Source organism: Dermacentor variabilis, chromosome 1, assembly GCF_050947875.1.
Source record: "Dermacentor variabilis isolate Ectoservices chromosome 1, ASM5094787v1, whole genome shotgun sequence".
In the NCBI taxonomy this organism is placed as follows: Eukaryota; Metazoa; Arthropoda; class Arachnida; order Ixodida; family Ixodidae; genus Dermacentor; species Dermacentor variabilis.
In genome coordinates, this window is record NC_134568.1 from 52,099,756 (window position 1) to 52,171,844 (window position 72,089).

General features: G+C 45.4%; 1 protein-coding gene across 1 annotated transcript; it reads right to left on the minus strand.

The window, feature by feature from the left end:
- Nucleotides 1-8,646: 8,646 nt before the first annotated feature.
- Nucleotides 8,647-47,234, minus strand: LOC142577916 (uncharacterized). Its single transcript, XM_075687357.1, has 9 exons — nucleotides 47,081-47,234; nucleotides 43,462-43,606; nucleotides 42,555-42,697; nucleotides 37,596-37,692; nucleotides 26,904-27,013; nucleotides 23,702-23,858; nucleotides 22,509-22,648; nucleotides 11,423-11,528; nucleotides 8,647-8,944 (listed from the first exon to the last, which is right to left on the minus strand). The coding sequence occupies exons 1-9, from the start codon at nucleotides 47,124-47,126 to the stop codon at nucleotides 8,701-8,703; spliced, it is 1,188 nt and encodes a 395-aa protein (XP_075543472.1). The 5' UTR covers nucleotides 47,127-47,234; the 3' UTR covers nucleotides 8,647-8,700.
- Nucleotides 47,235-72,089: the final 24,855 nt, after the last annotated feature.

The following is a 72,089-nucleotide window of genomic DNA, read 5'->3' on the forward strand; positions in this document are numbered from 1 at the left end:
CACCAGAACGGGGGCGAGCATGTGTCGTGAAATCACTATCGTGAAATCACAATTAATAACTACTGGCTATCGTGAAATCACGATAGGCCAGAAGAGAGCCCGGGGTGGAATATTGCAAACACTAAGTTTATGTATATCCATATGTACGAAGGTGGAAATCAGTCAAGAAGGAATCACATTTAGTGGAGCTCGAATCTCGTTTTACATCGCGGCGCCTTACCCTCATACTTCCTGACGCTGACGGTTGTCATTTCTTAGAGCTTTCAGAGCACCGTGTTTTCTGTTCTCGGCGTTTCCGGAAGATTATAAAGCCGCGGTAGACTAGTGAGAATTACTTATTTTGCTCTGCAGTAGAGTTTACTCGTTCCACCACCACCACCATCATCATCATCATCGTCGTCGTCGTCTTCGTCATCGTCATCATAGCGACCATGATCACCACTACCATCATCATCATCATCCTCATCATTATCATAATCGTCGTTCTCTGAAGCAGCATGCCACGCCGATCCGGGGATGGTAGGCAAAAAAAAAAAGCTTTGCTTGGATATATTGAACGCAATTAAAGCAGCAATGATTAATCAGAAAGCTAATCGATCAATCATTCAACCACAGGTACTACTAGCCCGACCTGTTGCACTCATACTTTTTTAGCGTGTTCTCATTTAGTATCACATAAGGTGGTTTCCTTTTCACTGCATGCGCACTTTGCGGCCCTTAACCTGTGCCGGGCCGCAATTGCGAAGTCCTATTTTCTCTGATGGATTTGGGCATCCGCAATTTTGATGAAACGTGGAGAAATACCTTTCACGGCAATGCGAAGCGACATCGACAGGCCTTTATAGCGGAGTCTAGCGTCAACATTTCTGCCTTTATCAGTCTGGTTTATATGCTCTTTAAAACTTTTATTTATTTATTTATTTATTTACTTATTTATTTATTTATGCGCTTATTATGGCTTATTTTAGAACTGACCATTTACTGTTCTTGTGCCGCCCCTTCTCTTTGCTTCGCAGGCTATTTCTAGAATTTCCTTTAGGACAGCTTTGCCTTTATCGAATTCAAATATATTGTCGATTGGTGCATCTCGGTTGAGTGCACGAAGAGGCACCACTTCGTACAGACCTTCGATTCTATTCTCGTGGGTCTGTATACCTGTACACTTTACGGGCGCTGATCCGTACCGTACCGCACTGCGGCTCTGTTAAACACCTTTTTTTCTATAGAACTGAACCCGAAAACTGTATCTGCACGTACCTTTTTCATTAATTTCTCACCATTAAAAGACATGCTGATGATTATATATTACAACAAGAGCAGTTAATAGCTCGAAACAGGGCTTCCGCTGTCCGTCTGTCCTTTCCGTTACGTCGTCGCCGACTGTCGTCGTCTCATACGCAGCAGGTAATTGAAGACTTGGCTGTCAAGAGGCAGTATCGAATTACATGTGTGGTCGGCCAAGACCAAGTGGCCGAGAGAGATGCTGCCTACGAAAACAAATGTAAAGAATACTATATAAGGATTGTCTTTGTGCCCAACAGTTGCTCTAACATAATAACGGGTGGAAGAGTTTGGATGCTGATTGATAAACTACAGACCACAGCGCAACCGAGCTCTGCGCTCGAGCACCTATACGTGGTAATGTCGAAGGAAGGCGCACGATACAGCGTTGCCGCCGTCGCCCTATGCCGTTCTCCGGTCCGAAGTGTCTATGCGGAATCTCGCAGTACAACCGAAACCACACCAACACGGGAGATGGGACCATGGTGGTACTCGACTCTCCGCCAACCGGAAGCTCCGCCATACGTGGAGCCGCATCGTGTAAGTTGTGAGGTTGTGACCCCGTGGACGTGCCTATAGGGAGTGGTCGCCATGCTGTGCTGCCTACCCGCTTTGCATGTGTTTACGAGCATCTTTAGCGACAGTTTTCAAAGAGAAGTAAATGTCGCGGTGGCCATTAATTTCTGTTTTTTGTTTTTTTTTGGTGTGATCTCAGGTGGCGCCCATCCCCGCGTGTCAGGTCTGGCCTCATAATTATTGACATAAAATTGCAAGACATGTTCCACTTTAAGGTGAATGGCTTCCCCTCAACGCGTTCCCGAGCAAATTTTGATGATTTACCGACAAGAGAGCATTCCGCGAGTGAATTAAATTAAATATTCGGGTGTCACGTACACCGAAAGGCTTATCTGGAGTCCACAGCGGCACGCGCAGTAGCAATTCGATATGGCCTCGTTACGATTTAGTGTGCGTACGTTTGCCCAATAATAAACGTCGGCCGCGTTTTGTTTTCTGACGGACCTTCTTACGAAATTAGGCTACTGGTTTTATTAGAACGAGAGGCATTAAGCAGCTGCGAAGCAACTGACCACGGCGGCAGTCAGACCTGCGACGCAGCAGTGGGTGCTAAGAATCACTGGCTCCGGACAGGCCGCCATTGGAATATGAACCTGGCAACGCTTAACGCTGGAACGTTATCTACTGAGGCGAGTCTAGCAGTGCTATTGGAGGAATTAGAGGGCAGTAAATGGGATATAATAGGGCTCAGTGAAGTTAGGAGGCCAAAAGAAGCATATACAGAGCTAAATAGCGGGCACGTGCTGTGCTACCGGGGCTCAGCGGAGAGAAGAGAACTATAGGAGTCGGATTCCTGATTAATAAGAATATAGTTGGTAACATACAGGAATTCTATAGCATTAATGAGAGGGTGGCAGTTCTTGTGAAACTTAATAAGAGGTACAAAATGAAGATTGTACAGGTCTACGCCCCTACATTCAGTCATGATGACCAGGAAGTCGAAAGCTTCTATGAAGACGTGGAATCGGCGATGGGTAGAGTAAAAACTAAATACACTATACTAATGGGCGACTTTAATGCCAAGGTAGGCAAGAAGCAGGCTGGAGACAAGGCAGTGGGGGAATATGGCATAGGCAATAGGAATAGCAGGGGAGAGTTATTAGTAGAGTTTGCGGAACAGAATAATATGCGGATAATGAATACCTTCTTCCGCAAGCGGGATAGCCGAAAGTGGACGTGGAGGAGCCCGAACGGCGAGACTAGAAATGAAATAGACTTCATACTCTGCGCTAACCCTGGCATCATACAAGATGTGGACGTGCTCGGCAAGGTGCGCTGCAGTGACCATAGGATGGTAAGAACTCGAATTAGCCTAGATTTGAGGAGGGAACGGAAGAAACTGGTACATAAGAAGCCGATCAATGAGTTAGCGGTAAGAGGGAAAATAGAGGAATTCCAGATCAAGCTACAGAACAGGTATTCGGCTTTAACTCAGGAAGAGGACCTTAGTGTTGAAGCAATGAACGACAATCTTGTGGGCACCATTAAGGAGTGTGCAATGGAAGTCGGTGGTAACTCCGTTAGGCAGGATACCAGTAAACTATCGCAGGAGACGAAAGACCTGATCAAGAAACGGCAATGTATGAAAGCCTCTAACCCTACAGCTAGAATAGAACTGGCAGAACTTTCGAAGTTAATCAACAAGGGTAAGACAGCTGACATACGGAAGTATAATATGGATAGAATAGAACATGCTCTCAGAAACGGAGGAAGCCTAAAAACAGTGAAGAAGAAACGAGGAATTGGCAAGAATCAGATGTATGCGTTAAGAGACAAAGCCGGCAATATCATTACTAATATGGATAAGATAGTTCAAGTGGCCGAGGAGTTCCATAGAGATTTATACAGTACCAGTAGCACCCACGACGATAATGGAAGAGAAAATAGTCTAGAGGAATTCGAAATCCCAAAGGTAACGCCGGAAGAAGTAAAGAAAGCCTTGGCAGATATGCAAAGGGTGAAGGCAGCTGGGAAGGATCAGGCAACAGCAGATTTGTTGAAGAATGGTGGGCAGATTGTTCTAGAGAAACTGGCCACCCTGTATACGCAATGCCTCATGGCCTGGAGCGTACCGGAATCTTGGAAGAACGCTAACATAATCCTAATCCATAAGAAAGGGGACGCCAAAGACCTGAAAAATTATAGACCGATCAGCTTACTGTCCGTTGCCTACAAAGTATTTACTAAGGTAATCGCAAATAGAATCAGGAACACCTTAGACTTCTGTCAAGCAAAGGACCAGGCAGGATTCCGTAAAGGCTACTGAACAATAGACCATATCCACATTATCAATCAGGTGATAGAGAAATGTGCGGAATATAACCAACCCTTATATATAGGTTTCATTGATTACGAGAAAGCGTTTGATTCTGTCGAAACGTCAGCAGTCATGGAGGCATTACGGAATCAGGGTATAGACGAGCCGTATGTAAAAATACTGAAAGATATCTATAGCGGCTCCACAGCCACCGTAGTCCTCCATAAAGCAAGCAAGAAAATCCCAATAAAGAAAGGCGTCAGGCAGGGAGATACGATCTCTCCAATGCTATTCACAGCATGTTTGCAGGAGGTATTCAGAGACCTGGATTAGGAAGAATTGGGGATCAAAGTTAATGGAGAATACCTTAGTAACTTGCGATTCGCTGATGATATTGCCTTGCTTAGTAACTCAGGGGACCAATTGCAATGCATGCTCACTGACCTGGAGAGGCAAAGCAGAAGAGTGGGTCTAAAAATTAATCTGCAGAAAACTAAAGTAATGTTTAACAGCCTCGGAAGAGAACAGCAATTTACAATAGGCAGCGAGGCACTGGAAGTCGTAAGGGAATACATCTACTTAGGGCAGGTAGTGACGGCGGATCCACATCATGAGACGGAAATAATCAGAAGAATAAGAATGGGCTGGGGTGCGTTTGGCAGGCATTCTCAGATCATGAACAGCAGGTTGCCATTATCCCTCAAGAGAAAAGTGTATAATAGCTGTGTCTTACCAGTACTCACCTACGGGGCAGAAACCTGGAGGCTTACGAAAAGGGTTCTACTCAAATTGAGGACGACGCAACGAGCTATGGAAAGAAGAATGATAGGTGTAACGTTAAGGGATAAGAAAAGAGTAGATTGGGTGAGGGAACAAACTGCAAGTTAATGACATATTAGTTGAAATCATGAAAAAGAATTGGGCATGGGCAGGACATGTAATGAGGAGGGAAGATAACCGATGGTCATTAAGTTTTACGGACTGGATCCCAAGGGAAGGGAAGCGTAGCAGGGGGCGGCAGAAAGTTAGGTGGGTGGATGAGATTAAGAAGTTTGCAGGGACGACATGGCCACAATTAGTACATGACCGGGGTTGTTGGAGAAGTATGGGAGAGGCCTTTACCCTGCAGTGGGCGTAACCAGGCTGATGATGATGATGATATCTTACGTCAAGAAGGACGCCTGCCTTTTCTTATCATGGATGTTTCATACACTAACAGTAGAAACTTTCCTGAAGATCTGTGCATCCCCGCAGAAGAGGTGTGTGAGTGAGTGAGTGAGTGAGGGAGACAACTTTAGTTGATCTACAATAGACGCGAGCAAACTCAACGTCACCTGGCTAGGCCCACTCGGGGACCATCAGGTGAAACCTGACGGCCCTCTCGCAAGCCCTCTGGACTGCCAGAATTTGAGAGGAGGCCATAAAATATTTTAATTATTGAGCCGGCCTCATTTTTTAATCATCAGTGGTCTCGCTCACGTGGCCCTCAAGTCGTTTTGTACAAGAACTACTGGACTTGTTAGATGTTCACCTACGCGATGTAGTCTCGATAAACGCCCGTGTTCCAGTCGCTAAAATTGAATTTTATGACATTTTTCCTAACAGTTCCAAGCATGTTCCCTATCAATAGCTAAATGGTATTTTGGAAGACGACCTTGCACACAACAGACAAAGACAATGATAGCAACTGATGCTTCCGTCTGTGAAGAGAAGGCAGGTGTGGACATTATATCACCATATATATCTGTATTGGTCTTTTTCGTTTGACTACCTGATATCACGCCTATCTTTCAGGCTGAATTACTGGCAATTGTTTTAGCTTTGCGAAAATGACCAACATTCTGTCACGAGCCGTCGTTTTAACTGATTATTTATCAGTCTGTTCTTTACTAACAGCACCCTATTTGTCAAATGCCTTAGAAGCACTCTATTATCTAGTCGCAAGAAATTTACGTCTCATTCGTTTAGTGTGCGTGCCAGGCCACGAAGGTTTAGCCTTTAATGAATTCGCAGAACACTCGGAATAATATCCCTGAGTGGCCCTGCAATTCCCATTTACCAAAGACCACTTTCGTCACTGCGGCGCGATTAAGAAAATTAGGTACTACAAACAAATCATCGTTGTGCACATCTCATTTCCCGCGTCTCAGTTTTCTTGGAACAAGAAATGACGTTCAGTTAGAAAACTTGAAGTATCGATTACGTGACTACGGTGCCGAGTCGCCCCACTGAACTTTTACTTCCACAGGTCTGGTCTGGCTCTATTACCTTTGTGTCCTTTGTGCAATAAGAGTGTGTCTGTGCAACATTTCTTTTTAGCACGTCGCCAGTTCAATATTTAAAGGAAAAAGATTTTTAGAAGGACCTTTCCGAAACCTAGGCTTGAACGTGACGCTTGCGGTAATCCTTTCCTTTGAGGCTACGGCACTGGGTTATAACGACAGGAATATTGGTGAGGCCGTCTGCAATTTTCTGCGCGAGACAAAACGATTTGCATGCTAAAATTATTGTTTCTCTTTATGCACCTATAATTTTTACCAATTTGTTTAGATATTTTAGCCTTGTATCTGTGACAGTTGACATTTTATTCCACATATACAAGTTCCTAATTTCACTTGACCTTATTTTCCATAATAGTAGTTTCACCGCCCGAATAATGGCCGATCTCCCCAGAGTGGGCTGCACCATTTCACAACAACAACAACAACAACAACAACAACAACAACAACAACAACAACAACAACAACAACAACAACAACAACAACAACAACAACAACAACAACAACAACAACAACAACAACAACAACAACAACAACAACAACAACAACAACAACAACAACAACAACAACAACAACAACAACCATTGCGTATAGAGCGAGGTCTCCCTGATTCAGCTGCACTGGGGCCACACGCAATGAATTGAGGCTGAAGCCAGCGTTCTCGTCGCTCGAGAGTCCGCTGCGCCTCAACATCGCTGACGGGGAAGGAATGTCAGCGTTGCCGTTGCTGCTGCACAGGTGCACCAGGACCGACAGCGTACGATGTATCCTCTTGCCGAGGCGGGAGGGCTTGGAGCTGCTGCGCTTTGTATGCCTTCCGCGGAACGCGCACGGAACGTGGAAGCCGGCTGTGCCCGGTCCTCCGCCGCGCTCGTTTTCATCTGTAGCTGTTATTTCTGCTGTTAATATCAGTGCCTGAGTAGCGCGCTTGAATGCTATCGCTATATAGCGGCTGTGAGATTTGTACCTTGTGAACGGACAGAGAATGCCCGAATGAAGACTACTTTATTTTTCATCCTATATTAACAAGCGAAAAGGCGTAGCTGTTGCCAGTAAATGGCGACAACTCCTCTGCTTATTTTATCTTAAAAAAAAAAAAAGAGTTGAACTGCTGGTACTGAAGCTTTATTGCATGAGCATGCGAATGCTTTTGGTGGTGTTGGCTCAACGTCCGCCTGCGCATTCTCAAAACACGTACCCTCAACTCGGCCGCCACTATACTACTCAGATTATTTTAGCTTAAATTTTGCACGACATATAGCTCTGCCAATATTCCATAGAAAACTAATTTCTGGTGTTTTACGTGCCAAAACCAGGATATTATTATGAGGCACGCCGTAGTGAGGGGCACCCGGTTAATTCTGACCACCTGGGGTTCTTTAACGTGCACCGTAAACGGGCGTTTTATATAGCTGCAAGTCTCATCAACCCATCACTTGGCATCCACGACGCCATTTTCTGCCTGCGTAGTCGCCGCCATGCACATTTTTGGAAAAAGGTAATACATAGATACCAACGAAGGATAGTCTTACTTTCTCGAACGTGCCTTGCGGATCTTTCATAGATGCGCTGTTGAAAAAGACGCATACGCATCGAAGAAACGCCTTTCGGTATAACGATGAAACTTCCGTGGACTTCTAAGGTCCGCACGCACTGTATTTGCTGAAAAATTAATGGCAACACTACACCTGGACAGAAACTTGGTGTTTGCGACGGGTATCGTTTCGTTGATGAGTTGGAAATTGACAAGGGGATGTCCAGATTCGTATACCGTATGGGCTAATTCTTTCTTTTCCATCGCCACGCTGACTTTGGCCATGCTGATGAGGAGAAAACATATTGAAAAAAAAAGAAAGTTGAAGGGTGAACCCCCCTCACAAACACACACACACACACACACGCACGCACGCACGCACGCACGCACGCACACGCGCACGCAAAGAAAATAAAACAAAAAAGAAAGTTCACTTCAGCAGAAATTGTTTACAACCAAAAAGATCTCTGGCCATCACATTGTTCCCGCTTGTGGAATTTTATTTTTGGTAAATTGATGTGTATGTCTGTAGAGCTACACGTACAGAAGCAGAGGAATATCTTAATGAAGGACCCCGGCTTCGATTACCCCGTGCCGGCTTTCCTCACGATACACCGAGATCACAGTGCATGCATCTTGCAATCTCTATCGAAATTCGGCACCCGCTGCTGGGGGATGAAATCTTTGACCTATGCGCTCGGTATAGCAGAACACCGGAATGGCTGAACCAATGCGACGGGTACGTCCCTTCTTTAATTTTTTTCTTCTCGAAACTAGCGTATTATCGCGATCGAAGCGACTAGCGCGACGGAAAGGGTTAGCGCGAGGGAAGAAGCCAGGCTGGGGCCGCTGTTCGGGCCTTCATGTTTGGACTTTCCTGCAGGGATTTCGCTGTGCTTCGGGTTACAGCCGTAGACGCTGAAGAAGGCCGACGAAAGTTTCCTCGCAGTATCGACGTCGGGTTGACAGAGCTTGCGGCTTTTCTCGAAGCATTCGTTGACTGAAGAAATTGAGGCTCTAACGGGAAGAAAAAGAGAAGAGGACAAATATGGTTGAAAACAACTGGACAAGTCGCCGGCTGTTGTGTGGTGGTTATTTTTCAGTTTTACGGAATTAAAAAAAAAATCGCCGGTGGCAGATAGCTTAATTCTTGTCCTTGAGCGGTAATATTTGAAGAGGCGGACATTACTAGCGCGAGAAATTGAAACAAATATTCAAGTAATTAACGATAATTCACTAATTACCTCCCCGATTAGTTAGGTTACGGAACATGTTGCAAATTAGAAATTGCAGCCGGTGAGTTTGCAAGGCTTATGCACTTGAAGTTAATTTCCAGGATTATACCAGTTTCGAGATATTATTTCTCAAAGTGTGGACGAAATACATGGGCGTTCCAGTTACTTTTGTGTTTTAACGCGCAATAGAGCATTTTTCTAAAAAAAAAGTAAGTGGAACATTGCATTTTTACGGCGAGTTTAACGGCGCATATGTACGAACTGGTCTCATACTGTAAATTCATTCCAAGTGTATGCGCCTTGCAAACTCACCGGCTACAATTCGTAAATTGCCATATGTGCCATCAAGTAATCAGTTAGGAAGTTAATCGATGATTCTTTGTTAATTAATCGAACATGTGTTTCGATTTCTCGCCCGAGTAATGTCCATCTCTCTGAATACTCTCTAGCTCAAGGACTAGAATTACGTTATCTGCAACAGGCGATTATTAAAAAAATTCCTTAAAAGTTACAAATTATCACCCTGTAGCTGTAACTATACGTGTTGGCAGAGAGTGGGACGTCGAATGTTCGCAGGCGGCCAGCGGGAAATGGGCCGGGCGAGAGGCAGAGAATGGCACCAAAAAGGGTTATATGCCCCTCGAATATATCATTTTGCGGAAATCTGAGGTGAGGGTATCGTTCCCAGGGCTATTCAGAGGCTGCACGCCACGTGAATGGGGAATGGGAGGCGTAATGTGTTTATGCACAGGACATGACATAGCGAAATATAGCCGCAACGGCTTCCGGTACTGCATCATTCCTAATTTACTGCCGCAATTGCGCACTGAAGGAGGAAAGCTTTTAATCTTGTTCGGCATACTTATTTGAACGTGCGTAGTCACGGAAAACGCGGATCTGCACGCTGAACCAATTGAGGTGACGCCTGTTGCGCTCAACATAAACGAAAGATGAAGGAAAATAATAATAAAAAAATGATGAAAGCTTAGGGAGTCATAAGTCAATGGACTTTTAGTCCACTGAAATTGAAAGTGGACTTATTACGTCATGAAAAATTAATATTTAGACTTAGGAACTTTGGTTAGAAACATTAATATCCTGGACTGCTGCGTATGTCACAAACAGCAAGCAGCTCTTCGAAAGAGACGGGCAACTTTCGAAACGTCTTCCAGTGACATATCTGGGCTACTTTGGATAGTGTCCTTGGTCCCGCCCTTCTGTTCCTAGTGTATAGTAATGCTATCGTAAAGCGTTGTGGAGTCTAGTATCAACCTATATGCAGTTTTTTATCAATGAATGCGCTTTGTACAGCGAGATTTTTTTTTGCCAGCAATGACCGAATTGCACAACAGCATACTGTATTGGTGCACATGGCGAGTAGTCATAGACAAAGAAAATTATTTCTTCATTTCAAGCGGAAAGAGTTAAGCATGTCTTTACCCTCACAGTCGATGGGATCTTCACCTTTGCAGAAAGTTTCAATCTACAGTTAACATCTGCGGGATACTGACACTTATAGACCACCGTAATTATTTTAATGAAATAATTATTTATTTAATTCTGGTGCTTTGCGCACCGCGATCTCATTACGAGGCACGCCATGGTGGGAGACACCGGATCAACTTTGACCGCCCAGGGTTCTTTAAAAAAAGCACTGTTTGCGCAGCACGCGAGCATCGTTGCATTCCGCACGCGGCCTCCGCGACCCGGATCGAAACCATCACCTCGTGTTCGGAAGCGCAACTCCATAGCCAGATGGGCTACCGCGGCTTGTTAACACACCTTGGAGCGTACACACTGACAACATCTGCGCGTCAGCCTTTCTAATTTGCCAAGGCATAAACTATGCAACGCCTCTCCGCACGCTCAACTAATCAGCTACGCTACTATGACCAGACCCACGCTTGAACACACTTGCGACGTCTCGGACCTGTATACCGATGACGGCATCAATGAATTTCTGCGAGTACAGAGAAAAGTCGCAAGGGGCGGCTTGCACGAACATTTGATAAAGAAAATAATAACGAGTTTAGTTTAGTTTAGAAGGTTTTAAACTTGGCTACGTGCTATTATTACTTTACATATACCCCCCCCCACATGCATTAATTCCTGCATTAGTTATGTTAGTTCGAACACGAACGGGCACCGGACAGCGAACGCTCATTATCGTATCGCTAAGGCGGCCGGTCGGTGGCAGACATTTTTCTTTAAAATACGAACTGCTTTGCGAATTCTGCGTCAAGTGGCTTTGGATACTGACCTGCACTCCTGCTCCGTGAACATGGTTTTGCTGATGTCGATGTGAGATCCGTTCACACAGCGCTTGAACTCCTCCGCGTTCCAACAGGATGCCGTGCGGCGGATGGCTGGGCAGAAAAGGGCAGGCAACAAGTTCCACTAATTGTGTCGCCCTATCGCCGGCTCAATATTAATACGTGCACCTCTTCTACATCAAGTTTACCGACTTAACCCAAGTAAAAATAAAGCACGAAAAAAAGGTGTTTCACAAACCATACAGTAGTTCATATAGTAAGCGCACTTTGCGTGATTTCCTAACAAAGCGATAAAACGATCCTTTATGGCCCCACCTCCACTCCTCCTCCTCCTCTCTTTATTGCTGACAAGTAGTGGGCTTGCCTAAAAAAAATGACAACCATATAATGACAACTCGTATAAATAATACGTTGGATCTTGTTCTAATGTCCGCGCCTGAGAGGGCGGATAGGTTCGGTGACCACCGGTTATTACAGTTCACGGTTTATACAGCTTCATGCTCACGTCACCTGAAGACTAAACAAGTATTTGAAAAAAAAAGGCGTCAGCGTTATTAACAATGGTTTGAAAACCTTCATGTCGTCATTCTTGGCAACTTTTTCAGAGCGGACAGGGAACGAGAATGAGTGCCTGTAGAAGGAAAAGTTAATGGAACTAGCACATGCGCATAGACCAAAGGTTTCATTTCGCGTAAACGAATCAAAACCGTGGTTCAGTAAGACACTTCGTACTCTAAAGAAATAAAAAAGAAGTATCGCTACAGGACTGCCAAACGTGACGACACACCTGAATCTTACAGAAAACACAGAACTTGTGATGAAGCCTACTGCAATGCTCTGCGTCAAGCTAAGCATATACTTCTCTTGCGATCTGCAATCTCTGCTTCAAGGTAACCCCAAAACATTTTGGAAAGCGATCTCCCCTGCCGAACATTCCGACATTTCGCCACTGCTTGATAGTTCTGCCTCGCCGATGGCGAGATTGCTTTCTGCACCTGTTTTTAACAATTACTTCACGGCCGTATCTACAAGAGAAAACCATTCGCTAATACCAACACGAATCGAACTCGACAATCCATACATGGCCCCTACCAGTGTAATAACCACTGTTGTTGCAGAATTGATTAACAACCTCAAGATGTCAACTTCAACCGGCATGGATAGGATAAACTCAATAATGTTGAAATATGCTGTAGTACACTATAGCACAATCCTTTCTCGCTTGTTTCAATAGTTCCGTTTGACTGGGAGGTCGGTAAAGTTATACCCTTTTTTTAAGTCCGGTGATAAGATCGCTGTTAACAATTGCCGCCCAATATCACTAAAAGCGTTCCCGGTAAACTACTAGAACACATAATCTTTTAAAATGTAGCACATCACTTGGACACTAAGAACTTCTTCAAGCATCAGCATGGTTTTAGAAAAGGACTATCGTGTGAAACAAAACTAATGGAATTTACTACAGATATTTTTATAAACATGGAATCGGGTCCACACATAGACCCATTTTCCCTTGATTTCGTTAATGCTTTCCATCGCGTTGCTCATTGCCGTCTCATAGCTAAACTTTCAGGCTTAAACATCGATTCCCTAACGGTACCTTGCATAAGAGACTTTTTGTTATTCCCTAAGCAATTCGCCGTCGTCGATAAGTGCGTTTCCACTGTTAGCGATGTAAAATTTGGCATACCACAAGGAAGCGTACTCGGACCATTACGTTTTTCTGATGTGTATTAATGACCTGCCATCCGAAAAAACTTCATTAATTCGCTCGTTTGCAGACGACAGCGGGTCTATCGTCAAATCTTCTCATCTTCCAGTCATATCGCCCTTCAGCGAGACCTTGAGCATATTACTAACTGGTTCTGCTCTTGGAAGATGACCCTAAACGCTGATAAATGCAAACTAATAACGTTGGTTCACAAAAAAGACATGTTCCGCTTTCGATTACTTACTGGATAACAACCCCGTTACTCGCACAAACTCCATACAGCTACCTCGGGATTCTCCTTACACCGAACCTGTCATGGTCTGCGCACGTCGAAAAAATGACTGCTAATGCTTCAAGTACGCTCGGTTATCTTAAACGTAACATTCGCGGCACTCCTGCCCTCACCAGACAAATCGCCTATCAGACATTCGTGAGGCCTGTACTCGAATTTGCGGCCCCTTTATGGTCCCCTCATCAAGTTTACCTAACCGCGATTCTCGATTCAGTTCAATACTGCGCCGCCCACTTTATTGTCCGAGATTATCACAACGACTCTAGCGTGACAAGCATTAACTCATCTGTGTACCTCTCATTTCTTGAATTACGAAGAACCACAGCATTGCTTTGCCTGGTTCGCAAAATATTCCGTAGCGCGCGCCCGTCCAACCTGCCGCTCACTCGTCGTCTCAGCGTCCCCATAATCATCTCAGCTTACAGCGTATCTTTGGCCCAACCAATGCTTTCAATTCATCTGCGTTGCCACGTGCCATTCAGCATTGGAATAACCTGCCAAACCACATAGTTGACCTTGTTGAACCTGTATCGTTCTGAGTACGCTTAATCATATCATTTTTATAATTCATCACAACTAACCCTTGTGCGGCGCACCTCAGTTATCTCAAGCGAAGTTGTATTTAAAATAATTATCCGCTAGCAGCGGATAATTTCTTTGTACTCCTTTTTGCGATTTCAGTCTTTTTAATGCGAAAGCTTTATATGCCCCATGAGGCAGAAGAGCCGGCGTTGTCCGCAACGAGGCGAACCAAATATCAGTGTGACCTCATCAGCATCTTATGACGTCATCAGTAATACAAAAGATAATAAATGGTATAAAAACGTTAATCAGCAGTAAGAATGGGTAATTAATATGACTTAAAGTGAATCAAGGTGAATTAGAGTGAAGTGAATTATACCTAGAACCAGTTAAAGTAAGGTGACTTATGAAGGATCGACATTTGGGCGAGTTAGTACTGGTTGAACATCTTGAAGGGGCAGCGCAAAAAGACGATGACAGAAGGCAGGAACACACAGGATAGCGCTGATCATCAGCGCTGTCCTGTGTGTTCCTGCCTTCTGTCATCGTCTTTTTGCGCTGCCCCTTCAAGATGTTCAAGGTGACTTATGGTGGAGCAAAGTGAATTAAGGTGAATTAACGTTGGTGCAAATTAGAGGAAGGTGGATTAAGGTGGATTAAGTTTGGTACAAATAAGAGCAAGGTGAATTAAGGTAGAGTTGTGAAGAACATGTGACAATGTATGAGGTCACGTATCGTGGACGTAACCAATGAATTATAGAAGTCATTATGCTTTCTCATTCAAATCACGTAAGGATACTCAAGTGACTGTCAATTTTGTTTCCTTTATTGCCTTATTTATATTTTTTACAGACTTGTTCTTTCATCTTTACCCGCTAAAAATGTATAATTTCTTTGTACTCCTGGTGCAATTCAATCTAAATCTGACAAGGTCATGGCGGAGAACAGTACAACTTGGTCCGTACTACTAAAGCAACAGCCAAAGCTAGAAAAACTGCGGAAGTCACAATCCAAGCCGCAGCCGATGCCACCTACGGAGCCGATGCCACAGCCTATGCCACAGCCGGAGCCAGAGCCACGCCAAGTGATACAGCTGTGCACCGCTGTAGAGTGCACAGCGTGGGTTCCTGACAAACTGCCCGAAGAAGAACGGCAAGTGGTTATGATACTCCGGTCTCTCATGAATACCTATCGAATGCTCTTGAACAACTTACACACTCCGTCAGCGCGAAGTGCAATGCAAGTGCTGGGGGATGCTCTCAATTCAGTGCTTGAAAGTCTTGAGTAAGCATCATGGCTCACCCGCAGCATTCTATTCGCACTGAAGTCAAAAAGGTTGGGGTTTACCTTAACAATATACTGCCACGTAAAGCAACGTACTGCTTACGCCCACCGGCTCCTTGGTCTTCACTGGTGACTTCATCATCATCATCATCATCATCATCATCATCATCATCATCATCATCATCATCATCATCATAATCATCATCAGCCTGGTTACGCCCACTGCAGGGCAAAGGCCTCTCCCATACTTCTCCAACTACCCCGATCATGTAATAATTGTGGCCATGTTGTCCCTGCAAACGTCCTAATCTCATCCACCCACTTAACTTTCTGCCGCCCCCTGCTACGCTTCCCTTCCCTTGGAATCCAGTCCGTAACCCTTAATGAGCATCGGTTATCTTCCCTCCTCATTACATGTCCTACCCATGCCCATTTCTTTTTCTTGATTTCAATTAAGATATCATTAACTCGCGTTTGTTCCCTCACCCAATCTGCTCTTTTCTTATTCCTTAACGTTACACCCATCATTGTTCTTTCCATAGCTCGTTGCGTCGTCCTCAATTTAAGTAGAACCCTTTTCGTAAGCCTCCAGGTATCTGCCCCATACGTGAGTACTGGTAAGACACAGCTGTTATAAACTTTTCTCTTGAGAGATAACGGCAACCTGCTCTTCATGATCTGAGAATGCCTGCCAAACGCACCCCAGCCCATTCTTATTCTTCTAATTATTTCAGTCTCCTGATCCGGATCCGCAGTCACTACCTGTCCTAAGTAGATGTATTCCCTTACCACTTCCAATGCCTCACTACCTATCGTAAACTGCTGTTCTCTTCCGAGACTGTTAAACATTACTTTAGTTTTCTGCAGATTAATTTTTAGACCCACCCTTTGGCTTTGTCTCTCCAAGTCAGTGAGCATGCATTGCAGTTGGTCCCCTGAGTTACTAAGCAAGGCAATATCATCAGCGAATCGCAAGTTACTAAGGTATTCTCCATTAACTTTTATCCCCAATTCTTCCCAATCCAGGTCTCTGAATACCTCCTGTAAACACGATGTGAATAGCATTGAAGAGATCGTATGTCCCTGCCTGACGCCTTTCTTTATTGGGATTTTGTTGCTTTCTTTATGGAGGACTACGCTGGCTGTGGAGCCGCCATAGATATCTTTTAGTATTTTTACATATGGCTCGTCTACACCCTGGTTCCGTAATGCCTCCATGACTGCTGACGTTTCGACAGAATTAAACGCTTTCTCGTAATCAATGAAAGCTATATATAAGGGTTGGTTATATTCCGCACATTTCTCTATCACCTGATTGATAGTGGGGATATGGTCTATTGTTCAGTAGCCTTTACGGAATCCTGCCTGGTCCTTTGCTTGACAGAAGTCTAAGGTGTTACTGATTCTATTTGCGATTACCTTGGTAAATAGTTTGTAGGCAACTGACAGTAAGCCGATCGGTCTATAATTTTTCAAGTCTTTGGCGTCCCCTTTTTATGGATTAGGATTATGTTAGCGTTCTTCCAAGATTCCGGTACGCTCGAGATCATGAGGCATTGCGTATACAGGGTGGCCAGTTTCTCTAGAACAATCTGTCCACCATCCTTCAACAAATCTGCTGTTACCTGATCCTCCCCAGCTGCCTTCCCCCTTTGCATATCTCCCAAGCCTTTCTTTACTTCTTGCGGCGTTACATGTGGGATTTCGAATTCCTCTAGACTATTTTCTCTCCTATTATCGTCGTGGGTGCCACTGGTACTGTATAAATCTCTATAGAACTGCTCAGCCACTTGAACTATCTCATCCATATTAGTAATGATATTGCCGGCTTTGTCTCTCAACGTATACATCTGATTCTTGCCAATTCCTAGTTTCTTCTTCACTACTTTTAGGCTTCCTCCGTTCCTGAGAGCATGTTCAACTCTGTACATATTATACTTCCTTATGTGAGCTGTCTTACGCTTGTTGATTAACTTCAAAAGTTCTGCCAGTTCTATACTAGCTGTAGGGTTAGAGGCTTTCATACATTGGCGTTTCTTGATCAGATCTTTCGTCTCCTGCGATAGTATACTGGTATGCTGCCTAACGGAGTTACCACCGATTTCCATTGCACACTCCTTAATGATGCCCACAAGATTGTCGTTCATTGCTTCAACACTAAGGTCCGCTTTCTGAGTTAAAGCCGAATACCTGTTCTGTAGCTTGATCTGGAATTCCTCTATTTTCTCTCTTACCGCTAACTCATTGATCGCTTCTTATGTACCAGTTTCTTCCGTTCCCTCATCAGGTCTAGGCTAATTCGAGTTCTTACCGTCCTGTGGTCAGTGCAGCGCACCTTGCCGAACACGTCCACATCTTGTATGATGGCAGGGTTAGCGCAGAGTATGAGGTCTATTTCATTTCTAGTCTCGCCGTTGGGGCTCCTCCCCGTCCACTTTCGGCTATCCCGTTTGCGGAAGAAGGTATTCATTATCCGCATATTATTCTGTTCCGCAAACTCTACTAATAACTCTCCCCTGCTATTCCATGTTCCCCCACTGCCTTGTCTCCAACCTGCTTCTTGCCTACCTTGGCATTAAAGTCGCCCATTAGTATAGTGTATTTTGTTTTCACTCTACCCATCGCCGATTCCACGTCTTCAAAGAAGCTTTCGAGTTCCTGGTCATTATGACTGGATGTAGGGGCGTAGACCTGTACAACCTTCATTTTGTACCTCTTATTAAGTTCACAACAAGACCTGCAACCCTTTCATTAATGCTATAGAGTTCCTGTATGTTACCAGCTATATTCTTATTAATCAGGAATCCGACTCCTAGTTCTCTTCTCTCCGCTAAGCCTCGGTAGCACAGGACGTGCCCGCTTTTTTAGCACTGTATATGCTTCTTTTAGCCTCCTAACTTCACTGAGCCCTATTGTATCCCATTTACGGCCCTCTAATTCCTCCAATAGCACTGCTAGACTCGCCTCACTAGATAACGTTCCAGCGTTAAGCGTTGCCAGGTTCATATTCCAATGGCGGCCTGTCCGGAGCCCGGAATTCTTAGCACTCTCTGCTGCGTCGTAGGTCTGACCGCCGCCGTGGTCAGTTGCTTCGCGGCTGTTGGGGACTGAGGGGCCGGGGTTCTATTGTTGTGTTCATATAGGAGGTTGTGGCCAAGTACTGCACGAGGGTGGCCAATCCTGCTCTGGTGAGGGAGTGCGTTACCGGTTCTGCTATCAGGCCCCACTCCAGGCCTGTTTATGCAATTTTATCAACACGCGGATTTTTTTCTTTTTTTTAATCCGGTGGAAAATTGCGCGGCACCGGGATTCGAACCACGGACCTCTTGCACGCGAGGCGGGTGTTCTACCTCTACGCCCCCGCTGCTTACCCTGGTGACTTCAACGTGCGTCAACAGCTATGGGGAAGCATCAAGGTTAATTTCAGACAGCAAAATGACGGCAGCCTAACGTTCGGCGGAGCACTTCCTTGGACTTGAATTATTTTCAGGCGCTTTGCTGCGTGCACACAGTGTTCCCTCTATCCCGCTTTCCTTTTCCTATTTCCCCTTTCTGTTCCCCCAGCGTAGGGTAGCAAACCGGACGCTAATCTGGTTGACCTCCTTGCCTTTCCTCTCTTTGCTCTCTCTTTTTCTTTGTACTCCTTTTTTTTCTTTTGCTAATTGCCGTGTATCCTCTCCTTACGCAATACTTCTTTGGGAGCCTGTGAACTAACTAACTAACTAACCAACTAACTAACTAACTAACTAACTAACTAACTAACTAACTAACTAACTAACTAACTAACTAACTAACTAACTAACTAACTAACTATTTAATTAATTAATTAATAAATTAACTAACTGCCTAACTAACCAAGTAACTAAATAAATAAATAAATAAATAATAAAATAAATAAATAAATAAATAAATAAATAAATAACGCCGTTGTTATCCGCAACAATATGGACTGCGTTAGTTCCAGTAAAGCATCGAGAATCGAGAGTCACTCGAGGCATCAACATCAGTTCCTCACGCAGCTGTTCAGGCCGTGCAGCACGAGGCGAAAGCGAGCCTAGACGTGTCGCCACGACTAGCCGTTCCGGAAATGTGGTCCTGCGTGGCCGACAGCTGCAGGTCGGTATATGAGAGAGAGAGATAGAGAGAGAGATAGAGAGAAAGAGAGAGAAGAGAGAGCGACAGAGAGAGAGAGAGAGAGAGAGAGAGAGAGAGAGAGAGAGAGAGAGGGGAATATAGGAAGGCAGGGATGTTAACCAGTCAATACTTTGGTTGGCTACCCTACGCTGGAGGAAGGGAGAAGAGCAAGAAGGGAGAGAGAAGGTGTAGAGACGTGTATGGACAGTACTCAAGTTAAAGCCGCTCGCCCAAACCAGACGTTCTGAGAAAGCACATAAGTGCCTTCACTGCCTTTTGAGCCGATGATCGGTGGGGACGGTGCTCTAGTACTGTCTGTTCACTCAGAGGACGATCATCTAATTTCATCAATGGTTTGACAAAGATTGTCTTTGTTCTTGAAATTGAGAACAGTGGCACAATAATTGGTCAATGTTCTATTCGCATCCGCAAACATCACATGCAGGAATATTAGCCATTCCAATTAGTGCTGAGTAGGCATTCGTGAAGGCAACTCCAAGCCACAACCGACACAGAAGAGACGCTTCACGTCGGTGCAGACCAGCCGGACGTCCGAGTTGCAGTGACGGGTTTCGTCTGTGCAGTCTGTGCATGTGTACGGGTGTGTGTGTGTACACGCACACACACACCCGTACACATGCGCACACACATGCGCACATGCACGCGCACATACCCGCACACGCACACACACACGGACCCGCACACATGAACGCGCACATGCACGCGCACATACACACGCCCACACACCCGCACACACATGCGCGCAAACACACGTGCGCGCACACGCGCACATACACGCACATGCGTACACACAAGCGCATGCGCACATGCACGCGTATATACACACGCGCACGCACATGCACACTCACACGCGCACGCACACACACACACACATACACGCACATGCACACATGAACGCGCACATACGCGCACACGCGTACACACAAGCGCATGCGCACATGCATGCGCACACACACGCGCACATGCACGCGTACATACACACGCCCACACACCGAACGTACACACACCCGCACACACATGCGCGCACACACGTGCACGCACACGCCCACGCACACACATGCGCACACACACACATGCACGCACACGCGCACATACACGCACACGCGTACACACAAGCGCATGCGCACATGCACGCGTATATACACACGCGCACACACATGCACACTCACACGCGCACGCACGCACACACACACATACACGCACATGCACACATGAACGCGCACATACGCGCACACGCGTACACACAAGCGCATGCGCACATGCATGCGCACACACACGCGCACATGCACGCGTACATACACACGCCCACACACCGCACGTACACACACCCGCACACACATGCGCGCACACACGTGCACACACACGCGCACGCACACACATGCGCACACACACACACACACATGCACGCACACGCGCACATACTCGCACACGCGTACACACAAGCGCATGCGCACATGCACGCGTATATACACACGCACACACACACACACACACACATACACGCACACGCGCACATGTACGCGCACACACACGCGTACACAGAAGCGCATACGCACATGCACGCGCACACACAATGCAGTGGTCGGACCTTCAGACCTCTGAGAAAATAATTTTTCTTGAACAGCTTGGATAACGTTAGCCGGGGCACTCTTATACCATGTTTCCCAGCCATGGAGTTTTCGCAGCTAAAGTTAGTGAAGCTGTCCAAAAAATAAGAAAAAAAGTAGTTGTGGTGCATGATTGTGTAAATACGATCCTAAAAAACCGACCGTGTTCGTCAAAGGTCTGACGACAGACAACCGTAGGTCTTATAATGGTATCTTGCATCGTGCTTTTTTGTTTTTGTTTTTTGAATTTTACTAGCTTGTCTAACGTAATTTGAGACACCCTAAATAATAATAATAATAATAATAATAATAATAATAATAATAATAATAATAATAATAATAATAATAATAATAATAATAATAATAATAATAATAATAATAATAATTTTATTTGATCATCACAACAGACATGATGATGCAGGGGGTCCGAAGTAAAAGCTGTCTTTCAGCAGAGGAACGGCCCCCCTTTTTTGGCAGTAGCATACAAAGTGACATAGAAAAAGATATACAAAAAGAAGCACTGCTCACGGCGGTCACATTGCAATACAGAAGAATATATAAACATGTTAAATAAAGGCTGCATCTGGCACATAAATTTTCTTTGAAAAGAATTAAGCCATACACACATGGCAAAAGAAATGAAGGATTCTAATAGTTCACACAATGCAATGACATGGCAAAGACACTTTAACAGAAAAAACATAGGAATAACGTCGAGTAACACCATAATTTAGCAAAGCGATTGGGCTTTCGTTGCATAAAGAAATAAGCAAGAAAATTTTAGGAAAGATGGTAAATCAAGAGTGTCCGAAATGTGACACATGGGGGTGTTATATCCTGTCTCATTAGGTCATAAGAAGTCGTGGAAGCCGGTGTTCTAACGTTTGTAGACCATATGTTGTTCGAAATGTTTTAATTTCCCACATGTCCTTATTTCTTGTATTGTAGTTTTGTTCGCGCCTTCTTGGGCCTGAAAGAGTTTGAATAAAAGATGTTTTATTTAAATGTTCTTGTTTAAGTGTTCGGCTGAGGCGATAGTCATACATTTTTGTTACTGGGACAATTTTGTCTTCTAAAAATATTTCTCTTGTGTGATGTAACCTCGGTAATTTCTTAACAATCCGCATTGCTTTTTGTTGTAATACAAGTAATTTGTTCAGGTTTGCCTCGGTTGTAGTTCCCCAGATAAGGCTACAGTAGTTAAGGCGAGAATGAAATAAAGAGTAATAAACTAACATCATAGCACAATACGGTAAGATTTCACGGTTGAGATAGAGCAGGCCGATTATTTGTGACAACTTGGAAGTAATCTGGGTCACATGATCGTCCCAGGACATCTGCTGGTTAAACGCAACGTCCAGAGTTTTGAACTGTGGTACTATTTCCAGCGGACAAGATCTAAAGTAAATTTGTTTTGTCAAAGTAACTTCTTTATTCTTGGCCCGAAAAACAACTTCTTTTGTTTTGTTCAGATTAATTTGCAATGCATAACGTATACTCACTCTTCAGGAGCGCTCGGTCGTTGCCACAAGCGGCCGATCGCACGGCTTCTATGGCCGCTTGGAGGACGGAGAGCTGCGTGCCGTCGCTGTCGGAGCAGCCTTGAAGCCTTTGAGGCTGGAGGCACGATTCCTCCGGGGGACTGCGCAGAACGAAGAACGTGGAGACGAACGCGTTGGTTACCAACTCTGAGATATAACGGATAAGACATCCAGAATGAGACAAAATCGGGTCATAAGCACAAAGGGTGCAGGCACAGACTGGAAAGGAAGGAGCAGAAGACTGGATGGACAATTTTTCTTGGCAGTGTTTCAGGACTTGCAGAGCGCAGAAATTAAACAAGAATTACGGGACACAGTGGACATGAAACGGCACCCGGTCTTGACTGTTCTCGTTTTTTCCCTGCGCTTTATGTAGGATGCTGAAACACTGCAACGAAGAACACCTAACTATAGCTTGGCGGCAAACATATTGGATTGGCAAAAGTTCGCTTAGTCTCCTCGCTTTCCAGTGAGCGAACACGGCGACTTAGAACGTTCCGAATCGTAATTTCGCTCAAGTTTTGCGCAGGTCTGTGTGCAACCACCAAGGCGAAAGACGACTCTAGCTCTTGCGGGTGACGCTCTTCAATAAGTTCTGAACACTTGTGTTCGGCCCCACCAGAAGCTGTAATTGCTTGCAGGTAACAACGTTTTCATGGCGTAGGTTGTTTATCTACAATTATTCAACATTAATCATTTATCAACGTTTCAGCTTCAGCGATCGTCGTATACTTGCAAGCAACGAACGCGTGCACAGCACAAAAAAGAGCAAGCAGACTGTCGAAACGTGCTAGCCCCGGACAGTTTTCGCATGTGGTTTTTGCATGTGTAGGCGAACGGGAAGTCCTGGTTCACCAATGCCTGCCATACCGCCTCCAAAGATAGTCGTGTAGCTGCAATAAATAAATAAATAAATAAATAAATAAATAAATAAATAAATAAATAAATAAATAAATAAATAAATAAATAAATAGGTAAAGGATTTAGATACGCTCATGCATTTGTATTGGAAAAGTTTTCCAATAAATAAATCATAGAAAATAAAAGTAAGCTTTTCCTTCCTGTGATCCTATAGCATTTGAATGGTCGCCGACGCAGGGATATTGGACAGGGATATTGCGTGACCGAAACTCGCCCCTTTCATGCTTTCTTACGTGCAGCCATTCTGTTCAACCGCAGCTCCGCTGTTGTCGAAGCCCATGGAGTTTTCCAGGTCTCGGGCCGACATTTTGAGACAGCGAAACGCGTCGTCCTTGTAGCACTGCTGCTGTTCATCGTAGCCTTCGGGGACAGGCGGCGCTGGCTGGGTTGCTGCGAAGAGGAATACCATGATGCACTAACAACACTGGACAGGGATCGATAGCTGCAGAATACAGGCGAATAATAGAAGGTAACACGGTCTCTAACAAAAAACCAGATTTATTACATGTGCCCAACGTTTCTGGATCCCTACTACGTCGGCAGCGGAAACAGTCGCCTTCGCAACGTTGTTCAACGGAACGGAGCCTTTTATTCGAGCTCAATGCGTTCATGCAAACCTACGGTTGAAGTGGCTGAAACAATTGAATGCGAGGTAACGGTGTCAACTCCTCTAATCAATTACGGCAAACGCGTGGATTTGTGTTCCACCCCGGCCCTCACTGAGTGCGTCTTCCACGTGATGCCAGCTGATGCAATAAGTGTTGCGCCAGCGCTATTTAAAGGGTCATTGCTTAGAGCAGAACACTTTTCGATCTTACTTCTATACGGGAAACGTACTTCGAAATTTACACAAAGACCAGATGTCCAGGGTGTCTGAAAAATAACTGTGCTGCAGTGAAAATGGTGTTCTTATAGTCTGAAATTCCAGTGCAGTGATCACTACAGGAGATGCTGAAAATGTTCATCACCGGCTTGAATACATGTCTGCTCACGTCGCTGGATATTGGTAAACACTCGGCGGAGGATTGCTGGAGTTATCTACGCAGTGTGCTGGGTAATGACTGACTGTGGCTCTTTGAAGTGTGCAACGATTGTTCTCGTAAGTCCGTCCTTTGCGCGCACCCCACAGACGTTATCGGACGATCTATGGGTCTTGCGCTGTCTATACGGCACGTGAAACGGCGACGTCATTGAAAATTATAATAGTTTTGTTCATTTTCTCACTGCAGAGTTACGTTTCAGACATTCTCTATGTACTGCTTAACAAATATAAAAATGAGCATATACACCGGGAAACTTGCGCTGAAAATATGTGTTGACTGGCCGCCTCATCAATGCCCGTCTTGTAAGACAGCAACCTTCAAGGTATGCTGATAATGAGTGAATCAAACATGAAACACTTATTGATGCGAAAGCGTCAAATGGCCCATTGAGCGAAAAACACAGGAACAGTATGTGTTCCCTAGCCGCCTCGTTAATGCCCGTCTTGCAAGACAGCAACCTTCGAGGTATGCTGATAATGAGTGAATCAAACATGAAACACTTACTGATGCGAAAGCGTCAAATGGCGGATTGAGCGCAAAACACAGGAACAGTATGCGTTCACTGGCCATCTCGTCAATGCCCGTCTTGTAAGACAGCAACCTTCAAGGTATGCTGATAATGAGTGAATCAAACATGAAACACTTATTGATGCGAAAGCGTCAAATGGCCCATTGAGCGAAAAACACAGGAACCGTAGGTGTTCACTGGCCACCTCGTCAATGCCCGTCTTGTAAGACAGCAACCTTCAAGGTATGCTGATAATGAGTGCATCAAACATGAAACACTTATTGATGCGAAAGCGTCAAATGGCCCATTGAGCGCAAAACACAGGAACACTATGTGTTCACTGGCCACCTCGTCAACGCCCGTCTTGTGAGACAGCAACCTTCAAAGTATGCTGATAATGAGTGAATCAAACATGGAACACTTACTGATGCGAAAGCGTCAAATGACCCATTGAGCGCAAAACACAGGAACACTATGTGTTCACTGGCCGCCTCGTCAACGCCCGTCTTGTGAGACAGCAACCTTCAAGGTATGCTGATAATGAGTGCATCAAACATGAAACACTTATTGATGCGAAAGCGTCAAATGGCCCATTGAGCGCAAAACACAGGAACACTATGTGTTCACTGGCCACCTCGTCAACGCCCGTCTTGTGAGACAGCAACCTTCAAAGTATGCTGATAATGAGTGAATCAAACATGGAACACTTACTGATGCGAAAGCGTCAAATGACCCATTGAGCGCAAAACACAGGAACACTATGTGTTCACTGGCCGCCTCGTCAATGCCCGTCTTGTGAGACAGCAACCTTCAAAGTATGCTGATAATGAGTCAATCAAACATGAAACACTTATTGATGTGAAAGCGTCAAATGGCCCATTGAGCGAAAAGCACAGGAACAGTATGCGTTCACTGGCTGCCTAGTCAATGCCCGCCTTGTAGGACAGCAACCTTCAAGGTATGCTGATAATGAGTGAATCAAACGTGAAGCACTTATTGATGCGAAAGCGTCAAATGGCCCATTGAGCGAAAAAGCCAGCGGCGTCTGTAGCAGAACGAAACCTAACTTCCTACTGGCCGCGATGCCACGTGACGAGCGCGCCTTGCGTATTCGTGATGCTGGCCTCCGCTTACTGGCCCGGACTTCGACACAGCAGAGCGGGTGAAGGGGAACACCTGCTGGACCGCGGTATTGGATGAGGGGGAGGGAAACGCCGCGCCGCCACGTGACCCTCGCTCTCTGAGGCCTGTGTTATCCGTGAGTTACTTGTCCGCGCAAGCTGCCGCTTACGTTCTAACTGCGCCTCGGCCGAATAAAAATGCGCCAAGCGTCTCAACGCCCTCGCTTGCCTGCGAGGAGTTCCTAACTCGAAGGACCCCTCAGCGGCGTTCACTTGAGCATTAATGCTTTCTCACTGACAACTCATAAGAAGTGCTTAGGTGTCCTGGAATTTTTTATTTGTTTATTCCTTGAGTTTCATTGAGTTTCAATGAGTTTCATTTATTGAGGTTCTTTGAGTGACTATTATTTCCCAAAACTACGTGAGCACTACGAGTAACAAATAGTCGCACCAATTTGTTACTCTCATAGGACTGCTAAGAGCTGGGCTTGAATATTCACAAAACGTACTTACGCTGGAAGTGTTCGTAAGAGCAGATGCCAACGAATCATGATGTTGGACAGATCATTAGGGAAAGCATGGTAGTCAACGGCAAACGGCAATTACGAACGAAAATTTTTGTGAATTCTGCGATGGGACATAACTAGTCGCGCATGCTTATAACAGTAACCGAAGGTAGCCGGAATGGCCTCATATTACAGCGGCGAGAAGGTTGTGGGACGACTTCTCGCGATATACGACGCTGGGTGAGGTGCACACTTACTGGGAACAGGCTGCTCTTGTCTGCAGCCGAGGAGCTCCATACCAGGTTCCAGCACGTCGGTCTGCAAATGCCTCTGTGACACGCACTCGCCGAAAAGCTTCTCCACCGTTCTGAAAAATTAAACAAGAGCCGATGAATTGATAAGAAAAAAGAACTGAAATTAGGGCTAGTTGGTACAGATTCATCATGGTGGCCTAAGCGCCATGAAGAACACGAGAGAAGAGGCATGACAACGGCGCTGGTCATTGTGTAAGCTGCGGCTGCTCGACATTGTTTACCACCGCAGGTATAGTTTGTTCAAGCACCGTAGTAAGGAAGAACTCGGGGAAGCATACCACATTTTCAAATATTGTTCTTCAGTTGCACGGCCCGCTGAGGAGATGTAACCTCTGGAAGGCACGTGAATAGCGTTTCTTCCTGCACCTTGGTCATTCTTTGGTTTACGGGCATGCGTGACTTGGGTGAGTGTTTCTCGGACCTCTTTATTCATCCCACCTCTAATCTTGCACTCTTCTTGACACCTTAGACACCAAGATGGATTCCCAATGGAATGAGCAATGACCTTCGTTTGGGAGGAAGGCATCTGTTTATCGTGCTATTTGCCGCAAGAACATTACAGGTCTTCATAGTTTGACTGCTGTAGAGGAGTTTTGAAATGCGCGGTCCATATAATACCACATGATTTTGCGCCACATACGTTTCACGCTTCCTGACATGTCTGAGATAACCACATAATTCGCAACTCTCACAGTGGACGAAATGGTGCGGGTCTTTTTAGGACAGTACAGGCGAGTAGTAGATGGTGAGACGTCACTGGTTTTGCGATCATGTGATTCACACAGCCCCTTCGCCCAACCGACACAACGGTATTATTTCGTAACGGTAACTCTCCTTTAGACCAGTCAATTGTTCAAACAGCACTGGACCACTTGCACATGTGGAGCACTTCAACAAAACTAATTTTTTTTCAGCCCAGACAATCAATCTCCGCGTTTGGTAGCACATTTACAACTTGGTCATGGGATATTCAAGTCACTAACGTTAGTACACGAATATAAAGATGTGTGGGTGTGCTTCCTAAATTCACATTATTCTTACCAACAGTGGTAGAGCCACATATATATGATACGTACATTATTCTTACTCATATTAATCAATGTATTATTATTTGGGGAAAAACAACGCTAACCAACTTAAACAATATACATGTGCTCCCGAAGAAAGGTGTCCGCCTTATAGCTTACCGCGAACCGTATATATATATATATATATATATCCCTCTATTGCATGAATTATGCAAAATGTCCTTTCAAAATTACTTTCACAGCTTTTATTATAAATTGCAGGAAGAAACATGCTAAAATTTTCTGATTTATTACGACTGTATTAAAGACACAGATCTGTGCCAAATATGGCGCACCATGAAAATGGCCAAGCGGTCTTGCTGCATGGGCGAAAAACAGACTCATTCACTGCTATTCTTAGCGCGTTGTCTGAAATAAGCAATTGTTTTTTCACTCTTAAGACAGTTGCGCTCTTTGGAGTGTACATTTGTCCCACAACGATAATCGTCATCTGCTTTGGTTGCGTTTCCTTTCGTCGAAACACTGCGCTCGCTACTTTCCTGTCGAGAATACTATGTCACGCTGATAACGCGCATGCCGCTGGTGACTTGGAAGTACCGGGCTGCCAGCGTTAAAGAAAGGAAATGCGGGCAAGACAGATGACGATTATCGTTGCGAGACAAGATACCACCCACAGGGTGTAAATGTTTTTAAGAGTGCTGCATTTCGGCATAGAAAACGTTGCACTTCCTGCATCTTACTGATGACTTCTTTGAGTAAGAAGGCAGCTTACAACTCGCCTCATCAAATTTCGGTCAGATCAAATTTTGACATATCGGACGTCTTTGGGCGGCATTGCGGCAACTGGTCCCCACGCTTTTTAACGCGAGAGCTGTGGGGACCCAGTGTCGCGAAAAATCAGGCGTCGGCGTCCCGCGTCGACGTCCAGCATCGGACGTTGCTTCTGCAAAGATACTTTCGAACTACGCATACCCAATCACGCAGGCCCTCCCTGTGGCACGAAGAAGTTACTGAACTAATTGAATTTCTCAAGGTAACATACGCAGAAAAATCATGAAGTACGGCTTACACACAACCTACGGACGTGATAGCGTCGGATTGTAATTTGAATATACAAGAAAACGTAATTCTGTTAAGCGAAAACTAAAGAAAAAAACCAGAAGCCCTTTTTTAGCTTTTCTACCATTCATAGGGCGGCCATGGCCTCCTGGATCTGCGCGCGCAAATATCAAAGGCCATAAAGCAGCACGCCCGGTTCCTTGCAACACCTCCAGATGGCGCTCGCCTCCGCCGTATCGCGGCCCACGCAAGAGGCCGCGTTTCTACTAGAAAGCTTGCCTTCGTGCATAGCGTTCGCCGCCAGCGTTTCCCGGTAAACATTACGGTTACATAAGCAGCAGTTAGGGATCTTTGAACGCTGTCGCGTTCCACTCTTAAAGGAGAGGCTTAAGCGTCCTTCAAATTTTTAGCTTGAATCTGAGATTCGATATTGTGAGAAGGCCTTCTTGGTCCCTTGTTGGGTAGGCGCTTATCAGAAGCCAGCCCTTCTGCAATTTGTTTTAAATTGAACCTGCACAAATTGAGGCAGTACATTAAAGCTGTTCTGGACTATGTCGGAGGTTACGCATTGTTTATATATGTTTGGCGTGCCACTGAGCAGATCGCAACACAATTCCAATTTTCCCGCGGTAATTCATACTGTGCCATATATGGCGCACACTGATTTCCGGTTCTCTGCCGTAGTTGCGGAGGAAATTGAGAAAACTAAGAACGGGCTTGAATTGATGAGATCACAAGCTATGCAAAAAAAAAAAATTCCATGTTGCTGCGGCAAAAATGTTGCGAGAAAAAAGAAAAGCAAATGCCCTTGTTCGCCCCCCTCCCTACCTACTTTCGCGAGAGTTCCCAAAATCTACTTTACCTGCGTTCACACCAGCAAAAAAAAAAAATGATAATCGGTATGTGGCAAATATGGGACGCCATGCAATAGGGATATATATATATATATATATATATATATATATATAACCTTTAATAAGAGTTGTACTTGAAGAAACGTGGTGTTATCTCTAAGAATTGTTCACTGAAGGGACGGCCTTATATGAGCTCCGCATGGTAGGATACAGTGCAATTTCACAGCCTGAGTCCTCTCGCACCACTAAGCGTAATCTTTCTTCGTGAAATTGTTTTATACTTACCTACCACTAATACTGCATCGCCTTTCCGGAGTAAGTGCAGCCTCTCTCTCTCTTTTTCTGTTGCGCATGACTGCTGTTGCTTCTGATTTCGAGTGAATCCGGCTTGGTTTCATTTCTACTATTGAGAGAATTATATAGAGTGTCCTAACTATCATGCACCAAGATTTTAAAGAATAGAAATTGCGTTACTCCAAGAAACCTAGTGCGTATTGTTTCCGGTACAGTGGAGTAGCCGCCAGTAATTTTTTCGTTACTAATATTTAATGGGATAATTAGAATTAATTATCTAGCCTGATACATGCTGTTTTAATTATCAAAGTGTCAATGAGGCATTTGTAGGCACCTCCATATGCCACTTTACTGTGGTGTTTTTAGCGACGTACTAATTGCGTGCAGTTTTTTCCGACTGGTAAAGAAACCGCACGAAAAATAAAAAATACCACGTGACTGCCAGCCCCCCACCCCGCTGAATAAAGCAGCGCACTCAAGCTGATTGAAAGCAACTGCTTTTCCTATCGCAAACCCGAAGAGGCAGCGCATCATCTTGATATGGTACGGAAGGAGCACCAACCACAGGTTTCGCGGCATCGAGGCAATTCCTTCCTCCCATTTCTACGCCACACGTCTACGTATCCGTCTCTCAAGGCTGACTGATTACATTGATAAAGAAGCGCCCCCTGATAACGTTGCCGAAGGGCCGCTCTGACCCCGCACGAAGCTCGAAAAACAATCTAATAGACATAGAATGCCTCAACATGCCTGCTCTGCCCGCAACGCGTCGAAAGAGAGCGCGCGCAGCTATATTTCGCTCCAGAAACTTGCTTCGGACCAAATTAAAGTGACTGTTTTATTTTTCATGAAAGTGTATACATGCTGCAAAAACGGGTTCGTGGAAAAAGATGAAAGCGAAACAAACAGACCGAGAAGCAACCCATATGTAGAGAAAAGGCAAAACCGATGCGTTCAAGAAAGAAAATATAACATTTCGAAATGAGCCGACTTGGTAATCGAGACGTCTGCCCCCCCCCCCCCCCCCGAAAAAAAGAAAGAAATCCGCCCAGAATCTTCCCTGACATTTATCTGAATGATGTGTAAGCATTTCGTGCTACTGACGTGGTGTGTCGTGGTAGTACATGCTGGTGTGTTTCGAATAATTGCGAGAACGACCGTGAAAGAACCGTGAAATGGAGAATTGCGGTTGCAACACCGAACTGTTAAGTGAGACCTGCACGAGACGAGTAGAAGCAATGTTCACTGGTGTTATAGATAACCGCAGCGGATACGGACGCGGGATGAAATGAACAGGGAGATGTAGCAAATGAAAGAAATATATGCAACATTTATTAGGTACACTGAACCAACCCGCCGTGGTTGCTTAGTCGCTATGGTGTTGGGCTGCTAAGCACGAGGTCGCGGGATCAAATCCCGGCCTCGGGGGCCGCATCTCGATGGAAGCGAAATGTGAAAACACTCATGCATTTAGATTTAGGTGCACGTTAAAGAACCCCTGGTGGTCCAAATCTACACTACGGCGCGCCTCATAATCATATGGCATTTTGGCACGTAAAACCCCATAATTTAATTAATAGTAAGCAACATTGAACCATTATGAAATGTGATCAACCGTGTTCCGGCGGCGGCGTGGCCCATATCTTGAAAGCGATCTGCAAAAGCGGCAGAGTGCGGCATGTGCTGAGAGCTACGCGAGCGCTGGGTTCTCGCCGCTTCGTTGGCGTTGAAGCGAGAGGCAGCACGCAGGTGAATTCGATCGCTGTTGCGGGCGCTATGCTGAAAGCGATCGTCTTACGGGATGGACGGTGGGACGGCTTTTCCGTTGGGTATTACGCATTTAAAATCATCAGGTTTTAGTGCGCCCTTATTATCTATGAATTTGTAAGCGCCGTTGAACACCAGCTGCTGCCTAGAGGACGTGCTGAAGTAGGTCTCCTTCTGCAGCTACGCAGTACTGAGTTCGCTTTATCACATCTTCTGCGGCTTTTTTGATGACAGACGCTAGAGTTCTACGGCAGACATCCGTTATCCTTGCCTTGAGCTCATCTGACGTCCGTCTCGATCATGTAGATGCGATCTTTTACTTAACCCCAAAGAAAGAACTATTGTGGTCAGGTGACCTAGCCGGCCAATTTACAGGCTCGTGACTTCCAATCTATTGCGCATGAAAAGTCGCATCCAGCGAGTTTCCTGGTCGGCTGTTGCTGTGTGCGGGCGTCCCATCTTGCTCATACCACAGAAGTGGAAGACGTGACAGCGGGACTTCGCTGAGAAACTCATTCGCCCCTCTTTCAAAGATTTCGTCCATATAATGCAGTCCAGTCAGTGTGTGATCGAAGAAGATGGGACCGATTGCAGCACCTGCATAAATTCCGCACCACACTTTGAACGACCACTGGTACTGGTGCCGAGTGCGCTTTACCCAGTGTGGATTGGAGTCACTGCAGAGTGTGCATTATGTAAATTTGCCCGACCGTTTCTGCAAAAATTGGCTTCATCTGTGCCCATGATATTGCTCAAAAGGTCCGGTGACTCATCGGCTTTTGTGAGGACCCAATTCGAGAAATCTAGACGATTCCGCAGGTCCCTATCATCCTACGCATTGGTGCAAGTTAAAGTGGTACGGCTGAAAGCCCGAGTCGTTTAGAATCCTCCATGCTAACGACTTCGAAACTGGTACCTGGGCGGCCACGTCCCGCACGCTAACATGAGGGTTAGAGGCATTAAATACTAGAACATTCGTGCGTAAGCTAGGACTGAAGCAGATGGAGAACTCCGCCGCTGTTTCTGGAAGCTACTGGTTTGTCTCAGGTTTTCATCCTTTCTGACGCGTTTCGTCTGCCCCCACACTGCCATGACTGATATATATTTGCGGCCTTCCTCTTGTTGCCATTTGTAGCGCCCAAGGCAAGGATCATGTTTTCCTTCTGCTCATTGGAGAAATACATGACGACTGGGACGAAACAAAACGCCCCCTTAAACCTTTGTACTGACGTTGTCAATTCGCTCTTGGGGTGATTGGTATTGCGGCATAAAAAAAGCCATCCGTGCACTTTATCTACGCTAAGACAACAGCTATCACAGCTTGTTTCCTACTAACACCAAACGCGACGTGTTAATTCAGCCGGGGCATACAGATAAGGAACTAGCTGGATAACGATGTTTTTATTTCCTTTATTTCGTTCTGGCTAACTCAGAGGGAGCTTGTTCGAGGGCGCTGCTTTATGATGCGAGTGGGAGCGCAGTCACGTGTTATTTTTCATACTTCGCGGGTTTTGTTTATCAGTCGGAAGAAAATGGTGCGGAATTAGTACGTCGCTGAATATACCGGAATTAGATGTCCCTTGGCTGTGCCTACAAATACATCATTGACACTTTGATAATTAGGATAGTACGTCTCGATTTAGATAATTAATTACAATTACCTGATTAAATCTCAATAATGAAAAGATTACTGGCAGTTTCTCCACTGTACCGAAAACAATATGCACTATAGGTTTTCTTCGAATAACACAATTGCTCTATATTTAAATCTGGGTACATGGTAGTTAATTGGGCACCCTGTATTTATTTATGACCTCTGCATGCAAGCGAAGATGTTTCCATCTATAATACATGTAAATTATTAGAAGTGCCTTTTTCATCAGTCGTTAGCTTTGCTTACTGGAAAATGAAGCGATACTGAGACATATAATTCACGTGCATTTCACAAGCCGTTGATAAGAGACTCTGCCGAAGGGTTCACTAAAGTCTACAGGTTGTTTTCAGGGTCAAAAAAGCATGCAAATCATTTTGAAGCGAGGTGAACATACAGCAACATATTCATTCTCTAGGCCTAAGCTAGCCATACCTTTCTAAATAATTGCTAATTGGTGACCTTCTTCTCTTTGAAAATATAATAAACTTTGTCCTGTGTACATATTTAAATATATTGTGTATGTGCATGGTGTCTACAGTGGAAATTAAAAAAAAATTGAAGTGAGAAAATATAGATGAGGCAGCCGCCGCTGGTACTTCTAAAGCGCTTTTTCTCCTATTGTGAGGATTTGGAGAAATAAAGCAACGTATGAATTAAAATCTGTGCACGCCCGCGCCAACAATGATGCAGTAAGCTACTAGCCACAATAAAATTTTACGTGAAAAGTTCGAGGCAAGTCAAAAGAAATCTCAAATTATGTGAATGAGAAAACTTTGGTAACAAAATTTAGGTGTGTGTGTGTGGGGGGGGGGGGTGTAGGCTTCGTCAGGAACACTGCGGAGGGAGTTCGGGCCCCGAAGACCCCCCCGTAGTCGACACCTATGTCTACAGGTACGAGCCAGGCTTCAGGCGGCAACCATGACGGCGTCTTATCTCCGAGAACAAGGCCTCAGTGTGTCTCCCGAAAAGTGCGCATTGGTTAGCTTTATGCGCAAACAAATGTGATTGTATACACTGTTTCAATCAATGGTCAAACTGCGTCCTCTGTTAAGACGCGTCGCTTTCTGGGTGTCCCCAGTGACCGCAACCTCTCGTGGAGCCCTCACTGCGTCTATCTGAAGAAAAAAGTTAATTGCCATTGCTCAGGTCTTCAAATTTCTCTACGGGAAAAACTAGGGCACACCAGCCCATTCTATGTTGCATCTGTACAGGGTACTGTTCCTGGGACTCCTACGTTACAGTCTGCCAGTATTGTCAAATACATGCAAGACGAACATTCGCGCTCTGGAGAGCATACGAGGTCAAGCCCTAAGCACGTGTTTAGGGCTGCCTCAGTGCACCTCAACAACAGCAACAATTGCCATCGCGAGAGACTACATGATCCAGACGCACGTAGCTGTCGACTCTGTCCGAGCGTACATTCGCCATCTGTCAAGGATCCCCGACCATCACTTTGCCTCCCTACCAGCCGAGAGACCTCATCATCATCATCATCATCAGCCTGGTTACGCCCACTGCAGGGCAAAGGCCTCTCCCATACTTCTCCAACAACCCCGGTCATGTACTAATTGTGGCCATGCCGTCCCTGCAAACTTCTTAATCTCATCCGCCCACCTAACTTTCTGCCGCCCCCTGCTACGCTTCCCTTCCCTTGGGATCCAGTCCGTAACCCTTAATGACCATCGGTTATCTTCCCTCCTCATTACATGTCCTGCCCATGCCCATTTCTTTTTCTTGATTTCAACTAAGATGTCATTAACTCGCGTTTGTTCCCTCACCCAATCAGCTCTTTTCTTATCCCTTAACGTTACACCTATCATTCTTCTTTCCATAGCTCGTTGTGTCGTCCTCAATTTGAGCAGAACCCTTTTCGTAAGCCTCCAGGTTTCTGCCCCGTAGGTGAGTACTGGTAAGACACAGCTATTATATACTTCTCAACCTGCTGTTCATGATTTGGGAATGAACACGAGAGACCTCAAGCGACCTTTTTGAAAGGGATCAGCGCACATCAATAGTGCATACCGTCATCTCATACACTGGCGGCGAAGCCTTCATCTCCCCTGTGGTGCCTGCGACAGCCGCAAGTGAATTTGGCTATTTCCAGTATTAAAAAGAAGACAAATCATCCGTCTCCGGCTCTGAAGCAAATGACGCCCCTATTACTGCTCCGGACATATCATGACCACATACATATATATACCGGCGGTTTGATCGCAACTACCAGCTCAACTGCCGCATTAGTCGTTCCAGCTAAGCAGCTTAATTCAAATTGTAGCACATGACTACATCTACGTCGGCAGAACTTGCAGCCCGCAATGCCGCTAGCACCGACGTCACCGAAGAGCCAGCACAGAAATGGGTCATATTTTGTGATTCTAAGGCAGCTATTCACAGTATAAAGTGTGCCTTACATCCCAGAACTTACGAGCAGATGATAACTGACATCAGGGAAGTACACCACCATGCTTTGGGAATAGGGCAGAGCCTAATCTTTCAATGGATCACTGCAGCATCGTCGGCAATGACATTGCTGACAGGGCTGCCCCGCCTGCCCGAGAAGACACCCAGACTCGTCCAATACCTTTAGCGAGGACGGACAAAGCCAGGGAACTTTGCCTGCTTGCACGTAAAAACTTACAAGCTTTCTGGAGTTCAAGCGCCTTTAATTGCAGATTGCGTAAGCTGGACCCCTTGCTACGGCTACAACTGCCATCTAGCCTTTCCTACGGCGAAAGAACCTTGCTGTGCCCCTTGTGGCTGAGAGTGTCGTTCATGAACACTTACTCCTATCGTATAGGAATTAATTGCCGAGAGCCCGATGTACGACTACTGTAGCTGCGAGAAAACCATCGAGCACCTATTGTGTACCTGTCCTCGCTACGATGTACAGCGCATCTCTCTCAGGAAAACTTTAAACCGACTGGACTCGAGGCCGTTCTCTGAGTCAAAGACTCGAACCGTGGCTGCACCTGTCACTGGCACAAAAAGCGATTCGTGCATTAATACAGTACATGAAGCGCACCGGCGTAAGAGACCGTTTATAGCATCCCTGTGCATCCTCCCACGCGCACTCATTGCTCACTCTCTCCCTCTTTTCCTCTTGCTATTCCACCTGTCTCTTACCCCCAGTGTAGGGTACCAAACCGGGCGCTGGTCTGGTTGACCTCCCTGCCTTTCCACTCCCTTTTCTCTCTCTCTCTCTCTCTCTCTCTTTGCAATACTTATGGAGACCAAATAATTCGGCACTGTCTTCCAGTTTACTAAACCAACTAAATGCAAGTAAAACAGAAATTGAGAATCTAAGCTACACTCACCTAAAATTTTTCTTTGTTACGCTTGATCGATCGTTTACATACTTCAATTTGAAGATGTTACATCCATTCTTTTTTCTCTTTTTAAAAAATTTTGTTGCAATGACTATCATTCGTTTCTTTGTGTGTAATGATCTGTATATAATGCTACTATGCATTTCTGTTTTAATATAGTTCATAGATGGTGTAAATAAGTACCTGTGTGATTATATTGTTCTAAACCACTTATCAAATCAAGTGTTTTGTGTAAATAGCCCTCTGATTGCGTGTTATGCCAGTTATAAATTTACAACCGATGTTTTCTGTATCTGAACTGTCATGCGAACGGGGGCTCATACGCCTGTCAAGCCAATTTATTTGGCTTTTGCTTCGAGCCTCCCTCCGTTTTCTTGAATGGAGAAATAAAAGTTGTTCTTCTTCAACGAACTATAGCCTCATGGTAGATGCTTGAGTGCCCGAAATCGAAACGAGAACCAGTCAGTATCGAAGAAATACCCCGCCTCCCACAAGAAAAACGGTGATTTCAGTAAGTGCTCATTGTTTTGCATAGATTGGCGCAGATGTTGCTAGTAAGCGACGCAAAGACAAAAACGACGAAGCTTTGATGCCTCGCTTCTGTATTCATTAGAATGTTGGATTTCAGAGGAAGAAACGCGACACATACGTACCCGCATTTGTTTAAGTCGCCCCTAAGTACTTGTTTCGTTGCGTCCAATGCGTCCTTGCATGGGTCATTCGTTTTAGAGAACAGGATACCCATGAAACCTGCAAAAGAGTTGCGGCACCACCAGCTTGAATCAGTTCGGAAACTTTTGTTTTTCCACAATTCTGTTCTTTTAGAAATGAGTTGCTGCGGAGAGATTCAGGTAGAAAACACCTCGGATGCCCCATTTCTCTGTCATATAGCAAAACGAATTTGCGAGACACGCCTCGGCAGGCTGAACGCAAATGAGCGAGCGGGTAAGAGGTGATTCAAGGTGTCTGCTATATTGGAGAGGTCATGGACTGGTACGCCTTGGTGGCGCACAGGGTCGGTGCTAAAGGGGGGCGAGGGAGCGAACATAGCACGCGCGCGCTTATTGGAGGAAGCCTACATGCAACCTGTGTCGCTAAGGAATGCCAAGAAAAGCTGCATTTGTCCGTGATCTCTCACGTATCCCGCTATAGAAATGTCACACGATATATACTGAGATATGTTCAGTCTGCGCTCGGCATGCCTGTTGATTTTGAGTCGACATTAGAAACTACAAACGAGTTTGTGTACTTTTTCATAAACATTATTTTACTTAGCGTTGTTCCTACTGCTATAAGTGATTTCACTATGTTATTTTTGCGCCTTTAGGAATTTAAGGTGCAACTTCATGAGTTGATAAACAAGATGGACGAATCATTTTCTTTAATCATGTCAAGCGCACAAACACACGGACGGCGTAACGAAGACAAACACGAGACTAACACGTCTTCTTTTCGCATTCCGTGTCACTGCGTGCTCGACCTGCCTTAAGGAAAATGATGCTGTGTACCCACTAGCTCGGATCCAGACACTTGTTCAACATGAAGGAAGAATTTCTGAAGTTGTGCCGATTGCGAATAATACCTACTAATAATAATACCTAAGCGTAGTCCAGCGTTAGTAGAGATATTTACCTTTTCCACATTATGGACAACGAGGAAGCAACGTTTAGGAGTCCGAAGGGGCAGAAAATTAGGGGGAGGGGCGAAGCGGTAGCTCATTGGACAGCCACAGTAGGCGCCACAAACCTTACATAATAGAGAGCCTTCTGCGCACGCCTGTTTGAATATATATGTGTGTGTGCGTGTTTCAGTATACAGAGCTCTCTATACTGAATGTACAAATTCTCACAAGTTTAAATCCAGTAGTGGATGGTGCCTTAATATTTTTTTTTAGTGGCACGAGCATCGAGTGACACTCTCGTTTCTTGCGCAGCACTTCCGTTTCACCTCCTGAGACGACCGGGGACGAAATTCAAAATAAATAAGAAAAAAAAGAAAAAAATAGTACAGCACAAAATTCACGGGTTTCATTATAGATATGATATCAGAGCACAATTTTAGTTACAAGTTGAGTTACTGAAGTCTCTGCAATAATTAGAATTAATTAGAAATCACTCTTTACGGCGCACCAAAGCATAGAATCGAAGACCCGCCACGTGCGCACGACTTTGTCGAAATTCCTGGAAACCCGGAAGTAGAAACTGGAAGTAATGACGTCACTAATGGCGTGACACACAAGAAGGTGGCACGATATTTAAACAACTAATTAATAGAAAACGGTTGCCTGGCACAGACTGAACATCTGCCTAGCAGAGCGGTTATGACGTCACTCCTTCCTTTCTCACTTCTCCTCTCCCGGCGCTCACGTGCTCGCTCGCTAGCTTGCTCGCAACAGCTGCGCGCGCGCGCTCGTTAGATGCTCTGACGTAAACACCGGAGGGGGCACGTGAGCTGCGCTTAGTGCGCCGCTCGCTAGGGGGCTACACCCCGCCAGGTGGCGCGCGCTGCACTTCCTCCTCGCCCTCCGCCCTTTCGCTCCTCGCCCGCACATCGCACGAGGGGAAAGAAGTTCGCTCGCTTAAAGGGAAGATGAAACGGTTTTCCATGAATTGCTGGTATTGGGTAGAACAGACCTGATAATTTACGGTTCCGAATTTTTTTCTTCGTTTTGTTAATATAAGGGTCGGAAATCGCTTTCTAAATCACCCCCGCGGACACGCCCCCATCGCTTCCCGGAGCGCCGGGTGAGGTGGTTGCCAGAGGAGAGAACCGGCGAGAGTGACGTCATTCGCGGCGACCGAGCTGCCGGACAGGCGTGCTGGCATGCCTCTTTCCGTCCTGCGCTTTACTGAACGACGCTACGAGAGATCTGCCGCCGCCGCCGCTCACGTTTGTTTTCTTTTGCGATTTTCGTAAACTGTTCTTTCCTTCTGTGCTGCGTGAATGCCTACTGCCAAGGGCGCCCAACATGCCCTCGTTCTGTGCAGCATTCGGCTGCGCGAACACAGGCGGGCGAGACGATGTGGTGTTTCGCAGGTTCCCGAAGGACAAGAAGCTTGCAGCGCTGTGAGTCCGTGCGGTGAGGAGAGATAAGTTCGTGCCGAGGAAATCGACCGCGCTGTGCTCGGACCATTTCCGCGATAGCCGGATACGCTTACGACAAATGCGGAAACGCGTTGTTGCTAGCCTTGTTACACTCCGTTTCATACATCAGGTGCGACGCTGTGGAGGCTTGAGATACTTCTTGCAGTGGCTGCGTTCGCACTTAGAAAAAGTTCGGTGTTTCTTGACCCGATTTTTGAGAAAATTTTCTATATATGAAATGAAAAAAAAAATGAAATGAATGAAAAATGAATGAAATGAAAAATATGAATGAAATGAATATGAAATATATGAATATGGATGAAAAAAAAAGAATTTACCCATAGTAACAATCCGTGTACTTATACGGCTGCTAACGCGTTCTTGTAAATCAATCTTCTTTTCGGCATATTTCAATTGCAGCCCGTCGCGGCAGCTTCACGTGCATGCTCGCGCGAGCAAACGCCGCTGGCACGCTGCGAAGCATAGAAGGAAACGCGCGCAGTAATAAATTTTGGTGACCGGACTTCGCGCGTAGCCTCCACATCGTTGCACCTGAGGTATGAAATGGAGTATAGGCTTGCCTAGTGACATTCGACGTACGGTTGCAGTTACCGTGTTTACCACACGGCGGTGCTAAAACTGCCTAATATCTTTATGTCAACACTAGCATGGAGCACGCATACCGATTCTTGATCGAGCCACAATCGCAAAGTCGTCGAACCATAGTATGAATATTGCACATATATTACCTCTGGCCATCTCTGGATGTGTATGATAAGCAACTTCCATGACTGTACCTCGCAGCACTGCATGTGCGCGCTTTGAAACGCGGCACTTATGTTCGCGATCGTGTATCAACACTAAAAAAACCACGGGCTTTAACAAGCAGCGGCAAGGTGCTTGACATCGCGGAATTGCACCCGTGTTTACAATCTAATGAGAAGTTAGTGCTTCGGCATTCTTCCAGCACCATGTTCCCAGTGACACTTTGGCGCATTTTTCTCCCGTCATTGGAACGTGCAGCTACATGAAAAAAAAACAACAACAACATGCGTACGAGCTAACATTTCCAACGCGCGAGAAGGTGCGCACATCGCTCTCGCTGTTGGCACACTCAACATCGTCGTTGCCGCCATCGTTTTCCGTATCGGCTGTCGGTTCGAACATGTACGGCGAAAATACAAGTTGTCCGAGACAGCGAGAACGTTCCATAATGCTTACAACTCAGCTACGAAGCCAGAACAGAACAGCGTGCTACGCTCTGAAACGGCGGCGCCGACCGGCGACTGCCGCGAATGACGCCACAGCGGCCCCGACCAATCACGGGCAACAGCGGCGTTCGCGCAATGCCCTGAGGCGCGGGTGCGCGTTTTCATGAAAAAACAGCCGCTTGCGTTTGTTTCCGCCCTTTTTGAACCAGATATTCGTGTTCAGGGGACTCAAAACTGTAGAATGCCGCAGAGAACTCATTTTTTTTCGAAAAGTGTTTGAGCTTCCCTTTAACCTAAAGAGCACCAGCGCCGAGGCGCGAGAGCCACTAAGAGACACCATGCCACTAAGAACCATTTTTTCAAGTTATTGCCCATGCAAACGAAACTATTTGCAGAAGTTCTCCACAATACTTAAAGCACGCAAACATCTATCTTTTTTTTCTCGAACCCGATTGCACCCGAATGAACCGGTTCAGAAAGCTGCAAATTGGCTCAAACTGTAATAATAGTTCAGTTAATCGTTATAATTTTGTACCCGAACCGAACCGAACGTGAATAAAAATTCACGTCTGCATCCTGATGTCAGACGCGTGCAAGGGTGCGAGTTTGGAATGGAAAATAAAATTACAATAATTTCATGGGTTTTACGTTCTAAAGCCACGATCTTGTTAGGAGTCACGACATGGGGTTCTTTAGCTTGCACCTAAATCTAAGTACCTAAGAGTTTTTGCATTTCGCCGCCATATATATGCGGCCGCCACGGCAGGGATCGAGCCCGTGACGTCGAGTTCAGCAGTGCAACGCCATGGCCACTGCGCTACTACGGCGGGTCACTGGAAAAGAGAAACGCCGAATCAAAATTTTACAGTATGCTTCGGGCCCTCCGGCCTGTGAGCTCAAAATAATAATAATAATATTTGGGGTTTTACGTGCCAAAACCACTTTCTGATTATGAGGCACGCCGTAGTGTAGGACTCCGGAAATTTTGACCACCTGGGGTTCTTTAACGTGCGCCTAAATCTAAGCACACGGGTGTTTTCGCATTTCGCCCCCATCGAAATGCGGCCGCCGTGGCCGGGATATGTGAGCTCAAAAAGCGAGTAGCCAAGCGTGTATACACTGCAATAATGCTGAACACCGCGCATAACACATTTTTGGGGCCACATCACTCTATGACCATTTTGTCCCCCCCCCCTTCCCCCGTTGCTTTTGTATTGCTTCATATCGCCGGTATCGGCCACTCGAAATGATGGATGACAAGAAAAAGAACAAATAGAACAAATAAGCGGCAGAGTCCCTTGATGGGGCATGACTCACGCGTCCAGGTCACCTTGTCGCCGGCGCAGACGAACCCCCTTAGTTCACTGTAGACTTTTTCACGCACTTCGATTTCGGGGCGTTTGAGACACTCCTTGAAGGCTTCGATTCTGCCACACGGCGAGGGTGACGGGGCCACGAGGCTGTAAAAAAGTAAAGGAAAGGAACAAAGAGTGTCAGAGATTATCATTACTTGTTCGTCATGGTGGATAACGGACGGGCTTGCTGCGTATTTTGCTCTGGTGTAATTACTTTTATGAGCATCTTGTGCTTCTTAATATATTGTTCATCAATTAATTAATTCTGGGGACTTACGTGCCACAACCACAGTATGATTACGAGGCACGCCGTAGTGGGGGTCTCCGGATTAATTTTCACGACTTGGCGTTCTTTATTAACGTGCAGCGGGGCGTTTTTGCATTTCGGCTCCGAAACGCGGCCGCCGCTGCCGGGATTCGACGCCGCGATCTCCGGCTTAGCAGAGCAACGCCAAAGCCACTGTACGCCATCATAATTGTTGGTCATTAAGATATTCAGGAAGATATTGAAATTTTTATTGCTAGCAAACAGGCGACCGACCCGTCCGGCTTTTGCTAAGCTTCTGCATCTCGTAGTCCCGCTTCAGTATGCTGTATACAATCGGGTTTTCGCCGCCATCCTGGACTCGCAACCATGTGACGCCAGATAACGAAGCCGAGGAAAAGTAACTGTTGTTTCAATTCCATTTCCGTATTTTTTTTACACTTCACTTAAAAGTTGTACAGTTAATTTCCCCAATACTTTCCTTAGTGGTTTCATTATTTGGCGACTTCATGTGGTTGTGAGCCCATGAGATGGCGACACCTACGAACTGAAAATAAAACCGTTTGTACGGCTGTCGTTAGGCATGCCCAAAACGACGACCTACTCGCAGAAGCGCTTGTAGTAGGCCAGGTTTGCTTCTGTTGGTTCCGGACCTGGAAGAGCCGCCACCTTCTCCACAATCACCTTCCTCAGCTTCTCGTAGCACTCCACAGTTCTGCTGCAGTCCTGCTCTTGAGACGCTGAACGCCCTGCGAGTGGAGGGGCAGGAAAGTGAGAGGGCAAACCATTAAAGCCCAAAATTTCACTGCTGCGGGACACCCCTGTGCTCTCCCTGATTTACCCGCCTTTCTCTTTTTTTTTCTTCGTATACCTAATGTGTGCCTAATGTGTGAAGTGCCGTACACAACGTCGTTTATGTTATGTACATGTGTTTCATTAAAAGAATACTTATCGAACATTCCTTGCAATTTTTAATGAAATTAAAATAAAGGAAAGAGTTTTAGTCATCCTCGTACGGTGTCGTGACTGTCGGCTACTCCTTTTCACGTAATAGTAATCGAATATTAATGAAAAGAAAAAAAAGATGGGGAGATAAAAAGAAACGTCACAGGTTTACAAAATGTAGAGCGGAGTCAGCTAAAGGGGATTAAATGATTTCCGCATGTATAGTCCTGGACACACTGGAATGCACATATGCAAAAGGCTAGAACAACGCGCACCGCACAGTATGCTGAGTTCGCAATACGTGAACAAAGAAATCGCGTCATTCAGTGTATTACACAGTATACGTGAATTGATAAGCTAGGCAGTTCATGTATACTGTGTAATACACTGAATGACGCGATATGTTGGTTCACGTATTGTGAACTGAGCGCGCGCGCGCACACACACACACACACACACACACACACACACACACACACACACACACACACACACACACACACACACACACACACACACACACACACACACACACACACACACACAAGCGCGCGCGCACACACACACGCACACACAGGGTGTCCCAGCTTACTTGGACCAAGATATTAAAACTACCCAAGAGCTCTAGAGATATATTACCAACTGCATAGTAGCCATAGTCGTATGTACAGGCGCCCAAATCTCTAACTGGTGTGCGCGAGCGGCGACTTTTCCGTGCGTCAGCGCCGTATGACGGGGCGCGGCTGGAAAGAGTCTGAGGCTAAGCGCATGCGGACAAAGCGCGCTCAGCTGGGCCCATCGTCTGCTAAGCTGTTTCCAGCCTCGCCCCGTCATACGGCGCCGACGCACGGAAAAGTCGCCGCTCGCGCACACCAGTTAAAGATTTGGGCGCCTGTACTTACGGCCAGCATTTTTTTCATCACGCAGTATTAATTAATTACTTTAATCGCAAACTTATCAATTACAAAGTTGTTGGGCACCTCAAATAACTTTCGAATCAAGCATTTATTTCGTGCTGAAGTGGTCCTGGTTGTTTTTTCGAAGAAAAAGCAAAAGCCCGCGGAATACGCGAAATACGAAATGGATGCGCACTCGCAATGCGGCTGCATTGTGTTATCGCCGCATCGTACAAGGCACCGCAACGCTTATCGATGCGTCAGCGGCGTGTTCTCTTGATGCCGCGACCATCACATAGCGTGAAGCCCTGCATCGAGCTGCCGCCGCTAGTAAAGCCGTGTATCCGTGGCTATTCGCTTGGGAGCGCTTGAGTAGCGGCGCGCGAGCGCCTATTTGGTATTTTGGATGCTTCGCGCGCTTTTGTTTTTTCTCGGAAAAACCAACCTTATATATATATATATATATATATATATATATATATAAGGTTGCGTCTTATCAGCATGTTACGTCGCGCGTACTTAGTTTCTGGTTACGTTGACTATGACTAGTTATTGGCTGTGGGCAGCGGATAACGGCAGAGTTGGCGAAGCCGGTGAAGAAATGTTGCACCGCGAGCGACTGGGCGCTTCTGCACGGTTTGTGTTTTGTATGCCGAGTGTAACGCCCATTCATTCATTCATTCATTCATTCATTCATTCATTCATTCATTCATTCATTGTGTTTAATCGGTAAAAGCAACACTGTGGCTATGATGAACGACATAGTGGAGGGCTGCGGATTAACTTTGAGCACTTCGAGTTCGTTAACGGGCACTCAAAGCAAGGCACACGCAAGGTGCACACGCGTGTTTTTTTTTTGCATTCTGCTTCCGTATGAATGTGGCCACTGCGACCGGGAACCAAACCTGTGACCCCGTGCTCAAAAGCGCATTGTCATGGCTGACTGAGCCGCCGCAGCCTGCAAAGCGAACGCTGGCGCGTGTAAGTGTGCATGTGAGGCACAGAGGCGCTTGTTTATGCAGATGCGTTTTATCGGTCGCTTGCTGATGACGCTTGCTTTATGACGCGACTGCAGTTCACAGAGACCGCAGAGCATTACACGCGTGCTTATCGCTGTACTGTATAGGAATAATGTGCTTGTGAGCATAACTTGCACGAACATTCCGCGGCTTTAGTGTGTCGACTCTGAACTCGTGGAGCAACTGACGCAAACGCTATATCATGTACTCGTAAAAAAAGAAAAAGGAAATGAGCTATGCGTCATGTGATAAGCCTCTATAAGAAAATAGAAAGAGAACACTACGGGAACTTAAGGTGAATCAGTTGAATGCAGGCAAACTCAAAGAGATGAGAAGCTTAGAATAGTTTACACGGATGTAGTAGATAGATGAAAATGCCCCCCAAAAAGGCCGCAATTTTCTGTCTTGAATACTGGCTCACAGTGTCCAGAAATTTTTGCCTCTCCTAAAGCACGACATCACGCTAAAGTGTCAGTATTTAAACCAGCTTCTGACTGGCTAATTTGATGAGGCAGAAACTGTAGTGCTCCCAAGAAGGTCTGCCGAATGTTTAGAACCCCCCCCCCCCCCCCCCCCCGTCTCGTAGTGAGTGTGTCCGATTCTAAGAGTGAGCCCAGAAAACAACAGCTCGAATGCCGGACCGGTTCGTTGAGAATACGTGCCAGCCAAAATCATCATAGTAAATCATATGATTATGAGGGCGGCAGTCAGCGACGAATAGTTATTGCGAATGAAAAAAAAAAGTCGTGAATTTCGCCGAAGCTTTGAGCTTGTTCTTGTCGCGTTCTACGAAAGGCGTAACAGACCTCAGAGGCTGCTAATAGCAACGCGCGAGTTCGGTATGATTATTAACACTTGGTAGATCCGTACGCTGCTTTCTGAACTCTACTATATGCGTCGGTGCACAATGCTTTCTCTATAGAATTTAACTAAAGGTCCCTCAACAGAATGACGCTGCGTATAGTCCTCAAAACTACTAAGAATATCACAGAAGCGTGCTGCTGTAACAATTGCGAGGTCTGTGCTGCCAGATCAGCTGATGTAATCCTAAGCCGACTTTGTGGTTGTGTGGGTGAAACTTCGCAGCACAAGTTGTATCATCCGTGAACGCAGTGACAACGCAGTGCGACACCTCTGAAATCGCTGATTGCTGGTATAAAAGGCCGCGCAATTGTGGGCGCATGGACGAACACAAAAAGCAGACGTATGCGAGCGCTGCTCTTGCGATCGTCCATGCGCCCACAAGTGTATGGACTGGCTTAACAACGACAGGGGCCAATCAACTACAGTCCGCCAATATCTCATGAGCTGGTTACCGACGTTTGGAGAAATCGTGACAATTGTTCGGACCAGACGTTCCCACCTGCAAACGCCAGAAGCAGTGAGACGATGATGACCGCTGGAACCATCTTCGCGTTCTGATGTGTGGGCCTTGCCTCGCCGCTCCCTGACCGCGCAACGTGTGCGACGCGACTCCCAGCTCGTCGGCTTTTGTCCCCTGTGTAGTGCGAGGAGCCGGCGGTGGGAGTGCACCCGGAGCACCCCGATAACGCGCCGGCACAGCGTCATACGCAAACGCGGCGGTCGATGAGGGGCGTCCGTCGCAACTGCGCCGCTGATATGGAGTTTCGCTTGAAATTGCGTGCGCGCGTCATAGGTCACCGCTAAATGAGTGCGCGCAATGCACGAGCTGTCCGAATGCGATACTATAGTGTCGCGTGCGGTATGTGAAATTCCCGGTATACGCGTCAAGAGGTCGTGGCTGGAGTCGTTGTCTCACCTCAGTATTGGGTCACGCGAGAGCCGTTTTCAAGGCTGCTGCTGCTGCCGTTCTGTTTGTTTATCTACGACAACAAGGTGTAACTGGACCTGAAATGGAGTCCGATATTGCAAAACCACAGCTAAGAAAGAAACAAAACAAAACGAACTCCAAGGTATGTGGGTAGAGGTCGAGAAATGACAATTGAGATGAAGCGGCTCACTGGCATTTAAATGTCTCATTTTTTATCGCATACGCTGGGGTGTTAGTGCATATTTTTGAGGCAAGGGTTTGTGGGCGTCTTACATTTCAAATTCTGAATTTAAAATTTATTGAGCTTCACAAATATTCGCAGACGGTCACATCCCTGTTTGGGTTAGTAATGGGTCAAGTTTGAAGTTAACTACACGCAGGCAAGGCAATGTTTACAAAATATATAGTGATTGCGAATACACCCATTAATATCTACATAAACTCTATTGCGCGGAAATATCAATAAGCTGATATTATGCATAATGTGCGCAAATACCAACAATAATTGCAGACAATGGAAGTAACACTAAGGCTGCGTTCACACTTGGTCTCGGAGCAGGCGGAAGCGGAAGAAAATTGACAAAATCCGCCTGCCTAGGCGGATAAGCAGGCGGAAAACCAGGCGGCGAGCCCGATCGGTCTCAGACCGATTTTTTTTCGCCACGGCGAAGCGGAAAGCTGTTCCGCTTGATCGGAAGCTGCACCAGCATGTAAACAACCAGTCGTAAAATTTAACATTTTTCGTTGTTCGTTGTCAATGTTTAGGAAAAGCAACTAGCTAAAACTATCGAAACTATGCCTTCTTTATCTTCCATGGTAGACGAAAGTTAAAGACGACACGCGCTGTTGCGCGAAATGACGGCTTTTAATAACTGATGGGTCAGTGAATGAACGTATGTCTTGAAATAGTGTGCTTAACAGCGCCACCACGCGTACAAAAGCACGCAAACTAGATGGATATGGGAGAAAGCGGCAGTGGTTTCCGCTGCAGTGGCGAAACAAATGTGAACATCTTGTACATGCGCGGAAAAGTTTTTCCGTCCGCTGTGGCTTTTCCGCCCGCTTTCCGTTTCCCAAGAGCGTACGTAGCCTAAGTGTATAAAAAGAAAAAAAAGTGGAAAGCACAAGAACGTAAGAAAAGCAATGAGTAATAACATGGAAATTATAGTGAGAGAAAATAGTCCAGCTGATATAGGAAAACACAACAGAACCTATAGTCCGTGGTATTTGCTTATGAAAAGTATTATTGTTTACTGCAGGAACGAAGTTTTCTGTCGTTGTAAACTCAGATAGAAGTGTATACGAAACTTTAGTGCCCGCAAATTCCGTGCCTCCTAGCAGATTGCGCTCGGCTGGCCGCACTAACTGCGGTTCTTCGCGGTGCGAACCGCCTGCGGGACGCGCCTTGCGCACCTGCGTTGCAGAGCAGGGCTGTCACCGTGCAGTGGAAGCGAGTTTCACCGTCCGATGCTTGCCACATCCCGCGTTTGCTGGGGCTGTCTAATCTAACCACATTTGAAAACCCGGAATCAATCTTGCTTTTTAAAATTAATTTGCCAGTCTGTAATCAGCGTTTCCACTTTAGTCACTTTGTCGCTAGATTTTGCGACAAGCGTTTATATTTAGTGACCGGCGGCCTTTTCGTTGCGATAGCGATTATATGGACACGCCAAGCGAAGTTTCACCGTCGCCGCCGCAGTGGGGTTCCATATATGTTCAGGCATATGTATGCTATATGCCACGCCGTATATGCGGTTTATATTGCCACACCATTATATCGTCAAAGTTGCTCATGCCAGGTCTTACATTCTTGACGAAATTATCTTGCAGTCAATATCTTCATTTTATCTTAACATACCGACACAGACGCTGTTTTTAAGATGCGAAACTAGAACAAATGCGCTTGTGTGTGCTGCTATCCATTTTCTATATATACATGTACTGTTTCGAAAAATAAACCACGCGTTGGATGTTAGCGCCGTGTCCACGTCCTTCAGTCCTGTGTTCTTTCCTGAGCGGTAAAATAAAGTTGTTGCTACGGGTTATCAACATTCCCAGGCATACGCGCTTTCAAGTCCTATACTGAAAAATCCATATGCCCCTTAAATACCATATCCAATAGCCCGATATGAAATGCATAAGATCCCATATAGAAAACCGTTTTTCCCATATGTCGTATGATGTTATTGGATAGAGGAGTTAAGGGGAATACGGTTTTTTTTCAGTAGGGATATATTCCTCAGAATTTTGAGAATGGCAGGCCACAAACAAATGTCACGAAACAAAACGCCGCCAGCGCGTGCTTTTATTTTAAATCTTCTCAGACTTGATTATTGAACACGCGAAAGAATAACGTTGGTCAAACCTGAAAATTACGTAATTTTATTTTCGCGGCTCTGCACTGCTTCCGTGGTGGGCCCAGGAAAGAGGTTTGAAACATACCAAATACAGAAAAGTGATGGTCGCCAAGAAAGACGTTCGCTTTCATTAATAAACATAAAATAAATTGTCCGATGGCAGGACGCAAACAGAGGACCCTATAGCACAACAGCCCGTTTTTACTTACCTTACGTTTACTTCTATTCATGCTGCCACTACAGCTACAAGTCTTACAATTCGTGTAATATTAAATGTTGTTATCGCATTCATTACTTCGTCCTTATGGGGAAACTATGTTATGTTTAGCGACATTAATGAATAATTGGCGAGATTTTAGCGCCTCTGTGATTGGATCATTCCACGTGAAATGTCCCAGACCCGAAAAGTGGTCATCGCCGATTCTCTTGGAAAAAATTTATCTAGTTGGTGATTGTGTGACTGCAGTTTCAGCAACGTATTTTTCTCGAAAAAAGAAATCGTTATAGCAATACCGCACAGCCAAGCTGTTCGTTTCAAGCGTATATGGACTAAAAAAAGACAACTTTACATCGAACTGTGCACAACTTGCTGTAACGACTTACTACGCCACCGTTATTTTCCCTCTCTTGTCAACGACGCGGTTCAAGAGGCAGACAACCTTCATCGTCACGCGCTCGTCAACAGCGAACCAGCTCCACCAGATTCATGGACTAACCTTATTCTCATGTATCCAGCATCAACTTCTAACACAACTTGTATCCTCCGGAAACATTGTACTATACTCCTACAGAGCGAGAAAATGCACCAAATTGTCCCTGAACCTCCGCGAGTGGTATACAGACGGGCCACCAATCTCAGAGATGTTGCCACGTCTTTATCGGGTAATTTCAAAGCCTGCGCACCATACGAAAAACTTTGATGCAAGCTCTACCCCATCATAAGAACCGCTAATGTTTCCAAGAACACCACACCTTCGTTTTCATTCAGAATCCAAGGTGATTACAAATGCGACACTTGTAACATCGTATATCTCCTCGAATGCACCATTTGTCGCGAAGAATACATCGGGCAAACGGAAGCCCCTTTTAGGCTACGCTTTAATAATCACAAATTACATGTAAAATCTCACCGGAGCTTCCCCTCTCCAAACATATGAACACACTAGACCACCTTCTATAAAAACTTAAGGCCAGTATTTTGAAATCAGGATTCTTCACTCACTACGACAGAGAAGCTTGCGAGTCAGTTCTATTACACAAGTTCAGCACACTTTCTAGAGGAATTAATGAAAGTATACGCAGGTTGACATGTATGCCCATCTGGAAAGAGGCATGTTTCCAAGGCTGTCGACATGTCTGGTGCACCAACGAATATTTCTCCTGTCTTATTCACATACTAACGGTTATATATAGATGGTACATAAAATATAGCATGTTTATGAAACCATACGTATATTTCCACATCATTTATTAGATATTCTTCCAGCCTTCTTATGTTGATGTTTAGTACCTATCTTTGTCGTATAATGTTCAATCATTTTCTATTTGATTTTTTATGCACGCATACATTTTATATCAAAAGCTCGTTTGCCCCCATAGGCGTATTACCGTGGGAGGAGCAGGGGGAGGACACCTTTCCCTCCCACTGTCAGAAGTGGAGGCGCAAACTATGCCATTTGACCCCCCCCCCCTTCACGCACACACACACATACACTTTTGAAATCGGGCGCTTTTGGTTGGATGCTGGAAAATCCAACAAAACAAGAGCTAATACCAAATTTTTTTGTGGAATGCATATGCCACGTAAGTAAGGCTTTTATTTATTACGTCTCCCCTGTTTGTACAGTGAGCGTTGTCTTTCGTGCCTCGCCGCGAATAGCAGTAGCACACGACGAACGGGGTGCACCATACATGCTGGCATTGCGGAGAAGGCTGATACTGGGCAGTTCTCGCCACAACAAATTTCACGTTGCGCTTCTTGCATCATGCCCAGTTTTATGGAACCACATAATCAAATCTCAAAACACAAAATTAGCTTGGTATATTAAGCCTTAGCCGAGGGATCATAAAGTATTTTAATCATCCGCGTTACGGCATGAAATTGTCGGATTATCAAATACCGGAACTACTGAATCTATATATGGGCATCCCAGCTGGTCTATTTATATATGGGTAATTCAGCTGACATTAGCAAAGCTATTCCACAAAAATCAATGATATACTCCGACACGGTGCAGAATACGTTCTCAAGACATACCGTGTTTGGGCTTCACAACTCTGATGACCGATCACTGTAGGTTTTATAACTGCGTCTTGCGCCGTCTATTTTATATGTGTTTTCTCATTGAAAAATTTGGCTTACGTTAGCTGGGACGCGCGGTATATGTCCAGAGGCTGTCGAATTTCACTGTGTATTCACCACTTATCCTAGATATGTTGGGGAAAACGACCTTGAGGAATGTCGACAGTTGGCCGAGTTGGTGACTAATAAGTGTGGCAGCGGTTGCCCTAGCTGCGCGGTCTTTCTGCTTTTTTGTGTCGTGTTTTTGTTTTGTCCTTCATGCCTTAAGAAGAAAACAACACTGAACGGGCACATTCATTAAAATACCATTACAACAGTATTTAGATTTTTTTTCTATCGGCATGTGTCACTTCCGACGTTTTCTGTCCATATTATTTTTAGGCTGTTTCAACATAAGAGTTACACTAGCACACGTTTCCTGGCACATGCAAAAGAAAAAGAAAAGCAGCGATTTCATACTTTGAGGAAATGGGGGCCACATTTCGAGAACTTGAACTGTGTAGGTTACCCATGAGCTTCGAAAATATTTACAAAAATATATCTACTGACTCCGAGCTTCTACGCGTTAGAAAAGCAAATTTAGTTGTTTTTCCTGGTTCCTTCGGTAAACTATGCGAAGCACGGTGTTTATATTTCGTTGAAGTAGGAACCGTGTTTGTAGTGACGGGCGAGATATGTTTAATCTGTGTGGGTTCGCTGAAGCCTTTGTGGAAAGCTACTTATTGAAGCTTTCCAAGACGTCATACTGCCGTCATTCCAAATGTTTCCCAAACTAAGAAAACAACTGCATGAGGTACCAACTTCTAATTCCGTGAAAAGGGGGACATTTTTTAGCGTTAAGCGCTGAGAAGTTCTCACGTAGTTGCTTTAAATGTAAGGTTGCAAATAATTACTGAACCATCATTATTGCCCCTATTTTTGTTAGTCAAACGAGGCTCGCAGTTTGTTCCTCCGGTGCCTCCGTTGGACCAAACAAGGCACCTTGTTCACGTTTGAGGAGAATTAGGAGCACGGTAGGCTTAATGCTGCTGGGATACTGGGATGCTGGATACCGCTTGCTGGGATACTTACGCCGTAACTTCTCGCGTACTCCATCTCCTTTAAAATTACTACGTTATAGAACACTGTCCAAAATTAGAATATGCTGCAGCTATATGGGACCCCTTTCACGAAAACCTAATACAGTCCCTTGAAGTAATCCAAAAGAACGCAACTAGTTTTATTCTTTGGAACTACAACCGTGCTTGCCGCGAGCGTGTCGTCAATGAAATCAAATCTGGGTCTTCTGCCAGCTAGCAAAGCGTCGAAGAATTTCCCGCCTTTCATTTTTGTGCAAGCTGTGTCACCGCCTTACTCTCATTCGAAATTCATGTCGCGACCATATATGTTACTTATCTCACCGTACTGATCATCAGCATAAAGTTAGAATTGGTGCATGTAACAGGACATATTCTTTACACTCATTTTTGCCACGTACGTCAAAGATATTGGAATGAACTACCTTATGATATTATTTCCATTAATAACAACGATAATTTTGCTATTACACAGCTAACACTGTGTAATAGCAAACATTTGTACGAACTGCTGTTGGTTGCTTTCTTTTTTAATGTTATTTATATATGCCGTGTTCTATTATTCTATTTACGATAATTTTAGCTAACATTGCATAATTAGCAAATATTGTGCATGAGCTCGTAATATATTTCCTCCCTTAGTTCTTGTATAAGCCCTTCCCTCTGCAATGCCGAAAGGCCCTGAGGGTAAATAAGCGAATAAATAAATAAATAAATAAATAAATAAATAAATTTGCAGACAACGTTAGAAGTAGGGGGGGGGTGAAATGCGCCTTTTTACAATAGATTACGTATGCAAGTGGACCGGAGCGTTATTAAAGTGTGTTTTACGGGTGGCGTAAAAATCGTACCGCTGCCCTGGCATAATTACAATATCAACCGAGGTAAAATTTTGCAAACATAGGGGAAACGCTACGCGAAGTTTGTTTTCGATGTTAAACGCGTGTTGATCAAATACAGCTTTTGTAAAAAAATATTAATAATAACAAAAAAGTTCAAGCAAACATTCGAAAGTGTAAGCTGCCGTTATCAGTTACGTTTCCCCAGAATTCAAGAGAACGGTGCATTTCGCAAGCTTTATATTTAGAATGAATGTGAACAGCTTAAGTAAAACGTGTTGTGAAGTTATAACGTTTGTGGCTTACTTAGCAGCGTTACGAATAATTATTGAACCTTCATCTCTTTAGGTTTTTTAATGCGTGATACGGTATATTGGACTCGCCTGCTGTCCTCAGTCAACTAAACGAGGCAGCTTCCTTACGTTTCGTGTCAGTAAGGCCGCGGTAATGGGTGATATGTAGGCCAAGTTCGAAGCGTGTGGGTAATTGTGGCCGTGGTAACAAATTGCGCATGCGTGTGCTCCAGATCATAAATTACTAGTGTGTCTAACGAACGGGACAGAATTTAACCCATTGTCCTGACAGAACTACACATGCCACCGAGATCAAATTTAGCGAAAATGGGTGAACGTTACGAAAATATCTGTTTGAAGTCAGATGAGTTGGATCAAACGCAGGTTTTCTAAAAAAAAAATCTCTCAGTCAAGTTTTAGAACATGCAATATGGCCGCTATCAGCTATGCTTCTCACGGTTCCGACGTAGCTGTAGATTACAACGTGTTTATATTTTGTGGAAATAGGAGGGTTGGTTATATTAGGTTCCGTGTCTTACATGTTCCTGGTCGAGTTAGAAGTGTTGCAAATAATTACTCAACCCTTGTTTCTTTTTCCCATTTTCATGCGTCATAAGACGCTCGTAGTTGGTTTCTGCGAGGTCCTCGGTGAACTAATGAAGGCACCTTGATTCTATTCGCCGCAAATAAAGAGCACGTTATGGGCAACATGCAAGCTAAGTTCAAAGTGAGGGAAGAAATTACGACATTTGCAGTAAATTACGCATGCAAGCGATCCGGAGCTTTTTGAATGTGTTTTACGAACAAAATAAAATTTATTTATTTGCTCTGGGGGAACTGGGAACAAAACAGAGATCAAATTTTGCGAAAATAGGGGCGCTCGGTTGACGTTCTGGTGAAGTAAAATTACTTTTGATGAATTCGTGGCTTCCACAAATTCCTAACAATAAGTGCTCGAAAGCTTTACATACGGTCAAGGTTTCAAACAGCCACAGCCCGGCCACGGCAGCCGCATTTCGATGGGGGCGAAATGCGAAAGCACCCGTGTACTTAGATTTAGGTGCACGTTAAAGAACCACAGGTGGTCGAAATTTCCGGAGTCCTCCACTACGGCGTGCCTCATAGTCAGAAAGGGGTTTTGGTACGTAAAACCCCATAATTTAATTTTTACCCATCATGAACGACCTACCTGTTAAAGTGCAATTACAGGAAACTAGAAGTCTCATTTCAACGGTGCGAAAGAAACAGCTTCACTGCAAATTCGTTTCTAATTCTTCAAGGTAGCAAAACATGTGCTCACGCTTTCTTTTTTTTTTTTTTGTGCATATTGTACCTCTTTTATGTTGAATGTACTTTGTTGCCTATAACCTTGATAATAATATTGCCTCGATTAGCGATATATTTGTGCGCTATAGGTATAGACTTATACACCAATAGCATCATTTATTTATTTATTTATTTATTTATTTATTTATTTATTTATTTATTTATTAGCATACCTACATCACGCCCATTCGGGTAATACAGTAAGGGGAATTACATAACAGAAACACACGAAGTATGCACCACTTACATGAGTCAGCATTATATATAAGAAAAACTAAATAAGGAAGCAGTACAACTAGCATAGTCGGAAGAATTACTCGGCAGAACGCAGAAACTATACAATTCAATGAGGGATGAAGACACGTAAAGGGAAAGTTAAACCTATCCTAGCGGTACACAACCAAACGAAGTAGTGACACAATAACAGCACTGGTAAGCTGCTAAGCCAGAGCGCAACATACACTTAGTGACATATAAAAACGGTATATGTGTGTGAAGCAGATGAAAAAGAAAAGAAAAGAAGAGAAAGAAAAAAGGGAAGAAATAATAAAAAAGATCAAACATAAAAAGAAAGATATTTATAGGCTAAACTGCGATCGACAAATGACGAAGCAGAAGATCAGAAAACGTGTTGTCTGATTCAGCCTGGACGACCTCGGCGGGCAGCGAATTTCACAGCGGAAAAAAAAAATGATTGCTAGTATGTAGGTGCGCGTGCAAAAATTTCGTTTACCTTAAAGGGGTGGTCGTTGCGTTTTGACAAGTAAGTTGGTGGCTTCAGATATTTATTTTTATCGACGACTGATCGATTCAGTAAAATATTTCTAATGAAAGTCACGCGAAAACGTTTTCGACGTGTAGCGAGTTCATCCCAATTCAGGCTACACTTAATGTCAGTAATACTGCTTGGCATGTAATATTTTCTAGTCAAGAAACGCGCCGCGCGATTTTAAATGGCTTTGCTTCTGTTCATTAGTATTTGGGTGTTGGGGTCCCATGTAGCACTCGAGTATTCCAGAATAGGGCGGACGTTAGTAAAGGAACTTCGTCACCGTGATTGGTGCACGTTTAAAATTTCTTTTTATGAAATTAAGAGCGCGCCTTGCTTTAAGTGTTATGTCATGAATGTGTTCATTCCAGGTTAGATTTGACGAAAGAGTTACACCTAAGTACTTTGCTTTGTTCACTTCTTCGTTGACTCGGTTGTTTAAGGGAAAAAAATGTGCAAAATGGTAGGCGTTTGCGAGTGAACCTGACATGTTTACATTTGCTAGTATTTAAGGGCATCTTCCATTTTTGTGACCAGGATAAAATTAAGTCCAAATCGTTTTGCAAAGCTGACTGGGCCGAGTGATCAGCGAATTCCCTGTATAAAAGACAATCATCTGCATAAAGCTTCATTTTAGAATGAATAAAATTTATTGATAGGAAAGACAGAGAGGTCGACCTGAGCTAGTGCGCTCTAGTCTGCTACTCTGCACTGGGTAAGAGGGAAGGGGAGTGAAAGTATTGTGATGGATGATGATGATAAGAGAAGTGGTGAGTGCATATGTACATGAGACAGTTGCCTCGCTAGAGCCGCTCGTCGAGCTTGGTGTCCTGCAGGAACTTCAACAATACTTTTGTTGCACGCATTGAAATTGCAATGTCAGGCCATGGTCCGAGGATAGCTTCCTCCGACAGTATAGTTGTCTGCCAACGCTGGCTAGGAAACTGTCTAACGTCCTTCGCTCCAGCGTATATGCTGGGCAGTCGCACAGTACGTGTTGCAGTGTTTCGGGCATCTGGCAGTGTACACAATCAGGGCTGTTCGATTGGCCGATGAGGTGTGCGTAGCGACGGGTGAAAGCAACGCCGAGCCGAATCCTGTGTAGCAATGATGTTTTGCTCCGTGTAAGTTTCGGGGGCAAACAGAATTTACCGTCTGGGTCAATCGTATGTAGACGTCTGTGAATGTTATCAGAGTGGGCTCTGTAAGCCTTTGTAAGGTCCTGCATGAGTGCCTTGATCATGGAGTTGGTGTCAGGTCGCGAGTAGGCAATCCGTACTTCATCAGAGGAAGAGGAGGCCGATCTTGCCTCACTGTCAGCAAGTTCATTACCAAAAACACCACAATGGCTAGGCACCCATTGACTGGGCACCCATTGTGGTTCCCCAGAGTTTACGGTCGCCGTGGATGATTCCGCACCATTTATTATTACCTTTTGTGGACGACCAGTTAGGTAGTTGCGAAGCCAATAAAAATGTTATCGGGCAAACAGAGCAAAGATAGTTTATAGAGAAGAAGATCGGGCGGTACTTTGTCGAAGGCTTTTTGGAAGTCAAGTAGCAAACAGTCGATCTGTAAACCCTTGTCGAATAAACTGAACAAGTTGGGGGTTAATTCGGTTAGCTGAGTTAAACAGGAATGACCAGAGCGAAAACCACGCTGAAAATTAGCAAGAAACTTATTATCCTGAAGGTGAGAGAAAATATTAGTGTATAGAACATGTTAGAGTGTTTTGAAAAAAAAAACACTAGTTAGAGATATTGGCCTGTAGTTAAAGACTTAGTCCCGTATCCTTGATTTGTGAGTGGTAACAATGTTAACAGTTTTCCAGCCCTGAGGCAGCTCAGAGTCATTCAAAGACTTCGTGAATAGTAATGTTAAGTATTGAAAGGATGCCAGAGCAAGATTTGAGGATATAATTTTGGGATACCGTCAGGGAGGGCCAGGTGCAGAGTTTGTTTTTAATTTTATGAGACGGTTCATAATGACGTAGTCGTCGATAGTAACGCTTCGCATGGGATTGAACTCGTTTAAACTATTCAGGCAGGTTGGGGAAGGATTGAGCGTATAGCGAGAAAAAACGGGAATAAAATAATTGTGGAAGCAGTTTGCTACGTCGCACTCATCGCATATAGTTAAGTTCTTTAGCGTTAAGAGCGGATTCTCAACTTCGTCTTTGCTGTTTGTTTTTACCAGTTTCCCTAACTGTTTAGGGCGCTCTTTGATACGTGACTCTAAGTTTAAAAAAAAAAAAAAACTGTTCTTCGCCACTGCAATTTTCGCGCCGATTAGGCCACCCAACTGTTTTAGATTGTCAATAATCAGTGGTTCTGGACTGTGTTTGAGGTGCTGGTATAAGAGCTTTCTTCTCTTTATAAGTTTTTAAATTTCAATTGTAAACCACAGTTTATTTCGCCTTTGTTTCTGGGAAAGAACCTTGGATGGAATGTGTAAGTCAGTAAGCGTTAGGATCTGCTTCAATATCCTCAGATACAGTAGCCGTAATGCTAAGCATCGAGAAACTGTCAAAATGTTGTCCGAGTGCATAACTAATTTCAAACTAATCGCCCTTTTAAAAAAATAAACCTTTCTAGGCCTTGGAACTTCTACATACGGTCTACGACTTGACAGTCATGCGACGACGCATTCGTGGTCGCTTTTAAGAGATGCGGTATGGACAGAGTAAAGCAGACTAAGGGAATTAGTATACAAAAGATCAAGTGGGGAAGCAGTGTTTCCGTGACAACGAGCAGGTAAATCAACAAACTGAAAGAGACAATGATAAAGTAACAATGAGATCAAAAAATGCACACAGAGATGACTGCGAGGAAAGCACAAGTAACTTGCACAGGTGACCATTGCAAATCCCCAACTGTCATGAATTAATCACTTGATATGTTAGATAAAATGCCAGAAAGCACATGAAACGTCGAAGAACTATTACCATTGGGCGGACGGTAAAATGACCCAATCGTGTAATGCTAATTTCCACGGGCTACTTTACACTAGACGGATTCACATCTTGTATTGCTAAAATCAACCGAAAATCCAGTAATAGTTTGTTTTACAAGTACGAACACGCCTCCTCTGTGCGTATTTCTGTCTGTTCGATAGGAGGTGTACCCTGCGTGGAACACTGCTGAAATGAGGGTGGTGCTGTCCAACCAAGATTCCGTCCCGATTAGTTGAATTATTGAAATTGTTGCAAATGTATATTTTTATATGCGCTGTACTGCTGCTACTCTGGGCGGCTTCTGTCAGGTATTAATCGCCCTTTGCCACAGTATCGTTCTGAGAATTTACAGGATTTCCGGGAATATATTCAAATTTTTTTATGGTCCACCACGGTTCACCATGTGGGATTAATTGTCACATATATGGCTCGTAATTATAAAACTAACATGTGAGTTACCCGTACTGCATTCCATTGTACTCGTTGCACAGGTGGTATCTCTTCTGAGTGCCGGCAAACCAGAGGCGTACCAACTATTTATGGTATATATATATATATATATATATTCAAGAAATAGTTGGTACGCCTCTGGTTTGCCGGCACTCAGAAGAGATACCACCTGTGCAAAGAGTACAATGGAATGCAGTTCGTGTAACTCAGATGTTAGTGGAGGTCACAGAATAAGTGTCATATAACCAAGTGGGCATGTATTGACCACCTTCGTGGTTCCACAAAAGCTGCACTAACTTCAAAAAAAGTACAAGAGAAACAGCCTTCTGGCAGCTGCGACCCCTAGCATGCTCTATGCTGACATGCGATCCCTCTACCCTTCATTGCACTGGCTGTGTATTTACATATTATGTTTCTAACGCCCCTCCTTTGTGGACCCTAGTAAATGTACGCGTGTTCACATTCATAGTCGTCTTTCGTTGTTTTTCAAGTGATGCTTGTACACGCGAGACTGCGCCGGAGATGTGACGCTAAAAATGGTAGCTGCTCTACGAGCTGCGCAGGTGCAGGGATTAATATATATATATATATATATATATATATATATATATACACATACATACAAGTAACACACCCGTTGAACGGAGATTCCTGCTGCACCGCCACCCTACTGACATCATTTTCTCCGCCAATAGGAGTCGCGTGTCCAGGTAACCTGAGAGGAACGAGTGTTTCTCGCGTCAGAACACTATCGGAGCTTCGATGGGTCGGTCGGCCGCACGTCGTGCGTTCGACCGAAGAAGAGGTGGCGTTTGATGAACGCCGCCGGAAACTCGCTCGAGAAAGGGCTCGTCGTCGACGTGCCGACCTCGCCGTGAGGGAGCGGGAAGCCGACGCGTTACGACAACGAAAAGTCGCTGATCCTGAGCTGAGGGAGCGCCAAGCCGACGTCAAACGTCATCGCCGCCTATAGCGGCAACCTTTCGAGAGCGGGAGGAGTCGGTGTTTACGTAAAGCAAAACGCATCATCAACACCCTTTCAGTTATCGCTCAGTTCATGTGTTTGTGGTAACGTCTGTGCCATCGCGACTTCTAAAGGTTACACTAAGCTTATACACATTAAAACACAAGCATTAAACGAGTCAACACAAGCTTCGCTTGCACCCTTCTTCACAGTAGTGGAAGGCGGTCAATTTTTTAAAATGTGCTTCACCTTCACAAAGAAAATGTATAATTTGAGCTCGGGGAGCTTGCAATCGCACTCTTGATGAAGGCTGTACCCCGACCGAAACGTCGTAATTAAATGTTTGTTCTTGCTTTTCTACATGTGCCTGCCCTTCTTTCAACTTGTTAACCACTGTATCCGAAGAATTACTTCCTTCATATATGTATGACGTTAAAATAATTTAAACGTTTGTTTTTGCTTTTATATGTGCGTCTGCACTTAGAAAAGCAACAGCCCCCCTCGAGAAATCGTTGGTACGCCACTGTATGAGGGCGACGTTAAAGGGTCGCTTTTAGCAGGACACAAACGCAAAGGAACTTCACTCCGTGCAGTAAGAAGCAAAGTAAAGAAGAGGGTTTCGTCTTCTGTTTTTTTTTTTGCCACAAAAGGCGTGATAGCGCATGGAGAACGCTTATTTATTTTTGCTACAGAACAGACAGAAATCGTGTAGATAAATTTTTTTTTCTATTTCGCTCTCTGCATAGCAGCCCATTTATAACCGAACAGAAGAGTCGGGTAAATAAAAAGTTGGAATGTGCACGCCAAGAACAGCTGTGCGAATTCAAATTTACCCACTAAGTGCATAAATTGATTCGTCACTCGATGGAACCACAATGTGGATAGTATGGAAATTCGTACCATGATTGATATAGGGGAAATCGTGGGCCTCCAGTCGTTCGGGTAACGTAGGAATTATAGGTAAATGCGTATTTTTTCTACGCGATGGCGTGTTTTCTTTGAGAAAGCACAGTGAGGCTTCTAGTGGTGTTCCTTTTGTATCAGATGTGCTGCTTGCTAGGTGCTTGTTTTATTTAGAACAGTTGAGTGTCTTACGCCACAACTAATTCATTTTGACACGTAACTTCCAGCGCATTAATAAGTTTTGATATTATTTTAGTATGCGCGCTGCTAGGTGACAACATGCACACCAATAACGCTTTAATTGTTGGTTTTACTTTTTAATGCTGAGAAAGCGCTCGCCATCATCGTCACCCTATTTTGTGCCCCCTGCAGGACGAAGGCCCCTCCCGTCGATCTCCACTTGCCACTCTCTTGGGCTAGCTGACACCATCCTATGCCTGCGAATTTCCTAATTTCATCACGTCCTCTAATCCTCTGACATTCACGACTGGGCTGCCTTTCAGGGCGCCCTTTCAGTAACTCAAGTAGACCACTGGCTACTTGCTGTACACATTACGTGGCCTTCCCTTCTCCAATTAGCCCTCTTAAAAGAATACTAACGCAATAATTTTTTATTCCGCTTTTTCTCCCTTTTTCTCCTTCTTTAAGTAGCTGTCGGCCTCCACAGATACGGTACAACTGCCCAATTTCTCGAGAGCACCACAAGTAATTTATTAGAGCGCTTTTTGTAGGACCCGGCATTCAAAACGGCCGTCAAAAGCAGCGCGGCTTTGGGCGTGAGAAAGGAGACTTATCACGACACTGAAAGCGAAGTTGGCGGTTCCGTGGTATCGCAAACAAATGAAGAGCCCACCAGTAAACCCAGTGCGGTAATTGATGGCTATGGCGGTGTCGACGAAAGCAGGAAAATTGGCTCTTGGCTTTTTCTCACGGCACGACGGCGCATGCGCCCTGCCCTAGCGGATTAGTCGCGAAATCTTTCCGAAGGATTGCGCGCACGACCCGATCTCGGAGGCAAGCCTCTCGAGAAAAAAAGAAAGGCGCACGGGCGCGCACGGGCGCGTACCCTTCTGCCAAGGGCCGCGTTGCAACTACACCGGTAGCTCTACGTCGGTGCGGTGCCGAAAACGTGCTTAGCGTAAGACGGCAACTCCATGTTTAAAACGGAAAGCGACCGGGGCTTCGTCCGTACTGCAGCGTGAAACACGCAGTAGCCGTCTTTCAATGACAGCCAGCAAAATTATTGAAAAGCTCCGGCGTCGCATTGGGGTGACAGTTCAAAAACATCACGTTGCTGACCAAGTCTTCTTACAGCGTCGTCCTTCTCTTGTTGGTGGTGAAAGCGCGTGCCTGACTTTACGTACTCGTTTAAGGCGCGGTAACACTGGGTCGATACGAGACCGACAGTACGCTGACGCCAACGTTTGGCCGAATATTCAGCACAGTGTGTCGCTGAGGCCATTTTAGCATACTAGGCCGGCAACGACGCAGCCTGCGAGCGCGGGTTGTCTTACACGGACTTTCGTGTCGACGGCACCGACAAAATCGGCGAGCCGGCCATCGTTCGACCGATGCCCGCGCAATCGGCCGCCGAACCGACAACGCGATAGCCGCAGCGCCTTCGCTTGTTGATGTAATTAATCGCGCTCAAAACGAGTAGGAACGCGCGTTGAAATGCACAAACTTCAGCAATCTCAAGCCGTGCACGTGAAGTTTTAGTCGATGTTAATCCTATTCAGCGAAGGTCGTCGAGAGGGGCACCTGCTACCGGCGGACATTATCTGGAAAAAAATAAGCAGTTAGGACTAAGGAAACTGCTTTTATGGCTCAGTTACTTAGTGATTTACAATCAGCCATTCTTCAATTTGCTCGGTGCGCACGAAATAAGCGGTAAGCGGCGACACAGCGCTGTGCCAACATCTGCATAAAAAAAAGGAAGTTTATTTACTGGGAAAGGCAGAGAGGTCGGCCGGAAAGTGGAGTATCTGGCCTGCTACTCTGCACAAGGGAAGAGGCAGAGGGGAAGAAAGAGGGTCACAGGGTGGGGGGGGGCGATGATGGACAAACGAGATGAAAGAACACATCGCATAAATGCTACCATCACAAGCCCGAGTACAGGCACGCGTGTCGCCTAAGAAACGAGAAAAAGAACGCATTGCTTCTATCGTCTGTCAACTTTCCGGACATGCGCCTAGCAGGAGGTCCTCCGATAGTGGTCTGCTGTCTAAATGCCTCAAGGTAGCTGCCAGTGTCAGTCTTTCGCGCGCATACACAGGGCGCACCACGATCACATGGTCCATAGTCTCAACAACGACACACGCTGAACAGTTCGGGGAGTCCGTCAGTCCAATGATTTCCAAGTACCTGCGCGTAAAAGCGACGCCTAAACGTAGTCTGTGTATCAAGCAGGCATGAGAGCGTGGAATTCCACGCGGAACAGAAAAATGCATAGCGGGAGTCAGCCTTTTAAGGCGGACGTGGCGAGCGTCTGGCTGGGCCCAGTATCTTCTCGTCGCACTCCTCATTAATTCCGACAGGACTCCCGTGATGTCCGGTCTACAGAACGGCACAACAGTTCGCAGGCCATTGCTGAGGGCGCGCCTTGCTTCAGCATCGGCCGTCTCATTACTATTGAGCTCACAGTGTCCCGGGATCCATTGTAACACTATTCGGTGGTCTTAAGCGCATGAAAGGCCCCCTCGGTGATCTGCAGCGCCAGAGCCTGATAGGCGGTGTGGCGCAGGAAGCACCCCAAAGTTTGCAGCGCGGGTTTCGAGTCCGTGAGGATGCGCCACTCCTGAGGTCGTTCCTCGCAGATGTGGCGAATCGCTTCCCGAATGGCAACAAGCTCTGCAGCGGTTGATGTAGCATTATGGTCTAGAACGAAAGTTCGAGTCGTCCGCTGGGCGGGTATCACTACAGCTGCTGTCGATGCCTTTGGTGACGCGGATCCGTCAGTGTACACATGAACATAGGCCTGATATTCCGACCAGATGTATGTACATCAAAGTTCCCGAAGGCTGCCAGTCGCATTCGTTGCGTATATTGGTGGGCCTGTACGAGTTGTTTTGCTGACACATTTCTTAATTCTCGATATAAGCTGTTTACCGCTACACTAGACAGGAAATAAGAGATCGTGCGTTCGGTACAGCGGCATATACGTCCTTCAGTTGCCAACGTTGTCAGTGATGGCATCCGCATTTGTGCGAGACAATTATGCTACTAATACTTTACGGAACGCGCAAACTGTAAATGTGATGAACTTAAAGAAAAGCGAGAATCAGTATAATAGCAGCCCGTAGTATACTTCGCAGTCGCCGTTGTTTAAGGAGCTCGGCCGCTCATATTGTGAAATCTCAGGGCAGAACCTATGGGCAGATATGTATGTTTTGCTACGTTTTGGCTTTATTTTACATCAGGGATGCGCCGTTTCCACACTATTTGAAGCTAGCAACGATCCGCGGTTGTAGAAAGGAGCGGGGCCTTGTAGACAGGGGTTGTCCCGCTTGACGCAAGCTGGCGCGTATTCGTTCCTGCGATGACCCCGCAGGTAGGTGCCGCGTCTGTCAAACGATCGTGACGGTTAGCGGAGGTGGTGAGAAAACGCCTTAGAACACCCTTTTCCAGGAATTTTCTTGCTCCCATTGGTCCGTGAAGGCAACCGTGAATAAACAAACAATACTCGGTCCGCCAAACGTGTCTCGCCTTGGTGGCGCTGCAAGTCTGTCCGAGGGGTGCGCATTGTTGGCGTCAAGAAGCGATTCGTCATAGCGGGCTAGGAGAGGTTAGTAGGTCACTACCTCCGTTTGCCGGTCGTAACAGCTTCTCCATGGCCCGAAAAATCTCGACTGGGCAGTGCTGATAACCGCTGGGCATGAAGAGAATGGCTGGTGGCAAGGGGGGTGACTTGGCTTTCAGCAACCACCTGGTAAATGCTGACATACACCTCACAACGTCTCACAATGACAGGCAGCAGCAAAGCGAACCCCACAACACGGCTCCGCGCAGCGCCGAAGTATCTTGGATCTCACTTTAGACCCGCCAGGCTTCAAAGAAAACATGAGTGCAGAAACAAGAAGTGCTGCCTTTCGCTGTGCAAATTTCGAAGCAATTTCGTGCCGACAAAGTTAGCAATCAGGGATGGAGTCCTGCTAAATGAGAGGGGAACTTCTTGGCTTAACAAAATAAAAAACAAAAGCAACATAAATTAGTCGGGATCCCTAAACGCATAACGAGTTTCACATTCGCCTGCTCAAGCCATCCGCATTGCTATGCAATCTTCCCTTCTTATATCTAACGGAGAAGTTGTACTGATGGAGGACGAGGCTCCATCGGAGCAAACGACCATTTTTTTTTTGTAACATATGATTGAGTCATGTCAGAGGGCAGTGGTCGGTCTCGTAGATGAATCTCGCTCCATACAAGTAACACGACAGCTTCTGGGCTGCCCAAACCAAGCAGGCACATTTCTTCACTGAAGCGCTAGAGGATTCTTCTCTTACAGTTAGTTTACGGCTGGAATAGAGGATAGGATGTTCTTCATTATCATCGCCTATACCAGACTAAGTACCACGTCCATTCCCTTGTCGCTTGCGTCGCACTGGACTATGAATTCCTTTGCATAGTCTGGCGCGCGAAGCACAGGACAAGAAACTAATAGCGTTTTCAAACCTTGGAAAGCGTTCTCTTTGTCCTTATCCCAGCGCACGTTACTCGCTGCTCCCTTTCGGGGTGCGTCCGTTAAAGGACTTGCTATTTGCGAATAATCCGGAATGTGCCGTTGGTAGTGCCCAACAACTCTCGATAATGAACGAATGTCTGTTTTCGTGCGCAGCTGTGAACAATCTCCAATCGTAGCTGTTTTCAGCTCGGCCGGCCGTCTCGTGCCTTGGCCGACAACATGGCCCAGATAAGTAACCTGCGAGCAGCCGAACCTACATTTTCCGTGTACATCGTTGAGCCCGCTTCCTTCAACCGCGAGAACACCTCCTTGAGGTGAGATACGTGCTCTTTCCAGCTGTCAGAAAAACATTGTGACATCATCAATATATGGCAATGCCAACTCCCGCAAGTCTTTTAGAACAATATCCATCAACTTAGAGAAGCTAAACGGAACGTTCTTCAAGCCGAAGCTAAGAACGACAGGGGGAAAAGTGCCTGCAGGTGAGATAAATGCGGCTTTCGATCGCGTCTCTCATCATCGACTAGTGTCCAAACTTTTATGCCTTCACCTCGACCCACTAATACTATCATGGATCATCAGTTTCCTGACAGATCGCCTCCAGTTCACCTGTGTAGGCGGTCGCTGTTCAGATACTACCAAAGTAATATCGGGTGTACCACAGGGATCCGTCCTCGGTACACTCCTTTTTCTAATATAAATTAACGACCTCCCAACCAACATATCATGTACAATGCGTTTATTCGGCGATGACTGCGTTATTTACTGCCGTGTCACTACTAACACTGACCAATCCATTCTGCAAAATGACCTAAATTCTATTGACAAGTGGTGCTCACGCCGGATGATAGAACTAAATGTCTCCAAATGCAAGTTAATGCATGTATCACGTAAACGCTCTATATCTAAATTTCCAAACTCTTTAGGCTCTGTAAATTTATCTCAGGACGACAGTTACAGCTACCTTGGCGTTATCATCACTAACAAACTAAATTGGTCGAACCACGTTCTACAAATAGCAGCCGATGCCTCAAGATCCCTTAACTATATTAAAAGGTCCCTATCTTTGGCTCCTCCATCGATTCGTAAACTAGCATATGAAATTTTCATCCGTACTAAATTAGAATATGCGTCTACAATTTGGAATCCCCATCAAAAGTACTTGATTGACGCTTTAGAAGCTACTCAAAATCATGCCTCCCGTTTTATCTTATCGAATTATGACAACACTATCAGCGTTACTAACTTGAAATTATCTATTGGTCTGCCCCTTTTAGCATCAAGAGGTATAATTTCGCAACTCTGCCTATTCCATAAATTGCACTATAATTTTCCTGACCTTCGTTCCTCGCTTTTATTTCCACCCGTGCGCTCACCCCATCGTCTATTCAATTCTTTAAGTATCCAACGCCTTCATGGTTCTAAAAACGCTTTCAACAAATCCGTCCTTCCCGTTGCAATAGAACAATGGAACTCACTCCCGGAATCCGTGGTTGTAGAGCGAAGCCCTTCAAAATTTCGAGAGTTACTAACCACCCATATTTTCAACTAATTATGCAAAAACCTGTGTGTTTCTTTGCAGTGTCATTTCAGTTGGTGCTTTTTGTTGCTTTGTACATGACCATTCCTTCGATGTTTGTATTATTGTTTTACCTCCGCCCCCTTATGGCCCCATGTAATACCACATGGGGCCCTTAAGGGAACAATAAATTATTATTATTATTATTATTATTATGATGATGATGATGATGATGATAGCGGCTGGCACTTTCTGAAAGGAGAACTTGCCAGTATCCGTGCAGGAGATCTAGAGTCGAAATATCTTTAGCAGCGCTGACTGTTTCGATTCGTTCCCCAATGTTGGGTATCAAGGTACAACTGATCCCTGGTGGTGGTATTTAATTTGCTGTAGTCAACACACGGACGAGGGTCCTTATTAGGGATTTGCACAAGTATTAGCGGTGATGTGTAGTCACTCTCAGCGGGCTCAATAACTCCCAATTCTAGCGTGCGCTGTATCTCTGCCTCCATAATTTCTCTCTCTCTCATGGAGACATCCTCTAAGGCTTTGATCATACGGGTTCGGTTGATGTAAGCTCTATTTCATGCATAATTAGTTCGGTTATGTCTGGCCGAATACTAAATCTATCGAAATATTACCCTAGCAACCCCTTTAGCTCATCTAGCTGCTTGGGTTTAAGAACGTCTGTGCTTACCGAGTGCTATACAACTTCTTCCAGACTGATTTCAGAGTTGGAGGTCACCTTATACTAATTAAACTCGGTATTAACCTCATCAGGCTCTTTGATGGCAAAGTTAACGACTCCGCTCCGCTCCACGCACGGCTTCATCAAATTGCAGTGGTATATTCTCACCTCCATCCTGCGACCGGGCACTTTCAGAGCATAGTTAGTATCTGAAAATTTGTGCAACACTTTAACGGGTTAGCCCCAGCGAACTTCAAGCTTGTACTTTCTTGAAGGTTTGATGATCATTACTTGGACCCCAGCGTGAAACGTTCGAAGCCTCGCATTCCTGTCGTAATGGAGCGTTGCGTTTGTTTGTGCCATGCCCATGTGTTCTTTTCGACTAGTTCCAGCAGATTTAGCACGTACTCTACCACTGTTTGACTCTCTCTTCTTTCCTCCCACATCTCTCTCAACATTCTGAGTGGGGAACGGAGTGTCCTCCCATACACTAGTTCTGCTGGCGAGAACCCTGTAGCTTCATGAGGAACCGTTCGCAAAGCAATGTAGCCGGAAGACAATTCTCCCACTCCTCTTTGTGCTCTTAACAGAGTGCCCGCAAAACTCACCTGAGCACTGAATGCCACCTGTCTACACTATTTGACTCAGAGTGATAGATGGAACTGTGTGTTAACTTTACCCCGTACTTTTGTAAGAATGTGGAAGTCAGTGAGCTGGTGAATACTGATCCTTTATCTGCCTGAATTGCGGCTGGAAACCCTACCCGGGTGAATACTGTCAAAATTGCGTCTACTACTTCAGTGGAGCCGAGTTCCTTCAGAGGGATTACCTCTGGGAACTTTGTAGCCGGACACAACAGGGTAAACAGGTACTTGTAACCCGACTTTGCCTTTGGAGGCCTTACCGTGTCTATCAAAAGTCGTCTGAAAGGTTTTAATATTAAGGACACTACATTAGAGGAGCATTCCATGTTTCCCTTGGTGTACCCGAGCGCTGGCAGGCGTAGGCAGCGCTGTGAGCGCTGGCAGCGTATCTCACAAAGTTTTCTACGTCTTTGAAACATCCAGGCCAGTAGTATTCCATAAGCAATCTTTCTTTCCATTTCTTTATGCCTAGGTAACCAGACTACCCACTTCCATTAAATAGACCCAAAAGGGCCTATTTGTACTTAGTAGGTACGACTAACTGATCCAGAAGCCTGCCCTTTCGGTACCTGTAGTGCCGATATAACAAGCCTCCTTTCTCTTGCATCGTCACGTTGCACCTAGCAATGCATTCTTAAGCTGTTACATGTAGTTTAGCAAGGCTAACGTCATCGTTTTGCTCGGCGGCCAGTGATTATATGTCCACACGTAAGAGCCGATCAAAGTTTTTTGAGGCTGGTGATAGTAACAACCCTGCCTCACTTGCGAGTGCGTCAGCTGGCCCTCCCTGCAGACGTGAACTTCGACACATGTCTTGTGATGCGCCTTCGGTGAGCTGGTCAGCTGGCAGGAATCACTCAATCGCTTTGTCATCCCTCGAGGCTAGCTCGGTTTCTGTTGCCCAAACTGCCGTATTTGCTACTTCTGCTGGAGCGGATTTTGCATTTTCAGACGAAAGCGACGCGATTTTACCAGCTTGGCCTCGCGTCAACGCCTGTACTACGCCCTCTCTAAGTTTCAGCCCCTTCTCACGCAGTGACTGATCCGACCGATTCGAAAATATGTAAGAGTACTGCAGCGACAAGAACTTGGAAACTGCAGCCTCGGTCACGAGCTCCCCGAACGGCCCACTGATTTTGACTTTCCCCATCGGCAGACACACGGTGTATTTTTCCACAACCTGTTTAATCCATGCTACTTCTCCGGTGAAGTCATCTAGCGTCACGCAAGAAGGATAGAGAATGTCCATGGAGGCGGCACTGTGTTGTAGCTCCCAGCATGGTTTTCCATTAATATGCAGGTCGTGAAGATGCGGGCTTAAAAGCTACATGTTTTCGTCTCTTTCGTCCATGTAGGAAAAAATTACGCTACGCTTCGCGCAGTTCGCAGCGATATGTACGAATTTGTGGCACTTACAGCAGCGGATTGCTCTACAAGATTCGAATTCCTTTTTCTGCTCTTTTTGTACGGTTTCATCATTTGCCTTTTCCTCGCTCTTTTCTGACGTCCTTTTCTCTGCATCTACATGCTCCGGTCGTTTCCTCTGCGATCCCTTTTTGAATGGAAATTGCTTCTACGTCCATTTGGCCATCCGAACTTAGGTTCTCGGCGCCCAGCTTTCTACGCGTTGCGTACTTTTCGGCTTATTCGGCCGCCCTTTCTACATTGTCTACGTTTCCTTTGTCTTGCACCCACAGCTTCACAGATTGTGGGATGCTTTTTTAAAACTACTCTAGACACATGCATTCAATAATCATGTCTCTGCTCTCGTACGCTTCCGCGCTTTTCAACCACTCGGCTACGTTTGCCTTTAAGCCATATGCAAACTCCGGATATCCCTCGCTATCCTTCTTTACCGCGTTTCGAAACCTTTGCCGAAAAGCTTCGGCTCAAAGGCCGTACTTCTTCAAAAGTCTAGCCTTAACCTTCGCATATTCATATGCATCTTGCGCACGGAGTCTGGCGATTACTTCAGCAGCTTCACACGGCAACATAGACAGCAACCGCTGTGGCCATGTACTCGGAACAAAGTTCCCTTTCCCCCTTCTCCCACCCAAAAAATATTAAAGAGAACTTTCGCGAATATGTCGGCTCTAAATTCATTTACTGCCACATCAGCGGGCTCTCACAACCAGACTTGTACACGTTAGCTACAGAAAAAAAGCAACCGATTACAATCACAATTACTTCATTCAAAAATGTAACTGATTACATTGACCAGTTACTGCCCCTCCAAAGTAATTGAGCAATTACTAAAATGTAATGATTACTTTTACGTTACTTTTCTGCGAACTTTAACATTTAAGAAGTGCAGTAAATAGAACTATCTGGCCTGGATTTTTCGGTGCTTCCTCAACAGCCATCCACACGTTATCTTCGATAACGATTGGTCTTTAAAATTTTCGTCGGTCATCGGTCATTTTTTTTAAAGGTATCAGCAGTGACGCCGAAAACTCGCTCGATGTGCGCGCTCAAAGGAAGGGCGGTGTTGTATAACGTTGAGCGCGTTGCACAGAATATTGTGGTTACCCAACGTCGCGATGCTCGCGTTTGGGTACTCTATGAAGCTCAATGCTACGTTACTACTGGGGCTTGGAGAAGGTGGTCCTGCTAGGGCCAATGAAAAGCAGAAAAAAAATCGTCCGTAGTGTTTTCTCTCGCATCAACATCCGATGTGACCATTGCTATAGAGCCATAGCAGCTCCGGTTTAATTCGTCGGTCATCATCGGGTGGAACGTTAAGATGAGCAAACAAATACTGAGCGCCCTGGTTTGCCTGTCTGAACATGCCCGTCTGCGAGGCTGCAGCTGCGGGC

Excerpts from the sequence above, each read along its gene's own strand:
- LOC142577916 (XM_075687357.1), bottom strand. The coding sequence starts at position 47,126 with ATGGTTCCAGCGGTCATCATCGTCTCACTGCTTCTGGCGTTTGCAG. Across the intron at positions 43,607-47,080 it reads ACTGCTTCTGGCGTTTGCAG|GGCGTTCAGCGTCTCAAGAG; the intron begins GTGGGAACGTCT and ends CTCCACTCGCAG. Across the intron at positions 22,649-23,701 it reads GTTGAACAGAATGGCTGCAC|TCCCCCGGAGGAATCGTGCC; the intron begins GTAAGAAAGCAT and ends CGTTCTGCGCAG.